General features: G+C 43.4%; 2 protein-coding genes across 3 annotated transcripts; both read left to right on the forward strand.

Annotated features, from left to right (window-relative positions):
* Positions 1 to 16,914: 16,914 nt before the first annotated feature.
* Positions 16,915 to 32,383, forward strand: LOC139363396 (uncharacterized). Its single transcript, XM_071096961.1, has 2 exons — positions 16,915 to 16,950; positions 31,831 to 32,383. The coding sequence occupies exons 1-2, from the start codon at positions 16,930 to 16,932 to the stop codon at positions 31,924 to 31,926; spliced, it is 117 nt and encodes a 38-aa protein (XP_070953062.1). The 5' UTR covers positions 16,915 to 16,929; the 3' UTR covers positions 31,927 to 32,383.
* A 3-nt stretch (positions 32,384 to 32,386) lies between these two features.
* On the forward strand, positions 32,387 to 43,032 carry LOC105494622 (protein tyrosine phosphatase 4A2). Of its 2 annotated transcripts, XM_071096955.1 has the most exons (5): positions 32,387 to 32,518; positions 35,490 to 35,582; positions 39,627 to 39,757; positions 41,349 to 41,423; positions 42,690 to 43,032. In XM_071096955.1, exons 1-5 carry the CDS (start codon positions 32,423 to 32,425, stop codon positions 42,796 to 42,798), a joined length of 504 nt encoding a protein of 167 aa, XP_070953056.1. In that variant the 5' UTR covers positions 32,387 to 32,422; the 3' UTR covers positions 42,799 to 43,032. The 2 variants fall into 2 exon arrangements, with proteins under 2 accessions (XP_070953056.1, XP_070953059.1); XM_071096958.1 differs by lacking the exon at positions 35,490 to 35,582 and having other exon boundaries at positions 32,394 to 32,518.
* Positions 43,033 to 71,434: the final 28,402 nt, after the last annotated feature.

Genomic DNA, 71,434 nt, shown 5'->3' on the forward strand with positions numbered 1-71,434 from the left:
GTCTCAAAAACAAACAAACAAAAAAGCAGCTACCGGTTACCGGCCTGTCGCAGTGGCTCACGCCTGTAATCTCAACACTTTGGGAGGCTGAGGTGGGGAGATCACCTGAGGTCAGGAGTTCAAGACCAGCCTGGCCAAGATGATGAAACCCCATCTCTACTAAAAATACAAAAATTAACCGGATGCGGTAGCCCGTGCCTATAGTCCCAGCTACTCAAGAGGCTGATATTGGAGAATCACTTGAACCTGGGAAGTGGAGGTTTCAGTGAGCCGAGATCATGCCACTGCACTCCAGCCTGGGTGACAGAGTGAGATTCTGTCTCAAAAACAAAACAAAACAAAACAAAAACAAAAGCAGCTATCATTTTATTGTATGCTGGTGCTATGCGGTTTACATATATATATTCTCTTATCTAAGTCTAGAAACACCCTTATGAGTTGTGATTACCCTTTTACAAAGTAAGGAAACTGAGACTCAGAGACATGAAAGTTCAGAATTCTCCCAGTCACTCAGCTGGGCATTGGAGAATTAGGGTGTGGTGGATCTAGGTCTGTCTTCTCTTTGCTTCATCATTATGTATTAATGAATATCATTTTCTCAATAACAGCAATGCAGTTACTATTAGCTTTGACTTACAGATGGGGAAACTGAGGCTTGGGAAAGTAAGCAGACTTGCCTGAGGTTAGAGTAAGTCTCAACACGTCTCACCTTTAATTTTGATGCCCTTATGTCGAGCTCTTATGGGCTTGCCAGAATGTTTGTAAGAGTCCTTCTCAACACAGCTGAGACTTCACACAGTTTCCCAGCTCCCCACGAGGTGACAGAACCAGCACCTGCCTCAGTGAAGTCACTTCTCGTCTTAGCTTGTGATCACCTCCTGAACCAACCTTCCCTCTGTACTGCTGGCTCTCTGGGGGCCAATTCCAGCTCTTCATAGTCATCTGTGTGTATCTGCTAGTGCCTGACCCAGAACAGGGGTTGTTGTTTTGTTTGTGTGTTTGTTTTTGAGACAGAGTCTCGCCCACAAGGTGTGCAGGCTGAAAAGCTAAGAGGCTCAGAAGTCCCAGACTTCTGGATGTCATCAACAGTTAAAAGTTTTAAAAATGAGGAGGGAGACCCAGATATGGTTGCTAGCTTTTATTCTGGCTAAATGAGAACATTAACACTCTCAGCCAGGCTGGAGTGCAGTGGCGCAATCATAGTGATCATAGCTCACTGCAACCTCCACCTCCCAGGTTCAAGCGAGTCTCATGCTTCAGCCTCCCGAGTAGCTGGACTTACAGGCATGCACCACCATGCCAGGATAATTTTTGTATTTTTAGTAGAGACAGGGTTTCACCATGATGGCCAGGCTGGTCTTAAACTCCTGGCCTCAAGGGATTCACCTGCCTCGGCCTCCCAAAGTGTTGGGATTACAGGCGTGAGCCACTGTCCTCCAAGGGTTGTTTGAATGAAAAAAATAAAAAGGGATTCCTTGAGGAATTGAGATTTGAACCTAGGTCTGTTGGGCTCCACCTGAGCCATTTCCACTTCCCCCGCCTGCTGTTGGCCTCCCTCCCCTAGAGACGCCTAGATGTGCAGGCTGAAAAGCTGGGGCAAGGCAGCATGGGAGCTGATTTAGAATCCTTCCCCTCCCCTTTCCTTTTTCAGAAGCCAAAGAGAAACATGAAAACTCAAATGTGCCCTGAACCAGTCTCAACCCTGAAGTTAAGGAATGCAAAAGGTGAGGAGTCACCATGGTAACCACAGTGGCAGGTGTGTTGGTGAATACTTTGTTTCTGTAGCATCCACAGGCAAGGCCTGCCCAGTGCCTGTCTGAGGGTTTGTGCTATCTGGCTACAGGGGAGCTGCATTTCATTCATTTTTCTTAATGGGACATTATGGGAGACTTTTGCTTTTCATTGCCTCCATTTTCTTATAAGTGGAAGGGGAGAAAAAAAACCATTTTCCTTCCTTTCCCACCCACTCAGAGAAATGCCCGAAAAACACCAGCATTCCCATCAGAGGCTCTGCTGCCGCTGGTCATGAAACCCCATCATCACTTAAATTGCTCTATTTTAAAGGTTTGTGAAAACTGCACCAAATTGATTTTTCCCATATCACTTCTATCTGTTATTTCTGTGGTCTCTCTTCTTCATTGCTACATTTCCCCGGAGCAGGGGAGCAAATCTATATGGAAACTTGAGGTACTCTTATGTGGTTTGGGAACCAAAAAATAAAAGTGTTTTCGAGGCTATCAGTGTGTTGTCTTTCTGTTACTTACTCATGGACTTATGTATTTATTTTTACCCTGGGTCTGTTGAAAAGGATTTGGCTCACAGATTCTGAACTTAATTTAGCTTCAGGCCTTAATCACCATTGAGCAGAGAATTTTATAATCACAGAGATGGAAAGAATCTTAGATGTCATCTGGCTCAGAAGTCCCCAGACTTTTGGATGTCATCAACTGTTAAAAGTTTTAAAAATGAGAAGGGAGACTCAGATATGGTTGCTAGCTTTTAGTTTGGTTAAATAAGGACATTAGAAGAAACACAACTATCATGTAGTGCCACCGCTGTTTCATAAAAGAAAGCACATTTTAATATTAAAAAAGGTAGGAAGGAATGGTATACATTCTCAGAATAAAATACTGTTCCTTAATACATTTAGTAAATAATTCACCCCTTTATACATATTTTTTTCTTTTTTCCACATAATAGCACCAGTCTGAGAATAGACGTTTGAGAACCATTCATCTTGTTTACTATCCCTGCCAGTATTTCTTGGAGATGGTATTTTGGCCTCTGCTTGGATACCTTTGGTAGTTGGAGCACTCACTACCTTCCCTCTTTGGATAGTTCAAGCTATTACTTTTTTTTTTTTTTGAGACGGAGTCTCGCTCTGCCGCCCAGGCTGGAGTGCAGTGGCCGGATCTCAGCTCACTGCAAGCTCTGCCTCCCGGGTTCCCGCCATTCTCCTGCCTCAGCCTCCCCAGTAGCTGGGACTACAGGCGCCCACCACCTCGCCCGGCTAGTTTTTTGTATTTTTTAGTAGAGACGGGGTTTCACCATGTTAGCCAGGATGGTCTCGATCTCCCGACCTCGTGATCCGCCCGTCTCGGCCTCCCAAAGTGCTGGGATTACAGGCTTGAGCCACCGCGCCCGGCCAAGCTATTACTTTTTTTGAGATGGAGTCTTGCTCTGTTGCCAGGCTGGAGTGCAGTGGCACGATCTCGGCTCACTGCAACCTCCACCTCCCGGGTTCAAGCCATTCCCCTGCCTCAGCCTCCTGAGTAGCTGGGACTACAGGTGCGAGCTACCATGCCTGGCTAATTTTTCTTTTTTCTTTTGTATTTTAGTACAGATGGGGTTTTACCATGTTGGCCAGGATGGTCTCGATCTACTGACCTCATGATCTGCCCACCTCAGTCTCCCTAAGTGCTGGGATTACAGGTGTGAGCCACCACGCCCGGCCTCAAGCTATTACTTCTTTCTCGTAGCCCTTCCCCTTCCCCTTCCCCTTCCCCTTCCCCTTCCCCTTCCCCCTTCCCTTCCCTTCCCTTCCTTTTCCTTTCCTTTCCTTCTTCAGGCGGGTTAGATGTCCCTTTTGTGTGTTCCCTTATTTCCCCTGCAGGCAGTTACCACATTATTAATTAATTAATTTATTTATTTATTTATTTCAGAGATGGAGTCTCACTCTGTCACCAAGGTTGGAGTGCAGTGGTACAATCATAGCACATTGCAACCTCCATCTCCTGGGCTCAAGCAGTCCTGCCACCTCTACCTCCTAAGTAGCTGAGACCAAGGTGTGAGCCACAGCGCTTGGCTAGTTAGCATTTTTGTAGTACTCATCTCATGATGTTGTAATTGCTGGTTGAGACATCCATCAGTTTCTAGACTGTCAACTTCTTGAGGGCAGGGTCTATGTCTGTTCACTGTTGGGGCCTCCGACCTATTATATGGCAGAAGCTCATCAATAATTGTTGACTGAAGGAATGAGCTTCTATCCACTGAATTAATGATATCATGAAACAATGGTAACAATGGCCATGAAATTGATATTTGTTTCATGTGTACTATATGCTAAGCATTTTATTCAAGTTTGATCAGGAACAGGCTTTTATGTCAGGACATTTGGAATAAGATGAAAATTATAGTTGATGAAGCATATTGTTTTAAAAGGAAGTTTCTCTGGGAATTTATCCTACAGAATTTCCCTAAAAGTGCTCCAAGATGTATTAGGATGTATGTGCAAAAATGTCCACTGCAGTACTGCTTCCAATAGCAAAAAATTGGAAACAACCAGGATATTTACCAACAGGGAACCTGTTAAATTATAGTTCAGTTGGCTGGGCACAGTGGCTCAGGCCTGTAATCCCAGTACTTTGGGAGGCCAAGGTGGGTGGATCATGAGGTCAGGAGTTTGAGACCAGCCTGGCCAACATGGTGAAACCCCACCTCTACTAAAAATACAAAAATTAGCCAGGCATGGTGGCGTGTGCCTGTAATCCCAGCTACTCGGGAGGCTGTGGCAGTAGAATCGCTTGAACTCGGGAGGCAGAGGTTGCAGTGAGCTGAGATCACACCATTGCATTCCAGCTCTGGGCGACACAGCAAGACTCTGTCTGGGAAAAAAGAAAAAAAGGATAACAGTTCAGTCATACTGTGTAGGTAGCCTTTAAAAAGAACAAGGTAGATTTAAACGTACTGACGTGGAAAACTGTCCAAGACATACTGTTAAGGGAAATAATTCTACTTCTGTTAAACACACACATACATTTAAGTACACAGAAAAAATGTGAATGTACAGAAAAAATCTGGAAGAACAATATAATCCAAATTGTTAATAGTGGTTCTTTGGCCGGGCATGGTAGCTCATGCCTGTAATCCCAGCACCTTGGGAGGCCGAGGAGGGTGGATCACCTGAGGTTGGGAGAGTTCGCGACCAGCCTGGCCAACATGGCAAAACCCCGCCTCTACTAAAAATACAAAAATTAGCCAGATGTGGTGGTGCATGCCTGTAATCCCAGCTACTCAGGAGGCTAAGGAAGGAGAATTGCTTGAACCCAGGAGGTGGAGGTTGTGGTGAGCGGAGATTGTGCCACTGCACTCCAGCCTGGGCAACAAGAGTGAAACTCCTTCTCAAAAAAAAAAAAAAAAAGTGGTTCTTTTTCTGGATAGGAATACAGAAGACTTTTGCTTTATTAAGCATCCATCTCTGTAATTTAAAAACTGTGTGAGAAGCGTGTCTTATTTTTTAGCAGTTTTATTAAAGTATAATTTACATGCCATAAAATGCATGTATCATCTTTACAGTGGTGGTGGACAGATTATTTATTTATTTATTTATTTATTTATTTATTTAAGACAGTCTTGCTCTGTTGCTCAGGCTCAAGTGCAGTGGCGTGATCTCCGCTCACTGCAACCTCCAGGGTTCAACCTCCATGGTGATTCTTGTGACTCAGCCTCCCAAGAGGCTGGAATTACAGGCAAATCACCACAACGTCCGGCTAATTTTTGTAGTTTTAGTAGAGAGGGGTTTTGCTATGTTGGCCAGGTTGGTCTCTAGCTCCTGGCCTCAAGCAATCCACCCACCTCGGCTTCCCAAAGTGCTGGGATTATAGGCATGAGCCACAGTGCCTGGCCAGGGTCAGATTTTAAAAAACACAAATAGAAGGAAAGGTTTCTTTTCTTTCTTTCTTTCTTTTTTTTTCTTTTTGAGATGGAGTCTCGCTCTGTTGCCCAGGCTGGAGTGCAGTGGCATGATTTCGGCTCGCTGCAGCCTCTGCCTCCTGGGTTCAAGCAATTCTCTGCCTTAGCCTCCCAAGTAGCTGGGATTACAGGCGCCTGCCACCATGCTCCACTAAATTTTGTATTTTTAGTAGAGATGGGTTTCATCATCTTGGCCAGGCTGGTCTCGAACTTCTGACTTCGTGATCCACCTGCCTTGGCCTCCCAAAGTACTGGGATTACAGGCGTGAGCCACTGGGCCCAGCCAGAAGGAAAGGTTTCTAGGCAAGCATGGTAGCTCACGCCTGTAATCCCAGCACTTTGAGAAGCCAAAGTGGGAGGATTGCTTGAGCCCAGGAGTTTGAGAAGGAAAGGGTTCTGACATTGAGGCTAATCTAATCTTTTGTCCCTTTGCCTGCCCTTCTGTTTCTTTCCCCATAATGGTTTTCCCTCAGCCCCTTCTCAGACCCTCAATATCCCTGAGTGGCCTAAAAACTCTTTTTCTAGGCCAGGCACAGCGGCTCATGCCTGTAATCCTAGCACTTCGGGAGGCTGAGGCAGGCAGATCACCTGAGTTCAGGAGTTTGAGACGAGGCTGGCCAAAATGGCAAAACCCCATCTCTGCTAAAAACACAAAAATTAGCTGGGCGTGGTGGCAGGCACCTGTAATCTCAGCTACTGGGGAGGCTGAGTTGGGAGAATCGCTTGAACCTGGGAGGCGGAGGTTGCAGTAAGCTGAGATCACGCCATTTTACTCTAGCCCTGGGAGACAAGAACAAAACACTGTGTAAAAACAAAAAACAAAAAACAAAAACAAAAACACCACCTCTTTTTTTTTTATGTGTGCCTATAAAAGGAGGGATTCCACTAGATGACTTCTAAGGTTCTTTCAGGTACTAATTGGGGTGAGTTGATAGTCCTGGTCTCTCTCCTACTAAAACTTGTTCTTAGGAAGGATCTGGTAATTTTATTTTTTATTTTTTTATTTTTTGTATTATTAGTAGAGACGGGGGTTCACCACATTGGCCAGGCTGGTCTCGAACTCCTGACCTCTGGTGATCCTCTTGCCTCGGCCTCCCAAAGTGCTGGGATTACAGGTATGAGCCACCATGCTTGGCCAGGATCTGGTAATCTCATTCTCATTACATGAAAAAGCTGATGAGGCCCAGTTTATTTTTCTCTCTTGTGATGTTTGCATTTTAACAAAAGATGAACTATCATTTTTGGCTTCAAACCAAGAAGGAAACCTCCAACTGTGCAGTTTCTACACATATAGGGGTAAGGGATATGTTTGAGTGGGCAGGACAACCTTTTCAGCATCCTTGAAAACACAGCAGCAGATAGGAAGTTTGGATCATTGATGTGGAGATAGGAAGGTACTCAAGGTTGCCACTAGGTAAAATGGGACCCACTATGGGTGGGAAAGTCAAAATTTTGGCCATCGCAATTGGCAGAATTAAGAAAGCTGTGGACCATTGGGGAAGCAGTCCTCTCAATTTCACATATGACCTTAATTGCCCCATTTAAGCTAGTACTTTGAAGTTTCAGTGTGTAGAAACATTATCACCGGTCAGATAGCATATATTAAACATTTATACAGGCACAGATAATCTAAGTTACTCCAGAAGAGGTTGATAAAATGAAAAGAGTTCACACTGTTAGACCAACATCCAGAATGTGGTGGATTGTAACCACATTCTTATTAGGAGAGGCAGACACACAGTGGTTGAGGAAGTGGGGCCCTGGAAATATATTTGCTGGGTTCAAATCCTCCTGGCTCTGTCATATACTACCAATTGGGTGACCTTGGTTAAGTGGCTTCACTGTTATTTATCTCAGTTTCTCCACGAAATGGGAATAACACGGTAATACTAGGAATAGTGATGTAAAATGGGGATAATGACAATTCCCAACCCTCAGGATTACGAAAGTTAAATTAGTTAAAACATATCAAGTGCTTAGAACAGTGCCTGGCACAGCCGGGCATGGTGGTTCACGCCTGTAATCCCAGCACTTTGGGAGGCCGAGGCGGGTGGATCACCTGAGATTGGGAGTTCGAGACCAGCATGACCAACATGGAGAAACCCCGTCTCTCCTAAAAATACAAAATTAGCTGGGCCTGGTGGCGCATGCCTGTAATCCCAGACACTCGGGAGGCTGAGGCAGGAGAATCGCTTGAACCCGGGAGGCAACAGTTGCGGTGAGCTGAGATCGCGCCATTGCACTTCAGCCTGGGCAATAAGAGCGAAACTCTGTCTCAAAAAAACAAAACAAAACAAAACAAAAACAAAAACAGTGCCTGACACATAGTAAGTGCTCAATGTCAGCTATGAACATCATTACCTCCTAATCCCTTTATTGTGTAGGTAGACTTGCTGCTTCACTTCCAACAGCTCTAGCTTCAGTTATTAATAACTCCTTTTCTATTTTCCAACTGCCAAATGGGGAAGCTGAGTCACGGGGTATTAGAGAATGCTGTGAAGTGAACCCAGATGGCAGGGCAGCGCCAGAGGTTCAAGTGTAGTAGGCCCTCCATATTTCTGAATTCAACCAACCAGGGATCAAAAATATTCAGGAAAAAAAAAATAGCATCTGCACTAAACATGTACTTTTTTCTTGTCATCATTCCGTAAACAATACAGTGTAACAACTACATAACATTTACACTGTATTAGGTATAAGTAATCTACAGACGATTTAAAGTATACGAGAGAGAGGATGTGTGTAGGTTATACGCAAATACTATACCATTTTATATTTTTTATTTTATTTTTTAGACTGAGTCTAGCTCTATCGTCCAGGCTGGAGTGCAGTGGCACGATCTTGGCTCACTGCAACCTCTGCCTCCCGGGTTCAAGCTAAGATTCCAGTGCCTCAGCCTCCCGAGTACCTGGGATTACAGGTGCCCGCCACCATGCCCGGCTAATTTTTGTATTTTTTTTTTGTAGACACGTGAGTTTCATCAACTTGGCCAGGCTGGTCTCGAACTCCTGACTTCAAGTGATCCTCCCGCCTCGGCCCCCCATAGTGCTGGGATTACAGGCGTGAACCACAGCGCCCGGGCCATTTTATACTTTATAACAGGGACTTGATTATTCGCAGATTTTGGGATCCGCAGGGGTCCTGGAACCAGTCAATCCCCTACGGATAGGGAATGACCTACGGGCCTGCAGTTCCCCCGCTGATGCTCAGCGAGGCCCCGAGGAGCTCACCGTCCCCGCCGGCCTCCGCTGCCCCATGTGAAAGATGAACTAAGGAGGCTGAGCCACGTTTCTCAACTTTTCCCTCTCCCTCGTTGCCAGTTCCCGAAGTCGTTTTCTTCTCTGGCCGAAATCCAGTCCCACTTGACGGCGGTGGAGCTGGGGATTCTGACTGTGGATCGGCCCGGGAAGGATCCCGCGGAGGCAGCCGCCTTCCCGTCCACTCAGGCCCCAGCCGAAGCTTTCCAGCTCCCGCCGGCACCGGGACAGCGAACCCCTCCGCCCGCGGACCTACGCCCTGAGCGAGCCTTGACTTCTCCCGGAATTCACAGCTTCACTCCCTCCCCTCCCCCAAAGGCGGACGCAGGGGAAGCTCTAGTGCCTGAGGAGGCCATAGAGTGCGAACTGGAGCGTCTCAGGGTACGACACAAGGGCTTCCTGCACAAGCGGATAGGCCAGGGGCGGGGGATTCCTGCAGACAGCTGGAACCGGCGCCCTGCCCCCTCCGCCCCGCCCCTGCAAAAGAGGGCTGTAAAATTCCGGAAGAGAGATTAGAGGCAGGGGATGGGTGGGGCGGCGAATAGTACATTCCTTCCTCCCCCCTGCCTCCTCCTACCGGGTTATCACTCTGGGAGGGTTGAGTCGTCTCTTGCCTTCTCTTGGCCGGTGCACTGGCAGCGTCCAGACATGGGGCTTGAAACATCCCATGCTCGTCTGAACTTTGTGGAGCCTGGGTCGCTTATTTCGCAGCTCATGACTCCATCTGGTTTCGGGCTCGGAAATTTTGGTTGTTACTTGCAACTGGGTCTTTTCAACTGGGTCTTTTCCATAAGAGTGCTTCATAGGCCTGTCTGTGCGTTTGTTAGTAGTTCCTATTTATTGAGCGAACTTTGCAATGGAGGCGTACTTTATTTAGTGTTAGAGGGAAGGAACCTGAAGGTTCAGACAGGCTGTGAAACCTCAAGGCCACACAATGGCAGAGCCAGGAATCAACTCAGCGATTGGTTCCATACATTTCCCATCACATCCTGCTGCTTCCTTTGTTTCAGGTCTTTAAAAGGCAAGACTTATTTGTTAGGGGGTAGGGAAGTAACATTTATGGACCACCTCCCACTGTGCCAGCTTACTTTAAATATGTTGTCTTTAATCACTTAATTTGTCACAACACTTCAAGACAGATGTGATCACCATGCCCATATTACAGATGAGGAAAACTTTAGAGGTGAGAAGTTTAAGCGCCAGAGCAGGGATTCCTGTACAGTCATATTGCAAGGCCTGTGCTCTTTCTAAAACCATAGTTAATGTCTGCATAGTGCTTGACAGTTTACAAAGCAAAGTATTTTCAAGGTCTTCATTTTAGAGCTATCATCCTATTTCATAGATGAAGAGAAAGGTTCATTTGTGAAGTTACAACATCTGTTCAAGGTCACAAAGCTAATGGTAAGTTGCAGAAACTGTAATTTTGAAATCAACTGCAGAACTGGTGGTATCAAGGCTCTTTTCATTTATTCATTGCATGGTGCCAAGTACCAACCTAAATAATGCTAGCTAACATTTATTGAATACTTAACATGTGTTTAATACATGAGTTATACACACTAAGTCCTTTAGTCCTCAAAAAACCTTTTTTTTTTTTTTTTTTGAGACGGAGTCTCAGTCTGTCACCCAGGCTGGAGTGCAGTGGCACGACTTGGCTCACTGCAACCTCTGTCTCCCAGATTCAAGCAATTTGCCTCCCTCAGCCTCCCGAGTACCTGAGATTACAGGCATGCGCCACCACGCCCAGCTAATTTTGTATTTTTAGTAGAGACGGGGTTTCACCATATAGGCCAGGCTGGTCTCGAACTCCCAAACTTGTGATCCGCCCGCCTCAGCCTCTCAAAGTGCTGGGATTACAGGAGTGAGCTACCATGCCCGGCTTAAAAAACCTTTTTTTTTTGAGGTTTACCTTTTCCATTTTACAGATGGGGAAATAGAGACTCAGGCAGATGAAATAACTCCCCAAGTCTACGTACACAACAACAAAATGGCAATGCAAAGATGCCAGATGAATTAGTGTAAAATCCCAGGGTGGGAACCAGTCACCTGTTCCCAACCTCTGTCTAAACCACTTTTCCGAGGGCTTCAGTTTCTTTGCCACAGGATCATGACTTTTTGTTTTTTTTTTTTTTTTTTTGAGACTGAGTCTCGCTCTGTCGCCCAGGCTGCAGTGCAGTGGCCGGATCTCGCTCACTGCAAGCTCCGCCTCCCGGGTTCACACCATTCTCCTGCCTCAGCCTCCCAAGCAGCTGGGACTACAGGCACCCGCCACCTCGCCCGGCTAGTTTTTTTGTATTTTTTAGTAGAGACGGGGTTTCACCGGGTTAGCAAGGATGGTCTCGATCTCCTGACCTCGTGATCCGCCCGTCTCGGCCTCCCAAAGTGCTGGGATTACAGGCTTGAGCCACCGCGCCCGGCCATTAAGATCATGACTTTTTTTCTTTTCTTTTTTGAGACAGGGTCTTGCCTGTCACCCAGGCTGGAGTGCAATGGTGCAATCTCAGCTCACTGCAACCTCTGACTCCCCGGTTCAAGCGATTCTTCCGACTCAGCCTCCCGAGTAGCTGGGATTACAGGGGTTCACCACCACACCCAGCGAATTTTTTTTTGTACTTTTAGCAGAGATGGGGTTTCGCCATGTTGGCCAAGCTGGTCTTGAACTCCTGGCCTCAGGTGATCCGCCTGCCTCGGCCTCCCAAAGTGCTGGGATTACAGGCATAAGCCACTGTGCCCGGCAGACCATTACTTGTTTTTCTAACCCCTGTGTGTAGTGGGCCTACATAGCTCCTGCTCTCAAGGAGCTAACGCTCTGTAAAATCAGCCAAGAGTACTGCCAGCTTGCCCCCACAGGGGCACTGGGAAGATTAATCAGCGAATGGCACTTGGAATGCTTCAGCAAAAGCACTGGATAAACTCAGAGCACTTATGCGTGAAACTCACTGCTAGGGGTGGTTCCTGCTGTAATAAGGCACCTGCAGTCCAGTTTCTGATCTGTTTGAGGTGTGGAGGGAGTAAGACCACGTTACAGCCTCTGTGGGAAGCCATTTGGGTGTCAGGGGTGAGAGCATCTCTCTGCTGTCGGGGGGAGAGGGGGTAAGAGAATGTGGCAGTGGTGTCATGGTTTAGGACCTTTCTGTCTCAGAGGCAGATATTTCACAAGGGGTTCCAGCTTATTCTGAGGACACCAGTTATTGACTGAAGTCAGAAACGAATATCATGATTATTTGGGCTTCAGAGGCAAACAAACCTGGGCTGAATCCTGTTTCTGTCATTTCGTCTCTCTGAGCCTCTGGTTCCTTCTTTCTTTCTTTCTTTCTTTCTTTCTTTCTTTCTTTTTTTTTTTTTTTTTTTTTTTTTTTTTTTTCACAGCGTCTCACTCTGTTGCCCAGGCTGGAGTGCAGTGGCATGATCTCAGCTCGGCTCACTGCAATCTCCGCCTCCCAGGTTCAAGTGATTCTCTTGCCTCAGCCTCCTAAGTAGCTGCGTTTACAGGTGCACGCCACCACGCCTGGCTAATTTTTGTATTTTTATTGGAAACGAGGTTTCACCATGTTGGTCAGGCTGTTCTCGAACTCCTGACCTCGTGATCCACCTGCCTTGGCCTCCCAAAGTGCTGGGATACAAGCATGAGCCACTGCAGCTGGCCTTCTTTTTCTGAGACAGAGTCTGGCTCTGTTGCCCAGGCTGGAATGCAGTGTCTCGGTTCACCACAACCTCTGCCTCCCAAGTTCAAGTGATTCTCCTGCCTCAACCTCCCACGTAGCTGGGACTACAGGTGGGTGCCACCATTTCCGGCTAATTTTTGTATTTTTAGTAGAGATGGGTTTTCACTATGTTGGCCAGGCTGGTCTCAAACTCCTGACCTCGTGATCCGCCTGCCTTGGCCTCCCAAAGTGCTGGGATTACAGGTGTGAGGCACCACGCCTGACCGATTCTCTTTTTTAATGGGGGTAATAGTACCTTCCTAATGGGGTAATTTTGAATCATAAACTTGATAATAGATTTTATTTTATTATTTATTTATTTTGAGATGGAGTTTTGCTCTTGTTGCCCAGGCTAGAGTGAAGTGGCGCGATCTCACCTCACTGCAACCTCCACCTTCTGGGTTCAAGTGATTCTCCTGCCTTAGCCTCCTGAGTACCTGGGATTATAGACGCCTACCACCACCCTGGGCTAATTTTTATATTTTTAGTAGAGATGGGGTTTTACCATGTTGGCCAGGCTGGTCTCAAACTCCTGACCTCAGGTGATCCACCTGCCTCGGCCTCCCAAAGTGTTGGGATTACAGGCATGAGCCACTGTGCTGGGCCTTGATAACATTTGAAAACATTTCAGTCAGGACTTGGAAAAGAGTAGATGCTTAATAAAAGGTAATAATGGCTGGGTGTAGTGGTTCATGCCTATAATCCCAACACTTTGGGAGGCCAAGGTGGGAATATTGCTTGAACCCAGGAGTTCAAGACCAGCCTAGGCAACATGGCAAGACCTCCATCTCTACAAAAATAAAAAAATAAAGCTGGGCATGGTGGCATAGGCCCATGGTCCCACCTACTTGGGAGGCTGAGGTGGGAGGATTGCTTGAGCCTAGGAGGTTGAGGCTGCAGTGAGCCATGTTTGCACTATTGCATTCCCTCCTGGGTGACAAAGTGAGACCCTGTCTTAAAAAAAAAAAAAAAAAGAAAGGCTGGGTGCAGTGGCTCACGCCTGTAATCCCAGCACTTTTGGAGGCTGAGCAGACGGATCACGAGGTCAGGAGATCGAGACCATCCTGGCTAACACGGTAAAACCCCGTCTCTACTAAAAATACAAAAAATTAGCCGGGTGTGGTGGCGGGCGCCTGTAGTCCCAGCCACTCGGGAGGCTGAGGCAGGAGAATGGTGTAAACCCAGGAGGTGGAGCTTGCAGTGAGCCGAGATCGCACTACTGCACTCCAGCCTGGGTGACAGAGTGAGATTCTGTCTCAAAAAAAAAAAAAAAAAAAAGGGGGTAAACGTAACTATTATTGGGGCCATTATTCTTATCCTTATGTTGTTAATGTTGTTATTACACTATTTTATTTCAGGGCCAGAAGGAGAGCTAGGTGGAGGGGAGTGTCATTCACTTGGTCAAACAATCTACTAGATGAAAACAAACAAGCAAACAATCTGCTAGACTGCCCCAAATAGATCCATCTAAGCGGGGGAGAGTCTGAAAACAGGCAATTACAGTATTATGTTAAGTGCTATGGTAGAGGATTGCACAAGGTGTTTTGCAACTTTATCGGAAGAATCAATAACTCATAGACGCAGCAAAAGTTTTGCAGAGGAGGTAGCTCTTTGTTTCAAATCAGTCTGTGTTTCCAGGAAGTAGAAAATACTGCTTGCTGGAGGCAGACAGAATGCAAGTGAGCCCAGTCTGTGCTCCTCACCCAGGGGCCTTGCTACTGATCTGCAGCCCCTCTTGCTCCTCAAGGCCTCTCTCAACTCCCACACAGCCCTGCTAACCAGCTTTGCCCTAGAATACCCCCTCCTGGGCCACCTGCTGGTGGTGAACATCCTGGACTCTGCTCTGTGGCTTGATGCGGCTGAGTCATAAGACCTTTCATTTTACTGCTAAGCTCTAATGGAAGCCTTCTGGTCAGTAGCAATGCCCCAAGTCTACCTTGTGGGGAAGGTCTAATGATGACAGATTACTGCTTCTCCCCGCAGGGCTGGATGAGCATGGATGTGGTGGTGAGGTAGGGGAGAAACACCCACGGGGGCATCTTCATTTCTTCCTAGATAGGAGCCAGTTCTGGGCAGGCAAGACTTCCCAGGAGTGGACAGAAAGAACAGACCCTCCCCAACCCGCAATTCTCAGGGGGAGACATCTCCCTTCCTCCCAAGCCAGCCCCCAATGCCGCACTTTGCCTGTCATCTGGCCGTGGCCCAAACCAGCCTCCCAGCTCGCTAGTGACCACATTTTCCAAACCAAAACTCAGGACGCATGATCTGGCAAAGAATTTCTGGCTAGCTTCCAAATAAAAGAGGCAAAAACCTTTCCACTTGAGAATCTCTATGATAATCTGCGTCGTTAAAGGTGACATTAAGTCGGAAACCTTGAAATTCAGGGTCTCCTCTTTCTCAAGCGTTTTGTTTTCCCTTTTTTTTTTTTTTTTTTTTTTTTGAGACGGAGTCCGGCTCTGTCGCCCAGGTTGGAGTGCAGTGGCGTGACCTTTGCTCACTGCAACCTCCACCTCCTGGGTTCAAGCGATTCTCCTGCCTCAACCTCCCGAGTAGCTGGGATTACAGGCGCGCACCACTATGCCCGGCTAATTTTGTATTTTTGGTAGAGATAGGGTTCCACTATGTTGGCCAGGCTTGTCTCGAACTCCTGACCTAGTGATCCGCCCGCCTCGGCCTCCCAAAGTGCTGGGATTACAGGCATGAGCCACCGCGCCCGGCCTTTCTCAAGCGTTTTCATACGTTATTATCGATCGTGAAAGCGCCCATGAGGTTGCTGATTATTATTTCCACTTTATAGTTGATAATACTTGGAGAGAGGGAATCACTTGCCCAAGATCCTACATCCTGAAAGTCTGAATTTTGGCTTGTCAGGGACAGTTCTTAGGATGTGTGTGTGTCTTGTGGGCAGAGCCGGGGGTGGCGTATTAATATCCTCCACGAAGATGCACACGCCATTTATTTGGGGCCTCAGGAAGGGCAGCCAAGAACTGAGCTGCCCAGGTTCCCACTTCTGAGTTGGAAATCCCCAAGCACAGGACTTGGTGGCCACCCTGTCCCATCAGGATCTGACCCCAGGCCTGACGGCCTAGGAGCGAGAAAGAACCCTTCGACCTTGCGGGTCACACCTCGGCTGCTGGCCCTCGACCCAGCCCAGGTGCGGATGGGCGGGGCGCAGCGTGGGCGAACGACTCCCCAGGCCACGTTCTGCTTTTCCCTCCCCGGTCACATGGACTCGCCTTCCGTAGCCGGGAGTGCGGAGCAGAACGAACCACCAGGAGGAGGAGCGGGGGAGGCGCCCAGGGCAGTGGGTCAGAGCCCCGCGGGGCAGGTGGGCGGGCCCAACCGCCCGCGAGCCGGCCGGCCAGCCAGTCAGCGAACGCGGAGGGCGGGTCAGCTGCCCATTGAGCCGCGCCCCGCAGCGCCCCCTGAGGGGCGGCGGCGGGAGCTGGTTCCGGCTGCGCGCGCAGCGGTGGTGGCGGCGGCGCGATCGGCCGGGCTGTAACCGTCGTCCGTCCGGGAGCGGCTGGAGCGGCAGCGGCGGCCGGGCACGGCGCGAGGCGACGCCACAGGGCAGCGGCGGCAGCGGGGGCAGCGGCGGCAGCAGGAGACGCAGCGGCGACCGCAGCAGCAGCAGCAAGACGGACTCGTGGAGACGCGCCGCCGCCGCCGCCGCCGGGCCGGGCCGGGTGTCGCGCGCCGAGGCTGGGGGGGAGTCGTCGCCGCCGCCGCCACCGCTACCGCCGCCGCCGCCGCCGCCGAGGTGACTGAGGAGAGAGGCGCCTCCTCGCTCCCGCCGCCGCCGGACTTCAATGCCCAGTCCCCAGCTCGCCAGCGTGAGTGCGCCCCTCCCGGGCGGCCCCCGCGCCGGCGCCGGGGGCCTCGGGGAAGGGGAGGGCGGGAGGCGCTGCAGCCATTAGTACAGGCCGGAGACACGTCCCCGGAAGGAGGGCCGGGCCGGGCCGGGGCGGGGGAGCGAGGGTGGGTGAGCGAGGGGCGGGCTCGTGTGTGTGGAAGGGGGAGAGCTGTGCGAGCGTGGGGGAGAGTGTGAGTTGGTGAAGGGAGGGCGTGTGAGTGGGGGACAGGGCTGAGTGTGCGAGGAGGTTGGGGGAGTGGGAGCGGGTCGGGGGACAGTGTCGATGTTGGGGGAGTGTGGGTGCAGGCGGGGGAGGGTATGGGTGTGCGGGGAGCGTGTGGGCATGAGGGGTGGGGGTACATGAGTGAGAAGTGGGGGAGGAGAGAGTTGAGAGTGTGGTAGAGAGCGAGTGTAGGGGGAGAACATGGTGTGTGTCGGTGAGAAGGTGCGTGGCAGAGGCGGGAGTGTGGCAGGGTGTGCCGGCGTGTGTCCAGTGTGTGAGCAGGCATCCTGGAGGCCCTTCCTCTTCGTCTTTGTGTGTGGCGATAGTGAACCGTGGTGTGTTGGGTTAGGGAGTTCTTTCCGGGAGCATCTTGTCCCTGGGTGCTCAGGTTCAAGTATGAGGAAAGGGGGTATAAGTCTCTTCTAGTGGCACTATGATCTTCTGGCTCTGGGATTTTAATTTTCCCCCCCCCCAGAAAAGATGTGATGTGTTTTTTTTGTTGTTGTTCTATACGTTTTTTTCCTCCCACGTTTCCTAACTTCAAAGTAAATTTTCAAATTTGTCAAGGATGCCATCCTATCCTAGTCTGGGGTCCCTGAGAGCTAACGAAAAGAAGTTTGGCTGTTGCCCAAGAGCCTACACTCTGGCCTGTAGAGTGTTCAGGAGCATAAACTTTTGTAAAGTACTGCTAGTTTTTCAGGTGAAGAGTATTTTATTGTTAGGTAAATTAAACTATAGGCTAGTTTATTATTTCCTGGAATTTGTCAAGAAATTAGCAGTGACCCGCAGTTCTAGTGTCACTGTAGGCATTCAGCAAATGTTTGTCTGGAGTCACCAAACTACAACCACTGCTGAGTTGGAATATGGTACTTGCTGTCATGCTCTGTAACAGAGTAGTTTCAGAGGGAAGTGAGTGAAGTTATGCCTTGCCGAATGTGCAAAAGGAAATTAAGGATGCAGAATGACACATCATCAGGGCTTCAGAATCACTTGCCAGCACACCATTGTATTGGTGAAGATGGTGAGAAGTTGTTTGCTGGTATTCTGATCTTGGCATTTTTAAGTTTCATAATGAATGGACTAATTATTGTCATGGACTTTTCCCATTCTTGAGTTGTAAAAGTAGGGATTCTTGATGAAGAGTAGTACCTCGATAGGGATTTTACACTTTGATATAATATTAAAAATGATGTTATCTTAAAAATAATTGTCTCTTAGAAGTTGGTAGTCTTTCAGTATAAGCAAAAAGTAGTATGGTCCTTTTGTTGTTGTTGTTGTTTTTTTTTGAGATGGAGTTTTGCTCTGTTGCCCAGGCTTCCCAGGTTCAAGTAATCTCCCGCCTCAGCCTCCCAAGTAGCTGAGAATACAAGTGTGCGCCACCACACCCAGCTAATTTTCATAGTTTTAGTAGAGACGGGGTTTCACCTTGTTGGCCAGGCTGGTCTCGAACTCCTGACCGCCACTGATTCACCTGCCTTGGCCTCCCAAAGTGCTGGGATTAACAGGCGCGAGGGTGGTCCTTTTGATCGTGAACATAATAGAATTACAGGCAAAATCATTGATGTGTAATTAAAAGTTAGAAATTATATTTTTCGGCTGGGCGCGGTGGCTCACGCCTGTAATCCTAGCACTTTGGGAGGCTGAGGCAGGAGGATCGATTGAGCCCAGGAGTTCAAGACCAGCCTGGGCAACGTGGTGACTCCATTTCTACAGAAAATACAAAAGTTAGGCATGGTAGTATGTGCCTGTAGTTCCAGCTATCCTGGAGGCTGAGGCGAGAGGAACTTGTGATTTCAGGAAGTCAAGGCTGTAGTGAGCCAGTGAGACCCTCTCTCAAAAAAATAAGAAAGAAATAGTAAATAGTATTGTTACTATTCAGTGAGGGAAGGAATTAATTAGTGTTAATTGCCTACTGTGCTACAGGTGCTTTTTATATTCATTTAATTCTCACAACTACAAGAAAGGTGGTCTCTTCATTTGCATCCATTTGGCTTACTTTGAACCACTTCTGTTTGCCCGGCACTAGGGATACAGCGATGAGCTCCCATGGATTTACAGTGGTGAGAAGAAGAGATACAGAAACTTAAAAGGTTAAGTAACTTGTCCCAGGTCACACAGATAATAAGAATTAGTGCTGGATTAAAAATCCAGGTCTTTGACTCCAAAGCTGTTGATTTTTCCAATACATCATACTGCTGTTTCAATAGCTCATCTTACATTGAGGTTTCTCATCCACATGATGACCTAGCAGCTTGTACTTAGGAGAGCTGTTGAAACTAATAGAGAAGGCTGGAGGCAAGGGGATCATTTAGGAGATGCTGACTGGAGGCTCTTTGGGGCCTAAGCTAGGCTTTTATGTGGGAGGAGATGCTGCCTTGAAACTCTCTTCGGGCTCTGGGTGTGTGCTTTGAGACAGTTTTTATGAGGCATCTGGGATATGTCTGCGTGAGGGAAGTCTGATTAAAGAAATGCAACAGCCTTTTATGTTTTATTTTTTGGAAAAAAGAGAATATATTTATTGGGGCCAAGAGTGAACTAGAGCTTAACCACTGTATGAAAGTTTCTCTGTTGAGCTGTGTGGGACACTTAAATCAGAAGAAGTGAGAATATACATGTGAAAGCATTTTGTTAATTATAAATTGAACTACAGATTTGAAGTATTATTGCCACTAAGATCTTTCTACTAAGGCAACAGATTTTGTAGCTGGAAAAGGCTGGCGTTTTCGAACACCTTTATAGATGAGAAATAGTTTCGAACTGCTGAACGGGGTATTTTCTGACTCAGAACAGCAAAAGTCAGGCCACTCCCTCTGTGAGTCAGTCAAGTAATATTTAATTTGAACAAACCAAATTTATAGGCAGAAACCATTTACAACATCATTGAACTTTGTAGCACTAGGAAGAGTAAATGTTTGAATACTTTTGTGTGTAGCTTTGAAAAAACAGTCTGAGAGCCCCATATATAGTTGACTTGAAAAAAAATTTCAAACAAGGTAAATTGGATTTATCTTTCTTAAGAATTAACTTTATTCATTTTGTCCGATAAAGGTATTATTTCCTTATGCAGTAATTAAGGAACACTTTACAATTTTCAGACACAAAGTTGAAATTTAGTAGGGATTTATTTTACAGGATTTGAATATATTTTTTCCTTTTTGTTGTAATGTGGGGGTTGGTAACCAGTGAAGCCTAGAAAACTAATGTATTTACAAACAAGATGCAGAGGGAGCAGGTGCATACGTTTTTAGCTGTTGCTCTTGGTCTTGGAAGAATGAAGCTTAAGTTTTTCTGAAACTAAGTTTGGTTAATTTATTTGGGTGCTAGTTCATCAGCTGTATTTGTTGAATAGAAGATGGAATCTAGTTTTAACATGGTGGACTTAGTTATGTTTATTGAATAGGGTGATGGTAGAGATCTTGGGGTACTGGTAGAGTTCAGTATTACACTTTTAGGGTTTAGGTTTCCACATTCCCTTCTTATGCCAAATCATGTATTGTCTCATTTAAAATTCAATAATCCTGTAAGTAGTATTCTGTTAGCTTTACAGATAAGGACATTTATTTATAGATTGATTGTTGTTTTTTTTTTTTTTCAGAGTCTTACTCTGTTGCCCCGGCTGGAGTGCAGTGGTGCGACCTCAGCTCACTGCAGCCTTCACCTCCTAGGTTCAAGCGATTGTCCTGCTTCAGCTGGGATTATAGGTGTGTGCCACCATGCCTCGCTAATTTTTGTATTTTTAGTAGAGACAGTTTTGCTATGTTACCCAGGCTGGTCTTGAACCCCTGAGCTCAGGCGCGAGCTGCTCGCCTTGGCCTCCCAAAGTACCGGGATTTGATTATTAAATCCCAGGTTTTAGAATCTAGGTTAAAGATTATCAATAGAGAGCAGCGAATAATTTTTTTTTTTTTCCTTTTAGGGGCTTAAAGTTCTTAAATCTCTGTTGAACAATGGATGCCACCAGTTATAATTACTTTGGGAGATGGTGATTTGAGTCTCTTAAACTGTGAAATATTAGAGAAGTCTTGGCTAGGCACAGTGGCTCATTTTGGGAGGCAGACACAGGAGGATCACTTGAGGCCAGGAGTTCGAGACCAGCCTGGGCGACATAGAGACACCATCTCTACAAAAAAATACAAAAACTAGCCAGGCATAGTGGCATGAGCCTGTAGTTCCAGCTACTTGGGAGGCTAAAGTTGAAAGGATCACTGGAGCCTGGGAGGTCAAGGCTGAAGTGAGCCGAGATTGCACCACTGTAGTCTAGCCTGGGAGACAGAGGGAGACCCTGTCTCAAAAAAAAAGAAAAAATCTTTTCGCCATTTTAATCTTTTGGACTATTACTACGTATAGAGGTGTCAGTTAGCTTTATCTCATTATCCTTTATTGGCTGAATTCTATTCTACGGGCTCCCTTGACTCCCTGGCCACTGTCTTAGCACTTGAAGCCTTTTAGGTTGTTTAGTGTAGAGATGAGGTACCTATTGTGTGAAAATCTTTTTGCTCTTTGGAGTGGTAGAGGTCTAGGCTCAACCAGAAACTGTCACTACCCTAGCACCTCCATGAAAGAAGCTGCACAGCAATGCTGTCTGTCTGCTTTCCACAATTCTCCATTGTGGAGTTACCAGGACTCAGGTGAGAGAATGACTCCTTTCCTGCACTGTTTGTTCAGTCAGTGTAGATTTACAGGACTCCGAAATCTTTCCCAGAAAAATGACTGTGAGGAGTCGACAGATTATACGGATATATATATTTTTTTTTTACTTTTTTTTGAAACAGAGTCTTGCTCAGTTGCCCAGGCTGGAGTGAGGTGGCGCGATTTCGGCTCACTGCAAGCTCCGCCTCCCGGGTTCACGCCATTCTCCTGCCTCAGCCTCCCGAGTAGCTGGGACTATAGGCGCCCGCCACTATGCCCGGCTAGTTTTTTTGTATTTTTAGTAGAGACAGGGTTTCACCATGTTAGCCAGGAAGGTCTCGATCTCCTGACCTTGTGATCTGCCTGTCTCGGCCTCCCAAAGTACTGGGATTACAGGCGTGAGCCACTATACGGATATTTTTATGTGACTTGAATATAGATGGTTTTTGTTTGCCTGTACTGATTTTCTTGCCCACAGGTTACATTAACACAGCATCCACTTCATTTTAAGTGGCCTAGACACTAAATTTCATCATTTAAATATAAATTTACATTACACAATGTTGGCTTTTTAAATTGTTGAGAATTTTAAGATTAGGCTTTTTCGTGACCCTTTTTTTGCTAGTTGAGCCTGGTTTGAAAAAATATTTTGAACATTAGAACAGTCTTTACCTTTAGAGAAGTGGTGTATTTAATTTCTCTCATAGTATTTTTTATTTGAAATTTTATTCTTCTCAAAACTTTAATTCTTTTGGCATAAAATATACACATGATATTTTTGTTTTAGCAGATCAGATAAATTACTTTATATTTTTATTTCTGCAGTGGTCAGATATGTTGGCTGTTAACTAAATGTATTGTTTGACAGGAATTCAGATTCACAATCAGGTCTGTTTTCTTCCAGTTGTCCTTTAGTTTTTGTTTAAATTTGACCATCTTTTTATTTTCCCCACTGTTTTACAGGAAACATTCACTAGGTTGTATCACCACAGTATTTGTAAATTGGATTTATGTACACATATTTGTATTTGTTTTTAGTAGCAGAACAAATAGTTATGTATTGTATTTTCCATTATTGGTGAAAAGCCTTTCATTAGGGAACGGAGAGACTGGTTAGTGCAGAAGGATATGAGTCACCAGCAGGATTTGTCAGCAACTAGAGAAGGATATGATGGAGAAACAATAGATTCTACTGACATTATTTTCATTCCACATGTGTGGTTACAAACAAGTTTCCTTTTGGTGGATTAGTTTAAGTTATGCAAATTTGGTCTTTCTGGGTGAAAAGTACTTTAAATATAAGTCACAGACTGTATTCTCATTTTTTTTTTTTAGATGGGGGTCTTCATTTGGAGGTCATCAACGGGTAGAATTTAGTTAAACTCATTATCTGTTGACTACGATTTAGTAAGTTGAAAGAATATTTTTGTTAAGCTTTTTGGTGATTATGGAGCTGCTTGCTCAGTAGATCAGAGGAGGCCCATAAATACGGCAATATTTGCTCTCTGTCTCAGTGAGCAAAGAGTTGCTTTTTTTTACCACTATTCTGCTTTTAAATTCCTAAGAGCTTTTATTGCATTTAAATTGGTCTGAAATTCTCAGCCTGGTCAAGGCTTCTCCAGAGTTATCTAACCAAAGACTAAGCCCTTTCTCATGTCACACTACCATGGTTCTTCACTGTTTTTACCAGTTTTCTATTATAAAAGTTTTACCTTTCTTCAGAACCCTTAATCCTATTCCATTCTTCTCATGCTTACTTTGTATCTTTAAAATATATGGTGTTAATATGAAAACTTAATACCAATCAAGCGTTTTTCACCCACGTTGATTCTTCTAGGAGCTTGATCCTGGATAGTGTTTGTATGATGTACACACGTCTCTGCAAATGCTTGTTCGAAGATTGGCTGTGCTGCATTTTGGTATAATTCAGAGGTGACATATTGTCCCTCGTCTCAGTAAACATTTGAAGGAAGAGGACGAGAAAGATTGAATTTTACATTCTTTAATTAGAAAGAAAAGGAAGGTGAATCCATGTTGAACTAAGCTAGTGAGTAAAGAATAACTCCTTGACATGGCATTATAGAGTTATTTCACCATTTTTATTTCACGTTAATATGTAGTATGAAATATTCACTGTGTGGTTTTTAAAGATCGTGATGTTACTGTGTTTTGTGAAAGTATGCCATTATTGGACAATTAGTGGATAGACAGTACATTTTAAAAGGCCACCAGCAGCTTCAAATAGAATGATTTGGATTCTTGACTGTTTATCTTGTATTATACCCAGTACACAAACATATGTCTGTGAACTATAATGTAATTTATAAAAAGCAAATTTAGGAGAGGAAGTGAAGTGTAACTTACCCAGTTATAGGGGAAACTTGGACCAGAGTGCCTGAGCAGCAGAAACATTTCTGGGGCTCAAACAAAATAATTGATGCTGACAAGATGTATTTTGGGATGTTTTTATTCTGTGTCTTGTCCATAGAGAGTTTCCCTCCCTCTCTTTGGGGGTTAATGCTGGAACAGGACCTTTAAATATGCCCAGTACATTTGACAAAATGGGGAAATGAAAAGAGTTAAGTTGACCCATAGACTACTAAGTTCTGAGATATAGTATATTTGAAATAATGTGAGCAGTAGCCTGAAAGTTTTTACTTTGCATGCTACTCCTGTGCTGTAGGTTATTTTGAAAGGTGATTCAAATAACCTTTCCCAAGTATCTATTTTGCAACCTCAGGGAACTTACAGCTGTTACAGTCATTCTGACTGTCCTGATATAACTCAGAAAACATTTCAATGTGGTGTTGACAGGCTGAATCCAGGTGTTTTTTTGGATTTTTACTACTGAATTTGCTTTATTACAATTGAAGTTCAGAATCTTAAATTATTAATGAAATTATTGATTCAGTGGTTCTTGGGTTAATGTATGTATAGTGATGTTGGAAACTAAATTAAAATGATTAAGACTTAAGTTGTTCTCTGGGAAAATTAGCCTTTTGAGATTAAAGAAAGAAGGATGGGAGGAGGAAAGAAAACAAATGTTAGGATTTAACTTTTTGGGGAAGCAACTGAATTGGAGATAGTTCCTATCCTTAAGAAGGCTACTAAAGTTATTTAGGAAAAGAATGTGTTTAAACTTTATATTAAAGGGGCTTGGGAACCTTAAAATGCACATAAAGTCTTTAAACATAAACCCCGTAGAAAAGATAGCCATGATACTTTTATCACAAAAGTATTGATGAATAGAATCCATTTAGTAGAACTATTTAATGTAATTTTTAAAAGATTAACTGAAAACAATTAGATTGATACTCAATATTAGGATTGTGCTGTTAGGATTTTTAAATGTTATTACCAGTGCTATTCAAATACTTTTTAAAGAGAAAGCGTTGGCCATAGTGGTGGTAACCTGCATTTAAATTTTATTTATGAAAGGAAAAATACCATTTTGGGACAAGAGATTCGTTTTGAGAATTGCAAATCTTTAGAGGAAAAATGGAGTACAATAAATATTTTAAAGTGTGGCCTGAAAATATTTAATGCAATTTTTGTCTTTTAGTTATTTGTAGAGGTAAAAATTACTAGAAAAGTACAACTGTTAATCACTAGGGTACATGCACATCTAAAAACCACTCCCTTTTCATTTTGGTGGGAACAGGGCCCACAGGACTTCAGTGAATAACTGTCACTGTTCTCAGAAGCAGGTGCGATTGTTGACTAATTGCTTCCCTTATCTTTCTGAGTGGCTGGCCATGTATCTTCTACTGGTTTTGAAATGTTAAGACATTTTCCCACCATCAAGGTCATGATTTCTTTTTATAGAACTGATTATTGATTTCTGTACTGGAACTTGAGTCTCGAGTTCCCTCCTTAAATGAGGAAGTGGAAAAGTGGGAATAACCAAGGGAGTAACTATGAAATTTTTTTTTTTCTTTTTGAGACGAAGTTTTGCTGTGTCACCCAGGCTGGAGTACAGTGGCGTGGTCTTGGCTCACTGCAACCTCTGCCTCCCGGATTCAAGCAATTCTTCTTTCTCAGCCTCCTGAGCTGGGACTACAGGCACCTGCCACGCCTGGCTAATTTTTGTATTTTTAGTAGAGACAGGGTTTTGCCATGTTGGCTAGGCTCGTCTCGAACTCCTGACCTCAGGTGATCCACCCATCTTGGCCTTCCAGAGTGCTGGGATTACCGGCATGAGCCACCGCACCCGGCCAAAAAATATTTTTTAACAGTAAAAAAGCATCTTGTTTTTGGCTTATTCACTGACATTTTGGATTCTAATTTGTGTAGAATTGAATTGATACCTCTTTATCAACTTCCTAGGACTGTAGTAGTTGTGAGTAGGGAGGGAAACTAATATTAATTTAAATCTAAGTTTCAAGGAGCTAGATTATTCAATATTAGTTTGGTAAATGGAACAGTAGAGGGACAAACAAAGGTAGGTAGCGCAGAGGATAGATAGAACTGTTGTTCTGGCAGAGCGTGGTGGCTCACACCTGTAATCCCAGCACTTTGGGATGCCCGAGGCCAGCGGATCACAAGGTCAGGAGGTCGAGACCAGCCTGACCAACATGGTGAAACCCTGTCTCTACTAAAAATACAAAAATTAGCCAGGTGTGGTGGTGCACGCCTGTAATCCCAGCTACTCGGGAGCCTTGGGAGGCTGAGGCAGGAGAATTGCTTGAACTCCGGAGGCAGAGGTTGCAGTGAACCGAGATCGCACCACTGCACTCCAGCCTGGGCGACAGAGTGAAACTCCGTCTCCAAAAAAACAAAAAGATAGAACTGTTGTTCTATCTACTTGATTTGGCAGTAGGTCGTAAGAGATTAATAAATTTTCAATTTGAGACCAGTTAATCAGAAGATGAGTGTTTAATTAGTAAAGATGAGATTTTTTTTTAGTTTACAAGTTTTCAGACACTTTTTTTCCCCAAGTGGTCAAAATACAATAGGTACAGTAGCATTTTACAGAGGAATTTCCCTACTACTATGATGGTTGAGAAGATTTTACATTCTATTGTCTGAGTAGTCTCTGAATGTTAAGTTAGACTCCACAAGTTCTGTAGTTACTCAGAGCCTTGACTGTTTTTCATAAACTCTATATCCAGTCTGTGGACAAATCCCACATCAAAGTATATCTTGAAACTGACCCCTTCATATCTTCCTTCCTGCTGTTACCCTGGTCTAGGCTACCATTATCTCTACTAGTCTCCTTGCTTCCACCCTTACAATTTTTGTAATGTCTCCACATAGCAGATAGAGTGATCCTTTGTAAAACCTAAGTTGTCACTCTTTTTTTCCCTCCTTTTTCATCTTTTTTGTTAGGGTCAGCGTGTACATGTGCAGGTTTGTCACATGGGTAAATTGAATGTCGCTCAGGTTGGTGTACAAACGATTTTGTCACCTCGTCACCAGCTAGCGAGCACAGTACCTGATAAGTAGTTTTCCAACCCCCACCCTCCTCTCACCCTCCATCCTCCACCCTCAAGTGGCCCCCAATGTCTGTTGTTCCCCTCTTTGAGTCTATGTGTACTCAGTGTTTAGCTCCCACTTTTAAGTGAGAACATGCGGTATTTGGTTTTCTGTTCCTGCGTTAATTTGCTTAGGATAATGGCCTTCAGCTGCATCCATGTTGCTGCAAAGGACATGATTTCATTATTTTTTATGGCTTTGAGTTGTCACTCTTGAGTGAAACCCTTCATTGGCTTCATTTGGAGAGGCATCATTCTCTGAATAAAAGTCAAATGCTTTTAGTGGCCTATAAGGCTCTCTCTTATTTCTCTGACTCTATTCATTCCATTGTCCTCTCTGTTCCAGTAGTATTGGTTCCCTTGTTCCTAGCATACTCTAAGCTTGTTCCCACCTCATAACCTTTGCAGCAGTTAATCCTCTGCCTAAAATGCTCCCCAAATACCTGTTTGGCTCACACACTCAGCTCTTGGATAAAAAGTCACTTTTTTCAGTGAGGCCTTTCCTGTTAGCCTTATTTAAAATTGGAACCCCCCTCCCTCTGGCACTGCTAATTCCCCTACTTCAAATTTTTCTCCAGAGCAGTGACATTTTTATTTCTTTTTTTCTGCCCAGTTAAGATCCATCCCGACAGAAATTTTTGTTTTGCTTACAGCTCTTGCACCTGTAAGAGTATGTGACCCATAGTACATGTTCTGTAAATATTTGAATTAATGAAAGAATTTGAGGAAAATGCCTAGCTCTTCAGGAGGATAAATTATTTACTGTTGGCAGATTAGATTTTTTATACTTATTTTAAGGGGAAATAAAAGTAGCTATTGACATGAAGGGAATTTGCTTTAGGAAAAAATTGTTGCAAGGTTCTAGTTGTATATTACATTATTAGGCTTTCATGTTGACTGATTGTGGAAACCAAGCTGACTCAAATTTGCATTACTTCCTGTAAAATTTCTGGTAAGAAAAGTAACATAGTAAATATATGCATACTGGTTTTTTTTTAGACTTTTGCTTGTAGACTGTATTCCCTTAAATCTACAATTCTTTTATTGTACCTTTATATTTTAATGTGCTGTTTTAATTTGGTGAATACTGGCATAGCCCACCAAATTAGAGGGTTTATTGTATCATTTAATTTGGAAATGTAAAGAGATGATTTCTTAGTAGAAATTTTGATGTGAGTGGATTGATAGGATATATATATATATATATTTTAAAATTTTTTGAAACGGAGTCTAGCTCTGTTGCCAGGCTGGAAGTACAGTGGCGCAATCTCAGCTCACTGCAACCTCTGCCTCCCGGGTTCAAGCGATTCTCCTGCCTCAGCCTCCTGAGTAGCTGGGATTACAGGCACACGCCGCCACGCCTAGCTAATTTTTGTATTTTTAGTAGAGATGGGCCAGGATGGCCTCGATCTCCTGACCTCGTGATCCGCCCACCTCGGCCTGCCTGAAGTGCTGGGATTATAGGCATGAGCCACTGTGCTCGGCTGATTGATAAGAATTTTAAAAGGATGCCCAGTAAGATTGGATTAAATTAAATGAGACTGCTTTTATAAAATTCCCTTATACCTCTAAATTCACCTTTTTTTTTTTTTTTTTTTTTTTTTTTGAGATGGAGTCTCACTCTGTCCCCCAGGCTAGAGTGCAGTGGCGCGATCTCGGCTTACTGCAAGCTCCGCCTACCGGGTTCCCTCGGTTCTCCTGCCGCAGCCTCTCAAGTAGCTGGGACCACAGGCACCTGCCACCACACCCGGCTAATTTTTTTATTTTTTTATTTTTAGTAGAGATGGGGTTTCACCGATTTAGCCAGGATGGTCTCAATCTGACCGTGTTCGTGATCCGCCCGCCTCGGCCTCCCAAAGTGCTGAGATTATAGTCGTGAACCACTGCACCTGGCCTCTAAATTAACTTTATTTGTAATTAGAATTACATTTAGCCTCTTTAACAGGGAAGAAAACACTTTATGGAATTGTGTAGGTACAGACCTGCCTGGGACAGAGGACTAGCCCTCTGGAACCTCTTTCTAATCCTATGATTATAGAACTTTTTTTTTTTTTTTGAGACGGAGTCTCACTCTGTCGCCCAGGCTGGAGTGCAGTGGCTTGATCTCGGCTAACTGCAAGCTCCGCCTCCCGGGTTTACGCCATTCTCCTGCCTCAGCCTCCCGAAGTTCTAGGGTACATGTGCACAACGTGCAGGTTTGTTACATATGTGTACATGTGCCATGTTGGTGTGCTGCACCCATTAACGTTCCATTAGGTATAGCTCCTAATATTATCCTTCCCCCCTCCCCCCACCCCACAGCAGGCCCCAGTGTGTGATGTTCCCCTTCCTGTGTCCAAGTGTTCTCATTGTTCAATTCCCACCTATGAATGAGAACATGCGGTGTTTGGTTTTTTGTCCTTGCGATATGTTTGCTGAGAATGATGGTTTCCAGCTTCATCCATGTCCCTACAAAGGACATGAAACTCATCCTTTTTTATGGCTGCATAGTGTTCCATGGTGTACATGTGCCACATTTTCTTAATCCAGTCTATCATTGATGGACATTTGGTTTGGTTACAAGTCTTTGCTATTGTGAATAGTGCAGCAGTAAACATCCGTGTGCATGTGTCTTTATAGTAGCATGATTATAATCCTTTGGGATGGTGGGTCAAATGGTATTTCTAGTTCTAAATCCTTGATATAGAACTATTTAAGAACGTACTTCGATTGTAAATCATTATAGGGTTCTTATCACCCTAGAATTTTTTTTTTTAAAGGTAATACCATATGTACATGGGAAAAGTTTAAAAAATTCAAAAGGTATACGTTAGGATGTAGTAAATCATGCTCTTGACTTCCAGCCTCCAGTCCTGTGTTCCTGGCCCTGCCCCAACCCCAGGAAACCACTGTTACCTCTTGTCTTTGTAAATCTTCCAGATATCCCGTGCGTATGAATGCATACAGTACTCACAAATATTTCTAAACACACTGTTCGTACTGTCATGTACCATGCTCTTTTTACTTACTAGTGTCTTTTAGCTGTCATTTCATATCAGTTCATACAGATGTTTTATTCTTTCTAACCTCTGGATAGTTTCTTCTTTCTTTTTTATCCCTTACCTCCCTCCTTTTTTAATTTAAAAGGACTTCGCTGTCACAGACTATCCTTTCTCATCCTTTATTGAAGTTATATTCTTTTGTTAAAAGTGGAAATGTTGCCTAGGAAATGGAAATGTCCCAAATTCAACATTTTAAAAGTTAGGTTTTGGCCGGGCGCGGTGGCTCAAGCCTGTAATCCCAGCACTTTGGGAGGCCGAGACGGGCGGATCACGAGGTCAGGAGATCGAGACCATCCTGGCTAACATGGTGAAACCCTGTCTCTACTAAAAATACAAAAAACTAGCCGCGCGAGGTGGTGGGCACCTGTAGTCCCAGCTACTTGAGAGGCTGAGGCAGGAGAATGGCGTAAACCCGGGAGGCAGAGCTTGCAGTGAGCCGAGATCCGGCCACTGCACTCCAGCCTGGGCGACAGAGCCAGACTCCGTCTCAAAAAAAAAAAAAAAAAAAAAAATTTAGGTTTTATGATAAAATTAAATGGCAGAGAGAATATTTGGGTGTATATTTGAATTTACCACTGTTATATGTCAAGTAAACAAGTCTCTTTCATCACTTGGTAAGTTTAAACAATAACTTATTTAAGTAGACAGCAGAATTAATGCCAGAGAGACAACTTTAGGAGAATTTTCCTGTATGGTGTACATGCGCAGAATTTATGTTAAAATATAGGGTTCTGCAACTTTTGAGTACTTTCTAGCTGTGATAGGTTATGATTTTTTACACACTGCTTTGCATTCTTAAGTGTGTCACAGGAATTAACATTAGTTTATCTGAATTGACAGGTGCAAAAATGTAACTGTTGATGTGTAGTTGAACTCTTGATGGAGGGGGAGGGAACGGAAGCTTGTTTTTATCATGTGTCTGTTAACAGTGCTGGAACATACTGTTTCTTTTGGCAGAAATTCCTTTGCTGGGTTCTCAGTATTAAGAATTGAAAATCTAATAATGAATTATCTTTATTCCTGGAAATGGTCTTTCCAAAATGAAGTTGGGGGAGTAAGATGGGATAAAGCTTGTTCTATTTGCTGAGCAGGCACACACTGGAGACTAGGTGGAAAACCTAATGCTGGAGTTGTAGCCTTTAAGCCTGGCTGTCACTACAATGCAGGTCTTTCAGTGCCTTTACTCAGCTGACACACATTTGCAGTGATAACATCATTGAACCAAAGGGAATCGAATAGGTTAGAATTTCCTTGTGTTTTGCTCTGCATTGCATGCAAACTATTGTTCTTTGAGTAGTTACTTTAATAAACTCCACCCACTCTCCCACCTTATTTTAAGGTCACAGAGTTGGAGATAAACATGCAAGCAGGTATTTGGAAAAAAAATTATGCTTGTATGGAAGATTGCAACTTGAAAAATATGTGGGGCTAGACTCAGTGGCTCCGGAGGCCTGTAATCCCAGTGCTTTAGGAGGCCAAAGCTGGAGGATCGCTTGAGCCCAGGAGTTTGAGACCAGCCTGGGCAACATAGCAAGGCCCCCATCTCAACCACAACCTCAACCTCCCAGGTTCAAGCAATTCTCCTGCCTCAGCCTCCCGAGTAGCTGGGATTACAGTCACGCGCCACCACGCCTGGCTGATTTTGTATTTTTAGTAGAGACGGGGTTTCTCCATGTTGGCCAGGCTGGTCTTGAACTCCCGACCTCAGGTGATCTGCCCGCCTCAGCCTCCCAAAGTGCTGGGATTACAGGCATGAACCACCACACCTGGCTTGAGTCTTTGATTTTTAAAACTCTTGATAATACCCCTTTATCCAATTCTTCATAGATGGTAATAACTTATAATTGGTGACATTTCACATTGCTTTGGTCTTATAAAGAATGTATTTTGACTCCAGGCATTTGTGTTTACTGTGCCATCAGCCTCTAGTTCATTTTACTTATTCTTTTCTTCTCCAGGTTTTTCGTTGGAATATACGTTGCACATTTATGGCGATTCTGAGTGTGAGGGCAGACTTCTGCCAGGCTCAGCACAGCGTTTTCGCTGACAAGTGAGCTTGGAGGTTCTATGTGCCATAATTAACATTGCCTTGAAGACTCCTGGACACCGAGACTGGCCTCAGAAATAGTTGGCTTTCTTTTTTTTAATTGCAAACATATTTCTTTTAATGACTCCAGTAAAATTAAGCATCAAGTAAACAAGTGGAAAGTGACCTACACTTTTAACTTGTCTCACTAGTGCCTAAATGTAGTAAAGGCTGCTTAAGTTTTGTATGTAGTTGGATTTTTTGGAGTCCGAAGGTATCCATCTGCAGAAATTGAGGCCCAAATTGAATTTGGATTCAAGTGGATTCTAAATACTTTGCTTATCTTGAAGAGAGAAGCTTCATAAGGAATAAACAAGTTGAATAGAGAAAACACTGATTGATAATAGGCATTTTAGTGGTCTTTTTAATGTTTTCTGCTGTGAAACATTTCAAGATTTATTGATTTTTTTTTTTCACTCTCCCCATCACACTCACACGCACGCTCACACTTTTTATTTGCCATAATGAACCGTCCAGCCCCTGTGGAGATCTCCTATGAGAACATGCGTTTTCTGATAACTCACAACCCTACCAATGCTACTCTCAACAAGTTCACAGAGGTAAGATTGTAGCGTGGTCTACTTTTTGGATTGATTTCTAGGTAAAATCCCATTAAAAAATTCTCTTAGCACAAAGCCATTTATTTCTGTATTCGGAGTATGGATGGTCATCCTGCCAATCCTGGTTTGAATTGGGTTGGGTTAGTTACAGCAGATTTTTTCAAGAACATTTATGGAATTTGGGGACTGTAGAGGTATCTAGTAGTGTTTTTTTCTGTGTCCTTTCTACATTTATTGACAGGTTTTTTTTGGTCAAACATTCAGTCATAAAAATAACATTTTTTGAACACAGTATGCACCCAGCATTATAATAAACAGTGTTACACATTATGCAACAAGCAATGTTTGTGCTTAAGGTCACAAATACAAAAACCCTATCAGGTGTAGATACCATTATTATTTCCCTCTTACCAATGAGGAAACAGGTTCAGAGCCATTTAGTAATTTGCATAATGGCACATAGTGTGGTGGAACTGCTGTACTTGCCTAGGTGTCTGACACTAAAAACCATTCTGTACATACTTCAGATATTCTAACCACCTTTGATGAAAAGACACCAACCGCCAGACTACTTAGTTGTAATAATCATATACAAGGGTCCAGAAACTTGGGGGAAGGAAAGGTGGTAGAGATAGTATTTTTATGTCAGATCCTTAATATTTTTTCTATTGGTAGGAGAAAAATCTCTTTGTACTTCTTTGAGCAAACATTTGAACGTAAACTTTTTTTTTTTTTTTTGAGGCAGAGTCTTGCTCTGTTGCCAGGCTGGAGTACAGTGGCGCAGTCTCGGCTTACTGCAAGTTCCGCCTCCTGGGTTCATGCCATTCGCCTGCCTCAGCCTCTCCCTAGTAGCTGAGACTGCAGGTGCCCACCACCACGCCCAGCTAATTTTTTGTATTTCTAGTAGAGACAGGGTTTCACCATGTTAGCCAGGATGGTCTTGATCTCCTGACCTTGTGATCTGCCGCCTCAGCCTCCCAAAGTACTGGGATTACAGGCGTGAACCACTGTGCCCGGTCTTTTTTTTTTTGAGATGGAGTGCAGTGGCATGATCTTGGCTCACTGCAACCTGCGCCTCCTAGGTTTAAGCTATTCTCCTGCCTCAGCCTCCCAAGTAGCTGGGACTACAGGCACGCGCCACCACACCCAGCTAATTTTTGTATTTTTAATAGAAACGGAGTTTCACCATGTTGGCCAGGATGGTCTTGATCGTTGACGTCGTGATCCGCACGCCTCGGCCTTCCAAAATGCTGGGATTACACTGCGTCTGGCCAGAACATAAGCTTTTTCATCATTCTTGAGTTGTTGAGTTTAAATGATTTCTCTTGCTGTATTTATGGAGTAGACTTAGAAAGGTGGGTGAACTCCTAGTGATTCTCATTTTATAGATGGCAAAACTGAGACCACAAGAGGTTTTGACTTGTTTAAGGTCACAAATACCATAAATTCTATCACAGCTTTTCAATGAATGGCTATTACAGAGTTTATTTTAATGGGATTTTATTTGTATTTTGAAACATTTAAAAAATTCCTGACTTAATACTTCTACCTTTCCTGAGTGTGTATTATAAGAAGGCCTTTTTGTGAAAAATGAAGTCCTTTAGCAATTAAAATAATTTTACACTTTAAATAACTAAATGATGGACCCTTCTTAAAGAATATCACTGTGCCTGCTTATTTATACTTATAATTCTCTGAGCTTCTTAACTTTGTATACACAGTGTACAAGTTGATTCTAGGCCTGGTATGCCCTCACATTGTTCAGTTAGCTTTAAGCCTGGCTGAATTGTGTGGTACTATTTTCAACTTGTGGATTCCTTGGCCATAGACTTCAAAAGTGGCACAGGCCACTGTCCTGCAACTATAAAAAAGATGTTGGTAGCCCCTTGAAGATAGGTAGTCATTGGGTTAGGCATTCACCATAGGGAGAGTTTTAAAGGAGCAAGGCTTCTGGCTATAATTGCATTAGCTGTCTTTTTAATATACCACTTTTTCTCCTGGTTTCAGAATTTTATTTCTTTAAAAAAAGCAGTGTTTATTTCATAAAAATAAAAAGATACAGATGAGCAAAAAATTTAACATTTAATTGTTAATAACTGGCTTCTAGATGTTTTTCTCTGCATATATCTGTGTATATTCATAAATGCACATACAGATAGGATCACACTATATATTTTTAAAAATCTTTCCCCATCTTCCTTGGTATTGTTTTTGTAGCTGTCATAGTGTTCACTATATGGATGTGCCATACTTCTTTAATCATTCCCTTATTTTTGGACAATTAGTGGTTTCTAATTTTTCACCATTCCAGTTTGTGGTGAACATGCTGTTACCTAAATCTTTGTATATGTCTTTATTTCTTTTGTATAAACTCCCAGAAGTAGAATTTTTAGGTCGCAGTGTATGTGAACTTTTGTGTAAGTTTTTGTGTTATGCTACCAAATTGCCCTTTAGAAAGGTGAGTCTTACACTCCCACTGAGATTTCATCAGTGTCCATTAAGTGTGTAACAACAGTGAGAACAATTCTGATCTTTGTCTAAAAATGATATCTCATTGTTTCAATTTATAATAGTACATTTCTTTTGTTTTTTTGTTTTTTTTTTTTTTTTGAGACGGAGTCTTTCTCTGTTGCCCAGGCTGGAGTGCAGTGGCACGATGTCGGCTCACTGCAACATCTGCCTCCTGGGTTGAAGCAATTGTCCTGCCTCAGCCTCCTGAGTAGCTGGGATTACAGGCCGGTGCCACCACGCCCAGCTGATTTTTGTATTTTTAATAGAGGCCGGGTTTCACTATTTTGGTCAGGCTTGTCTCGAACTCCTTACCTTGTGATCTGCCTGCCTCAGGCCTCCCAAAGTGCTGAGATTACAGGTGTGAACCACCGTGCCCAGCCTATAATAGTACATTTCTACGTTTTTGGCTGTAGGTTTTAAAAACAAGTTCCATTATAATTTTTTTTTTTTTTTTTTAAAGGAACTTAAGAAGTATGGAGTGACGACTTTGGTTCGAGTTTGTGATGCTACATATGATAAAGCTCCAGTTGAAAAAGAAGGAATCCACGTTCTAGTGAGTGTGTAGTATTTTAACTTTTTCACGACAAACAAGTTGTATCTTTCAAACATAAATACTTATAAAACTAAGCCAGGTGCACTGGCTCACACCTATAATCCCAATATTGTGGGAAGATCACTTGAACCTAGGAGTTCAAGACCAGCCTGGGCAATGTGGTGAGGTCTCATCTGTACAGATAATTAAAAAACTGGTGGGGCATGTTGGTGCACACCTGTGGTCCCAGCTACTTGGGTTTTTGAGGTGAGGGAATCACTTGAGCCCAGGTGGTTGAGACTGCATTGAGCTGTGGCCACGCCACCACACTTCAGCCTGGGTGACAGAAGGAAACTCCATCTCAAAAAAAAAAAAAAAAATTTAAAACTTGGTATTAGGTGGGCATGGTGGCACACATCTGTAGTCCCAGCTACTTGGGAGGCTGAGGTGAGAGTATCGCCTGAGCCCAGGAGGTCAAGGTTGTTGTGAGCCTTGATTATGCCACTGCACTCCAGCCTGGATGACAGAGTAAGACCTTGTCTCAAAAATAAAAACAAAAAAACCCTGGCAGTAGTACTTTTGGATTTTTTAAGGTTGTAGTGGAAAATACGTTATTGATAGCAATCTTTCAAATTCCTTTGGATTAACAGATTGGCAGTTTTGTTCGTTTGTGCTCTTAAAGCCTAAAATCGTAGTATTTTCAACTAATAAAAAACAAAATTTAGTGCTCCTATTTTAACAAAATGTAAATTTGCAATTTTTATTTTTTAGGAAATTAATGCAATATTTAGCTTTGTTTCTTGGCTACTAATTTAAATATAACAAAAGTAATTTCCATCAGACATTCTTAAGTCCATATGGAACTCTGCCACTTTGCAAGTACGAGATTAGTTACTTAATATTTTGTGGATAACTTGTAGGGGGCAAAAAGGTGGGATAAGAGGATGAGGAGAGGTAGGAGGCATCTTGTTCCAGAGTAATCAACATAGTTTCTGATACTTTTTGTTAGGTTTCTGAGGAGCTTTAGGTGATTAGATTTCTTACCTAGCTCAATTTGAGCACAAAGTGATTGGAGTTATTTTAAATTAAGTTCCTTTTTAGCACCAAAATAGGCTGTTTCCTTATAGCAAATGGGAGCGTCAGATTAGTTAACATTTTATTCTTTCTTCCCTAAGTTGTAGGAGCAGCTTTTAGGAGCATGTAATGAAATGATCTTGTAGTTTTAGGTGTCTTTAGGCTGTTGGTTTGATTGTGGGAAGGTTATGTAGTAGGAAGAGAACTGGAGATTTTATATAGGTAGTTAGGTAAGAAGAAGGTAATAAGGAAGATACTGGTTTAAGGTTATGTTCCTGCTTTTTACTGAGAGGTAGTTCTGTAGTCTTTATTTTATTGGTCAGTGGTTGGGAAGGCAGTTGATGCAGAAAGAATAATGACCTATTGGTAAGGGACTTCTCTCATATCTGATCCATAAAGTTTCCTCATATCCATTTTGGTGAAAACAAAAACTAAATAGCCAAACGTGTTTTAAAAAAAAATGTTTTAGGGCCCTGTGTGGTGGCTCATGCTTGTTCCCAGCACTCTGGGATTCCAAGGTGGGTGGACCACTTGAGCCCAGGAGTTCCAACACTAGTGGGGCAACATGGTGAAACCCTCTCTCTCCGAAAAATACAAAAATTAGCTGGACGTGGGGGCATGCGCCTATAGTCCCAGCACTTGGGAGGCTGAGGTGGGAGGATCACCTGAACCCGGGAGGTCAAGGCTGCAGTGAGCTGTGATTGTGCTGCTGTGCTCCAGCTTGGGTGACAGAGACCTTGTCAATCAATCAGTCAATCAATAGTGTGTTTTAATAGTTTGGCATGGTGATAATTTGCTTGCAGTCAAATTTCTAAATGACTTTACTGTCCACTGCTGGAAATCACTGGGAATGAGTATAAACGTGTCAAATGCAGCCCTGTGTTTAAAAAATAGTAATAAAATTTAAACTTCTGAAAATAAGCTGCATACAAGTTTATTTTGCTGCATTATGAATATGTTCTCCAGTGAACAAAAATCAACTTGTTTTGACAGATGGCGTAGTGAGAAAATGACTGGATTGACCATAGTCTGTTTGAGTCAGTAATGTTGGTAAATATCTTTGTGAAATAGAAATGAACTAAAGAACTTGAACTAGTTTGTAGAAGATAATGGTAGGCCTAAGATTTATTCCAGGCCTTTAAATTTAGGTTTTTGTTTTGTTTTAAATAGCTGTGATCTGGGAAATGCAAATCAAAAGCACAATATGATACCGCCTTACTCCTGTAAGAATGGCCATAATTTAAAAAAAAAAAAAATAGATGTTGGCAGGGATGCCATGAAAAGGGAACACTTTTACACTGCTGGTGGGAATGTAAACTAGTACAACCACTGTAGAAAACAGGGTGGAGATTCCTTAAAGAACTAAAAGTAGAACTATCATTTGATCCAGCAATCCCACTACTGGGTATCTACCCAGAGAAAAAGAAGTCATTAAAAAAATAAATAAAAAAACCCAAACAAATAAATAAATAAATAGCTATGATCAGATAAAATGAAAGGTTTAACTTACACTTGAAAAAACAAGGGCATTTAGCTCAGGCTTGGAATTTCCTTTTCCCAGACAGAGATTTTAAGAGTTAATCTACTTTTGCTAGGTGAAGAGGGTTTTGGAACATTTCATGGTAAGAGGATATCCCCAAATAAGGCCTGTCAATCCTTTGAATGCTCTTGCAAACCAGACACACATTGGAATAGACTAATGGGGTTTTTAGCTGTATCAGTTTGAGGGTCAAATGTTTCTAAATGATTAATGATTTTTTAAAAATAGACACTACTTATATGAGTAAGTGAAGCATGTTTTATGTTGTTTCTTAACTAGGTGCATTTTAGGGAGTATTAGAGGAAGTAAGCTCTTGACTAAGGTACTGGTTTTATTGCCATTTACAGTTAAACTCTAGTGCCATTTATAACAACACTGACAGTCTAATTACGGGTCGTAGTTGTCAACTCAAACATGTACTGTTATGGCTAATGGGCTACATGAAGTGTTCTAGTGGTGCCAATAATGAATGCAGAATCAATTTAATGCTCTGTCACTTTTTTCTTTTTCCCCCTCTAGTATCTTAAAGTGTCCTTATGCAATCTCATTAGAATAGCCATATGTTTTAAAAAAAATTCCTAACTGTTTTTGCATTTCTGTCCTTGAAGCTTAGATGGGAGGAGGGAAGGCTTATAAAATGTCAGTCCCCAGTCCCCCTCCTCCACTCCCCTTTTGTGTTGGTTTCTTAGGACCTCTTGCTAAGTAGTGAGGAAGATAAACCCCTGCCTGTACTGTAAATGCTCGTGGGATTAGTCTTAATTGAAAGATAGCCCCCAAATAGGTGAATACAGAAAGAGAAAGGGATACTTGACAAAATGGTCTCCATTTGCCCAGGACCCTGTCATGCAGCACTGTCCTTGTTAAATGGGGACATATATAATTGCTGCTTGCCTTTTAATAAGCACAAAGATGGTAGTATGTTTCTGTTATGATTTACTAACTATTGGAGATTTCTTATCAGATAACCTTTCTCTAAAGATGTCATAACTTAGTTATCTTCAATTATAATCTTCAGTTATCTGTAGAGATCAATGAAACACCAGTTGATATGCTTTGCCAGAGTGGTCTTTTAAATCATGTTGACAAATGTGCTGTATCCTCTCTTACTTTGTCTTGTCTTTAATTACAGTTTTGTCTATTATGTCTAATTACTATATTCAGATATCATATTTGGGAGAACACTGGCTCTTATGACTCTGATAGAGATTTCTGTAAGTTTTTGTAAATTTAGATGTGTGTGACACTGCATTGAGAAGGCTAATTTATTTGGCAAACTTTAATTTTAATCCTGGATCATTTTGCAGCAATGATCAGAATTGTGTTAACAATAGGTATATATAGTGCGGTTAGTTCAGTTAGGCCTGCCGTGTGTACTCTGCATAGCTATTTTATATTAGAATGTTAATCTTGGAGAAGATACCAAATTAATGTAAAAAGTGATTTCTTTTCAGGATTGGCCATTTGATGATGGAGCTCCACCCCCTAATCAGATAGTAGATGATTGGTTAAACCTGTTAAAAACCAAATTTCGTGAAGAGCCAGGTTGCTGTGTTGCAGTGCATTGTGTTGCGGGATTGGGAAGGTAAACTCTTACCCTTATTACCCTTTTTGTCTGAATTCATTACCATGCCTAAGTTAGTTGAAAGTTTCACTTTGGTAGGTATTTGCATATATTATACGAAGTAACATTAAATTACCTGAAAGGAAAGGAAATGAGAAGAAAAACTAGTGTAATGATTTCTCAGAATAGGCTGTTCGTTTCATCTGGTTGTCTGATTCTGATGCCAGCCTGGATTTAGTGGGTGTTTTATTTTTCTCCCTATTTCAAGTAATCAAAAGTTCAGGTCACTGAAATAGGCAACAAAATTAAAATAATTTTAGAGTTTGATGAATCTATACATGGGTAATTTTGTACTGAGATGAATGGGAAGTTAATAGGTAGAGAACAGATATCTGAACTCTTGAAAGGAGATGTATGGGCAAGAATTGACTTTGATCTTAAAACCTTTTCCCCTGAGCATTGCTTGGAATGGTGTTGCAATGCTGTCATCAACGGCAGATTAAATGCCAATTTAGGATGCACACTTTGACTCAGAACATTAGTGTAGGCTGCCATTGCCTCAAGGTGGTGGTGACTCAGGCTGTTAGTTCTGCTCTGCCCTTTTGTTTGCTATTTTCCTTTTTTGTAGTGTGGTACTGTTCGTTCATAAGGTTAGAAGTTTTAGTCCTTATACTGACCATTGAAGATAATGTAACTTGACTTGACAGTTTTATAACTAGTAGCTATCCTAGTTTTAGGTATTCCAAAATTGGTGCACTGTATTGGGCTTTATAAAAACATCATTTCCTTTGTTAAAATTTTTTAAAAAGATAGAACTTTTCCTAGTCATCAATTCTTGGGCATTTTCCTAGCTCATCAAAAGGATTTACTTGAAAAAGTCTAGCACCTTTTTAGCATTTGATAAGGAAATATTAAAATCAATTGGTAATGAAAATTCTGACACACTGGAGATACGTAATATGTTTGGCCATTTATTTTACTGTGATAATGGCTAAAGACCAATGAAGGATTTTTGATAATATCTAGTGATGAGAAAATTTGATACATAATGTGATGTTTTAAAGAGTGAAGATCTCTTAAGGTTTAGAATTTTGTGCTTTACTAAAAGTAGATAATCAGGCTGGGCACTGTGGTTCACACCTGTAATCCCAGCACTTTGGGAGGTGGAGGCAGGCAGATTGCTTGAGCCTAGGAGTTCAAGAGCAGACTGGGTAACATGGAGAAACCCCATCTCTACTAACTACTAAAAATACAAAAATTAGCTGGGCATGGTGGCGGGCACCTATAGTCCCAGCTACTTGAGGGACTGAGGCCAGAGGATCCACCTGAGTCTTGGGAGGTCGAGGTTGCAGTGAGCCATGATTGTGCCACTGCATTCTGGCCTGGGTGATAGAGCGAGACCCTGTCCGTCTGTCCCCCCCCACCACCAAAAAAAAAAAATCATAGAATTTATGATGATGAGATATATTTACTATATTAGGCAGATACCAGCTACTTTAGTATACAGGAAAAAGAAAGCTCATGTATTGCATTGGTAATATGCAGTTACAGGTTTTTTAAAATCCTTCATTCCAAGACTTACAAATACTTACATATGGGTTTCTTTCTGCAGGGCACCTGTGCTGGTTGCACTTGCTTTGATTGAATGTGGAATGAAGTACGAAGATGCGGTTCAGTTTATAAGACAGTGAGTATGAAGTTTTGTGTTCAGAAACACAGAAAGCAAGATCATGCATGAGGAAGGAATTATGGAAGCGATATTCATTTATAGTATGGGATAATTTGCTTTTTTTGGCTTAAAGTATTATTTGAAGAAGTAAAAAATTTAGAGCAGGTGATAGAGACTCAGTACAGCTGGTTTCCAGATTTAAAAAGTTTTCTAATTTGGACATTATAGACTGTGTCCAGTATATTGTTTGAGTATCTAGGAATCTCGAAAATGCCCCTTTTAATATATTCCAAATACCTTCCAAATACAATTCTCTATTAGGAGGAGGCAAGAAGAACGTGTAGAGGAACAGTTAATCACCTGGGACTCTTTTTTGTTTTTGAGATGGAGTCTCGCTCTGTTGCTCAGGCTGGAGTGCCGTGGCTCGATCTCGGCTCACTGTAGCCTCTGCCTCCTGGGTTCAAGCGATTCTCCTGCCTCAGCCTCCCAGGTAGCTGGGACTACAGGTGCGCACCACCATGCCCAGCTAATTTTTATATTTTTAGTAGAGACGGGGGTTTCACCATGTTGGCCAGGATGGTCTCAATCTCCTGACTTCATGATCTGCCCACCTCGGCCTCCCAAAGTGCTGGGATTATAGGCATGAGCCATCATGCCTGGCCTCATCTGGGACTCTTAAGTGATCTATTCAGGGACAAAATCAGGATGCAGGATCTTGACATTGATCTGAAATAACGAGTCATGCTATTTTGTTATGCAGAATTCTTTGACAATTTTTGTCTTGCCTTTTCCCTTTCGACCCTTCCTTTAAAAAAAGAAAACGAAAGAAAAGACTATTTGCGACAGAGCATGAAATATATGGTAGCGGCTAGGAAGGTAACATATTTCAAGGAATGCTATCTGTGTATGTCTTGAACCTGTTTCTTCATCTGAATATTATTTTTTAGCATCCTAAATTAAAAACTTGCTACCAACTCTAATCTGAAGAATACATCAATCTAATTGGAAGAATGTAGTCAGATGTTGCTGGATAAACTATTCTGATCTTTATTAAATGGTTAATAGACTATAATGATAGTCAGCAAGAAAAATTCTTCTATTCCTTCTAGGAGGACTTAGAAAGTTCACGTTGCAACTTATCTCTTTAAGAAGTGTTGTAGTATGGGAAATACGCTGGTTTTCAGCTGTGTGGAATTAGAAAGGCCTTCGGATGTAAATAATGCATTTCAGTGAATCAGACAGCCTTTTTTTACATGATAAAGTTTGCCATTCTTGTATTTTCAGAAAAAGAAGGGGAGCGTTCAATTCCAAACAGCTGCTTTACTTGGAGAAATACCGACCTAAGATGCGATTACGCTTCAGAGATACCAATGGGCATTGCTGTGTTCAGTAGAAAGACATGTAAACGAAGGCTTACTTGATTGTGGCATTTAGAGGGAACTCTTGGTACCTGGAAATGTGAATCTGGAATCTTACCTGTGTCATCAAAGTAGTGATGGATTCAGTACTCCTCAACCACTCTCCTAATGATTGGAACAAAAGCAAACAAAAAAGAAATCTCTCTATAAAATGAATAAAATGTTTAAGAAAAGAGAAAGAGAAAAGGAATTAATTCAGTGAAGGATGATTTTACTCCTAGTTTTGGAGTTTGAATTTCTGCCAGGATTGAATTATTTTGAAGTCTCCTGTCTTTTTAAACTTTTTCAAAATAGGTCTCTAAGGAAAACCAGCAGAACATTAGCCTGTGCAGAACCATCTTTTTGGGGAGCACACTCTTCCATTATGCTTGGCACTAGATCTCCCTGTGGTGGGATTTTTTTCCCTTTTTTTGTGGGGGAGGGGTGGTGGTATATTTTTCCCCTCTTTTTTCCTTTCCCTCCTACACCTCCCTTTTCCCCCTGATCCAAGTTGTAGATGGAATAGAAGCCCTTGTTGCTGTAGATGTGCGTGCAGTCTGGCAGCCTTAAGCCCACCTGGGCACTTTTAGATAAAAAAAAAAAAAAACACCAAAAAAAAAAAAAACAGTGACACATATATATATTATATGATCCAGGTGGTTTTTAGTCTTTACTGATGAAAGGGTGTTCATGTTAGTTTCTTTTCCTCAAAACCCTATCTAATACTAGGCAAAGTAGCCAAGAGCCTTTTGTTTTGTTTTTATTTTGATAAATTAGTGGGGAAATTAAGTCGGCATTTTAAGAGGAGTCTCTTCTCAACTTAGCTGAGTCAAATTCTTCTCTTCCCTAACCAGTGAAACTAAGTGGATATCCCAGAAACTTGTCTTCTAAAAGGGAGGACTCCAGGCCATCAATAAAGATGTCCAGGGAGTGAGCGTACTTTCTACACCCTGTAGAATTGTGGGCTGTAGCGTTACTCTGATTTTCTGTCTAGTATCAGAGAATGCTGGTAGCTTAAAATTTTTATTTTAGGACTTGTACTCTGAATTTTCAGGAACCATCAGAGGAGTAGCAGCAAATTCACATATTTTCGATTTGAGAAATGCTTGTGGTGTGTGTTTTCCAAACTGCCCCCTATGTGTAAAGTTCAGTTTAACCACTGATTGCCTTGTTATTACTAGGTTCTTTTGAGATTTAAAAAAAAAAAAAAAATCCCTGGTTTAAAACCAACAATGATGCCTAGTGAGCATGTGTCCACAGGCCATAACAGGGTAGAAGAGAGACATCGCACAACCCAATGAGTAGCGAAGGGACTGTGTTGCTTGTGAAGCGGTGTAGTACCATTTTTGCAGATTGTTTGCTGGGTTTAGCGTACTGATCTAGAAAAGCTGTTTTTCTGCTCCTTTGTGGAAGGCAGTTACGATCAGGCTGCATGGACAGAGCAGGTAGAGGGGCACCATCAGGGGCTCTTGCACTATTTTCTCCTCTAAATATTACATACTCAGTAGTGCCCTGCTTCTAAGGCTCTGAATACAGGCTTAAAGTCATCTTGTCCTGCTGGAATTTGCTGTGCAGAGCCATAAGCCTCCCATTTTGTTAGTGTCAGCTAGGCCAGTAGGAACAGACCGGGACCTTGTCTCACACTGATGATACCTCAAATGTTGGCCGGCTATGTGAACTGCCTATTTCCTATTGCTGGAGTTTTGATTTTTAACTAAATGCAAATCTGTAGATTCTCTCCTCTCCCATCCCAGAAAACAAAACAAAATAATGCTTTTTGAAATTGTTTATAGGACTTTAAAACATAATAGTATATCCAAAATTCTTTATTTCAGAACACAACAATAGATTCCATTAATATAGACTCAAGATCAAAACAGCATACCTGCTAAGATAGATGGTGTTGACTCCACTGGGTTTTGATCAATACAATAACAAACCTTTTCCCTTTGACACACTCTGAATTTTGTTGTTTGCGGGGACGGCGTGTGTGTGTGTGTGTGTGTGTGTGTGTGTGTGTGCGTGCGCGCGCAGTGTCCATCAGTATCAGTGCCTGCCTGAGTTAGGAAAATTACATTCCTGGTTCTGTATTGAGGAGAAGGATGTATAAAGCAACATGAAACATTAGCCCTCATTTTGTTTTAAAGACTAATGTTAATTGTTCTTAAAACTGGATTTTTTTTTCATTAAAATTAAAGCAATTTTTTTCTTTTGGATTTAATGAAGTATTGCTAGCTGAAGCCAGTTTGACATAGAGATGTCAGATTGATTTGAAAGGTGTGCAGCCTGATTTAAAACCAAACCCTGAACCCTTTTAAAGAACAATAAAACGTATTTTACACGCTCTTTGTGCATTTTTTCCCTCCATCCTCATGAGTTTATGTCTGTGCTTCTAAAGCAGAGTTTAGGCTGGGCGCAGTGGCTCGTGCCTATAATCCCAGTAGGGGAGGCCAAGGCAGGCGGATCACTTGAGCCCAGGGGTTCAAGACCAGCCTGGGTAACGTGGTGAGTCCATCTCTACAAAAAATTTTTAATAATTAGCTGGGCATGGTGGTGTGTACCTGCAGTCTCAGCTACTTGGGAGGCGGAGGTGGGAAGAACACTTGACCCCAGGAGGTTGAGGCTGTAGTGAGCTATGATCATGCCACTGTACTCCAGCCTTGGTGACAGAGACCCTGTCTCAAAAAAACAAAAACAAAATGTCACTTATATGTGTTCCCCGTTCTTTGCCTGCTATTCTCAAGGACTGTTTTGGGTCCTGCTAGTTTACTGCAAGGAGGTAAAATAGTTAGAGGCTTGGAAATTCAAAGATTTTATGTCACTGAGGTGTTAGTAAGAGCCAACTTAACCATAGCTGGGATACATCTAGTACATTTTCTGGTTCAGTTCTTGTATATAACCCTGTAGGAATTCAGCATCTTGTCAAAGGCTTGGTTTATACCATAGATGATTATTTTTTAGAGACAGAGTCAGGCAGTGCTTCCCAGACTGGAGTGCAGTGGCTATTCACAGACTCAATCATCGCGTACTGTGGTCATCCTGAGTAGCCTGTCACTGCACCCAGCTTATTTATACCATAGGTTTTGGTGGAGCATTGCAACTTTGTACTTGAATTGGTATTAAAGAACAATGAGGAAGTAACAACTCTATATTAATATATCAGAACTTGGGAGTGTGGTATTTCCCTTTCACTATGGGTAAGCATCCATCCACCCAACTAACAACATGCTCAGATACTAGGAAAAGATGCGACACTCATTTCACTTTGGAGGACCTCAGTCTGGAGGGGGTGTCAGATATGTAGACATAAAACAGTTACAGTGGGTGGTTATAGTAATGATATTTATAGTTCATTGATCCACAGCCTGGGCAACATGGCCAAACCCCGACTTGACAAAAAATACAGAAACTAACTGGGTGTGGTGGCGCACTACCATCTGGACCACAGTCCCAGCTACTTGGGAGGCTGAAGTGAGAGGATTGCTTGAACATGGGAGGTTGCAGTGACCTGATACTGGGCCACTGCACTTCATCCTGGGTGACAGTGAGACCAGTCTCAGAATTCATTGATCCTGTCACTTGTCTTTACTTCTTTACCTTTTCATGTCCCTCATTACCTAGCTTAGACTCTCTGATTCATTGTGGCAATCACTCAGCTTTTCAGCCTTGCCCCATCTCTTGTTTCATTGTACTTCCCTGGCTAAACTCCATTTTTGGTTAAGTTCGGTACTTCACTTTCTGTTCACTTAAGTACTTACGCAACTGAACATGCTGTTTCAGTCTCTCTAAGGTCATGACCTCCTGGGGCCAGGTGGTGTGCACCTAGTAAGTCTCAAGTTACTCAGGAGGCTGAGGCAGGAGAATCACTTGAGCCCAGGAGTTTGAGGCTACGTTGTGAAATGATTGTGCCTGTGAACAGCCACTGCACGGCATCCTGGGCAATATAGTGAGACCCTGCCTTGAAAAATAAAGCTATGACCTCACATGGGCCTCAAAACCTCTCAATCCTAGTACATTTCTCTATCCCATTTACACTTCTTCTTAAATTTTTAACAGCTTTGCCATTCTCTCAGCTTATGAGTTTTTTTAAACTTAGAAATAAAATTTTCACAGGCTCCTACCATCACATCTACTCACCCACCTGCATCTGTGCTACTGTCTTTCTTCTAGTTGCTATAGACAGACTGTCCTTGCCCTATTTTTTTTTTTTTTTTGAGACAGAGTCTTGCTCTGTCACCCAGGCTGGAGTGCAGTGGCGCAATCTCAGCTTACTGCACAATCTCAGCTTACCGTAACTTCCTCCTGGGAGCAAGTGATTCTCCTGCCTCAGCCTCCTGAGAAGCAGGGATTATAGGCATGTGCCACCAAGCCCAGCTAATTTTTGTATTTTTAGTAGAGACGGGGTTTCACCATATTGGCCAGGCTGGTCTCAAACTCCTGACCTCGTGATCCGCCCACCTCGGCCTCCCAAAGTGCTGGGATTACAGGCATGAGCCACTGCCTGGCCTGTCCTTGCCCTATTTAAGGCAAGCTCTTTCACTTGTGTGCTAAATTCCATCCCTTACCTGTTCAAAGAGCCCTGATGTGTAGCCATTTTCCTTCTCTGTCCTGCTCATTAACTTTTCCCCGTACTAGATCATTCCCATGAGCCTACGAACATGCTAGTATTTCTTCCATATTAAAAGAAATCCTTGTTTGACCCCACATCTGCCCCTTCAGCTACCATCCCCTTTCTTTGCTCTTCTCTAGTACAACTTGAGAGCTATCTAACTATACTCTGTACTTCTTTCTTTTGAGCTCGCACCAATGAGCATTTTGACTCCACAGGAACAGCCCGTGTAAAGATCACCAGAGGCTGGGTGCAGTGGCTCATGCCTGCACTTTGGGAGGCCAAGGCAGGCAGATCACGTGAGGCCAGGAGTTCAAGACCAGCCTGCCCAACATCGTGAAACCCTGTCTCTACTAAAAATACAAAATTAGCTGGATGTGGTGGCACATGCCTGTAATCCCAGCTACTCTGGGTGACTGAGGCACGAGAATCGCTTGAACCTGGGAGGCAGAGGTTGCGGTGAGCCAAAATTGTGCCTCTGCACTCCAACCTGGGCAACAGAGTGAGACAGTCTCAGAAAACAAAACAAAACAAAACAAAAGGATCACCCCAATGGTCAATTCTCACAACTTTTTTTTGAGGGTCTTGTTTTGTCACCCAGGCTGAAGTCTAATGGCATGATCATAGCTCACTGTAACCTTGAACTCTTGGGCTCAAGCGATCCTACCTCAGCCTCCTGAGTAGCTAGGACTACAGGTGCATGTCACCGTGCCCAGCTAATTAAAATTTTTTGGTTGGGCATGGTGGCTCACGCCTGTAATCCCAGCACTTTTGGAGGCCGAGGCGGGCAGATCACCTGAGGCCAGGAGTTCGAGATCAGCCTGGCCAACATGGTGAAACCCCGTCTCTTCTAAAAATACAAAATTAGCTGGGCATGGTGATGCATGCCTGTAGTCCCAGCTACTCCGGAGGCTGAGGCAGGAGAATCATGCCATTGCACTCCAGCCTGGGCAACAAGAGCGAAACTCTGTCTCCAAAAATAAAATAAATTTTTTTTTTTTTTTTTTTTGAGAGACTTAGTCTTCACAGCCTTTTTTTTTTTTTTTTTTTTTTTTTTTTTTGAGATAGTCTTGCTCTGTGGCCCAGGCTGGAGTGCAGTGGCGCGATCTCGGCTCACTGCAATCTCTACCTCCTGGGTTTAAGTTATTCTCCTGCCTCAGCCTCTTGAGTAGCTGGGACTACAGGCACATGCCACCATGCCCAGCTAAGTTTTGTATTTTTAGTAGAGACGGGGTTTCACCATGTTGGCCAGGCTGGTCTCGAACTCCTGACCTCAAGTGATCCCTCCGCCTCGGCCTCCCAAAGTGCTGGGATTACAGGCGTGAGCTGCCGTGCCTGGCCAAAACATAGTCTTTTTATGTTGCCCAGGCTGGTCTTGAACTCCTGGTCTCAAATGATCCCCCTGCCTCAGCCTCCCAGGGTGCTGAGATTATGAGTATGAGCCACTGTGCCCACCTTCATAACTTCTTTGATATGTCAGCATATGGTACAGTTGACCACTTCCTCTTTGAAATGCTTCATTTGCATGTAGGAAAATAATGCCTTTCTCCCCTAAACCCCCCAAAATGTCCAGGTTCTAAATCCCTGGAACCTGTGAATGTTATCCTGCATGTCAAAGGGACTTTGTGGGTGTGATTAAGTTCACAATTTTGAGATGGGAAGAATATCCTGGATTATCTTGGTAGGCCTGATCTAATAGCATGGGTCGGCAAAAACAGAGAACCTTTCCTAGCTGAGGTCAGAGGGAGATGTGTCTAGGATAGAAGGATCAGAGATTATTTGAAGGTAGAGGGAAGGGGCCAGGAGCCAAGGAGTGACGGCAGCCTCGAACCTGGAGAAGGCAAGACGATAGATTCTCCCTACAGCCTCCAAGAAGGAACTTAGCCTGCTAACACCTTGATTTTGGTTGCATGTAGGATTTCTACAGAACTGTAGAATAAATCTGTGTTGTTTTAAGCCACAATGTTTGTGATAATTTATTATAGCACCAATAGAAAACGAATGCAGGTTTTTGCCTCTAGAACACCACACTCCTGAGTTTTCACCTAGTTGAGTGACCACACCTCAGTTTGGGTTTCTGGTTCCTCATTAGCTTCTACACTTCTGTTCTATCTCCCTGGACTCTACTCTCTGGACTCTAGACCCATATCCAGTACCTCCCTGTCATCTCTCACTGATGTGTATAGTTGAAACTTAACTTCAGTCCCTGCTGAAATGTTAGCTTGAATGAAGCTTTCCATGACCACCCTATTTGTCCTGCTATGCTTTACTGTCCTCTATAATACCATCTCATAACCTTTTTTTTTTTTTTTTTTTTTTTTTAATTTCACTCTTGTTGCCAGGCTGGAGTGCAATGGTGCAATCTTGGCTCACTGCAACCTCCACCTCCTGGGTTCAAGCAATTCTCCTGAGTAGCTGGGATTACAGGCATGTGCCATCACATCCGGCTAATTTTGTATTCTTAGTAGAGACAGGGTTTCTCCATGTTGATCAGGCTGGTCTCAAACTCCTGACCTCATGTGATCTGCCTGCCTCAGCCTCCCAAAGTGCTGGGATTACAGGCGTGAGCCACCATGCCCGGCCTCAACTTTTTGATTATATGTTTCCCCCACCAAAATATAAGCTTAACAAAGGCAATACTGTTTTTTGTTTTGTGTTTCATTCACCATATCTTCAGCACCTCAAATAGTGCTTGGCATGCAGCAGGTACTCAGTGGATACTGAATGAATGGGTACAGATAGAGACAGACTGATGATGGTACTATGACACTAGGGAGTAACTAAAACTGCCTGGGAGCACATCAGGAGATGCTGCAGTGGGCATGTTTGAGCTGGATTTTGAAGGATGAGATAGAAAAGGTTGATATACAATGAGATAGCACGTTCCATCCATCAGAATGGCTATCGTAAAAAAGATGGGCAATAACAAGTCTTGGGAAGGGTACGAAGAAATTGGAACCTTCATACATTGCGGGTAATGATATAAAGCGATGGTGCAGTCACTTTTGAAAAACAGTTGAGCAGTTTCTCAAAAAGTTAAACACTTGCCATATGACCCAGCAATTCCAATATGTCCAGTATTCAATTCTAGGTATATACAAGGGAAATGAAGACATTATGGTTGCATGGGCTAGGGCGGGGACAGGGTTTCTTTCTGTGGTGATCAAAGTGTTCTGGAATTAGGCAGTGGTGATGGTTGCATAACAGTGTGACGGTATTAAATGCTGCTAAGTTGTACACTTACAAAGAAAGGTTGATGTGGGGACAGTACATTTCAGGTCGAGGAAATAATACAAGTGGAAGTATGAAAGAGCATAGTATGTTGGGGAGAAGGGGCAAGATTTGGTCTCTTTGGAGGGTTTGGATTTGTGCTAGGCAGGTTTGGTTGTCATCAGACTAGAAGAGATGCTAGACACTCCTTCCTTGTGCCTCCCCGTCTACCCGCAAGGCCACAGATGATTGGATCAGGGATAGACAGTTGACCCAACTGCTGACATTGGCCAGAAGATTCTCAATTTCTTTTTTTCTTTTTCTTTCTTTTTTTTTTTTTTTCTTTTTTGAGATGGAGTCTTGCTCTGTTGCCCAGGCAGGAGTGCGGTTGCATGATCTCTGCTCACTGCAACCTCCGCCTCCCGGGTTCAAGCGATTCTCCTGCCTCAGCCTCCCAAGTAGCTGGGACTACAGGCGTATGCCACCACACCTGGCTATTTTTTTTTTTTTTTGTATTTTTAGTAGAGATGAGGTTTCACCATGTTGGCCAGGCTGGTCTCGAACTCCTGACCTCAAGTGATCCACCTGCCTCAGCCTCCTAGAGTGCTGAGATTACAGGTGTGAGCCACTGCGCCCAGCCCAGATTCTCAATTTCAACTGAGGTAGACTCTTGGATATGAGGGGCCAGTAGGGCCATTGTGTATATTGGGTCATATGTGAGATGAGTAGACAAAGGACAGAAGAAGGAGGATGGAGAAGCAGCCCAGGGGAGAAGAGAGAAGAGACTGTGGCCTGGGATTAGGGAAGCAATGCCCCTGAATTCAGAGTTATTTTTCATAAAGCCCAGCTGCATGTCCTCCCCTGAAGTCCTTTTGATGGTTTCTGTCCCTTCCCTTGCCCCTTGTTTAAAATAGCTTGAGTCTTTTTTTTTTTTTGAGACAGAGTTTCACTCTCGTTGCCCAGACTAGAGTGCAATGGCGCAATCTTGGCTCACTGCAACCTCCGCCTCCCAGGTTCAAGCAATTCTCCTGCTTCAGTCTCCCTAGTAGCTGGGATTACAGGCATACACCACCACGCCCGGCTAATTTTGTATTTTTAGTAGAGATGGGGCTTCTCCATGTTGAGGCTGGTCTTGAACTCCTGACCTTGGGTGATCCGCCCGCCTCTGCCTTCCAAAGTGCTGGGATTACAGGCATGAGCCACAGCACCCGGTCGAGTCAGTTTCTTAATAACCAAGAGAGCCTTGACTAGAAGGGATTATACAAATAGCATGTTAAATGCTGTGACTAAAGCTCCTATAGGTAGAGTGGTGATTTATGCTACATCCTATACACTATTCTAGGCACTGAGGATATAGTGGGAAGCAAGAAACACGCTCTGCCCTGGTAGGGCTTACATTCTACTGGAGAAGATAGAGAATAAACAGGTACACCAATTAGTAATCTATTTTCAGATGGTGATCAGTGCGACAAAGACAGGAAGAAAATAAAACAGGTAAAGGGATAGTGACTGGGGTTATATGTGATAGGAGTGGTTGGGGAAAGTCTGTGGAAGGTAAAAGGAGCCTGCTGTGTGCAAATGCTATGAGAAGATACTGGAAGCACTTCCCACACAGTATGTGTAGCAGTACGTGCAAAGTTGAAAGAATAGGCTTGGTGCGTTCAAGGAACATCAGTGTGGGTTTTATGGTTGGAACATAGCAAGGAGTGAAGAATAAACTTAGATAGAGATCAAATTGTGTTGATTTGATGAGGCTGGGAAGGTCGTTGGGGTCATATTGCAGAGAGTTATGTATCATGTTAAGAAGGTTGAGGCCAGGCGCGGTGGCTCACACCTGTAATCACAGCACTTTGGGAGGCTGAGGCAGGCGAGTCGCTTGAGCTCAGGAGTTTGAGACCAACCTGGCCGACATGGTGAAACCCCATCTCTACAGAAAATACAAAAATTAGCCAGGCATGGTGGTGCATACCTGTAGTCCCAACTACTCGGGAGGCTGAGATGGGAGGATTGCTTGAGCCCAGGAGGCAAATGTTGCAGAAAGAAAGAAATTTGAAACTTTATTGATCATTTCTCAATCTGGAGAAGACATCAGATTCAACTATGTGGTTTATTTAAAATGTCCATGTCCAGGTACCACCCAGATCATTCTGAATCAGTCTCTAGTTGTGAATCTGCTTTGGGCGGTGGGGAGCCATGAAGGTTGGTAAGCACAGCAGTTACATGCTCAGATCTATGCTCAGAAAGTTATTCAAGGAGCTCCTTAAATTAGAGACCATACCTGTTATAGTACAAACCAGTTCCTGATTTGTACTATGCATGCAACAATAATCAGCTGAATGAATGAGAATGAATTGGAGAGACTAGAGGCTGAGAGACCATTTATGGATGGTGGGTGGATGGTAGTTGCAGCAGTTCAGGACAGAAGTGTTGGGGCCTTAACTAAGGGAGCAGCAGATGGGGTAGGAGACTCTTTCCTTTTAGCCACCGGCTCCCAGATCTACATGAAAAGGTAGCCAGCATATCTACATGCTAATTTCTTCCCTCCTCTTCTCCTTCCCCTTCCCCTTCCCCTTTCCCTTCCCCTTCCCCTTCCCCTTCCCCTTCCCTTCCCTTCCCTTTTCTCTCTCTCTCTCTCACTTTCTCTCTCTCTCTCTTTCTTTTTTGAGATGGACTCTCATTCTGTCGCCCAGGCTGGAGTGCAGAGGCACGATCTTGGCTCACTGCAAGCTCTGCCTCCCGGGTTCATGCCATTCTCCTGCCTCAGCCTCTCGAGTAGCTGGGACTACAGGCGCCCACCACCACACCTGGCTAATTTTTTGTATTTTTAGTAGAGACGGGGTTTCACCGTGTTAACCAGGGTGGTCTTGATCTCCTGACCTCGTGATCCGCCCACCTTGACCTCCCAAAGTGCTGGGATTATAGGTGTGAGCCACCGTGCCCGGCCTACATGCTAATTTCAAAGGATTAACTTACAGGGATATCTGGCCATGGGAAATATTTGTAAAACCACCCTTAGCTCTTATTTTCTTCACAGATCACACTTGCAAATGAAAGTAAATAGAGTCTTCTTCACTACTTGCAACCCTGCTAACCACCCCAAACAGGTTGACAGAAGTGTGATATTAGCCATATTACTTCTTTTTCCTTTGCTATTTTGGGGTCTGGCAGTCAAGGAGATAGAGAAACAAAATGATAATACTGGCCATCATCTGTTGAGTACTACTGTTCTTAGAATTTCATAAGAATGACCTAATTTAATCTTCATAGGCTACTACATAGACCTCATTGCTAATCACATTTTATAAATGAGAAAATCAGGAGGTGAAGTAATAGCAAGTGGGTGGCAGGGGCAGTATTAGAATCTGGGCCTGGGCCGGGTGCGGTGGCTCACACCTGTAATCTCAGCACTTTGGGAGGCCAAGACAGGTGGATCACCTGAGGTCAGGAGTTCGAGACCAGCCTGGCCAAAATGATGAAACTCTGTCTCTACTAAAAATACAAAAAATTATTATCTGGGCATGGTGGCAGGCACCTGTAATCCCAGCTACTCTGGAGGCTGAAGCGGGAGAATCACTCGAACCTGGGAGGTGGAGGTTGCAGTGAGCTGAGATTGTGCCACTGCACTCCAGCCTGGACCACAGAGTAAAACTCTATCTCAAAAAAAAAAAAAAAAAAAAAAAAAAAAAAAAAAAAGAAAAGAAAAGAAAAGAAAAAAGAATCTGGGGCTGATTTTAAAACCAATGCTTCACTGCTCAGTTGCACTGCTGTGGAGGAACGGGAAGATGTTTCTTGGGGATCTCATGTTCAGGATGTTGCTGTGAATTTTTGCACTCGATAAGCGTTCCTGTTAATTGAGTTGCATCTTTATGTTAGGTGTAGCTTGGACACGCACACATGCATGTGTGCATATAGCAGTTCTATCTCATCAGTGGATTTAACTTATGCAAACTGTGTGTAATGGGCCCTGTCAGTAACAAACCAGGACATTTGAGCAGAGTGGTTTATAGTCTGTAATTGGCTTCCTATTACTGTTGGCTGGTTCTCCTGCACATCGAGTATTATACCAGGATTGGCATTTGATTTAAGAAATTTTCAAATTGATTTTATCTTCAGTGCATTAATGTGTGGCCTAAATTCCTGCAGAGGCATTAGATAACCAGCCTGGACATGCTTTAGCAATCACAGCTAGATCTGAGCTGCCAGTGCTACAGCTTTTATTCAGCACAGATAAATCATTTCTCTGAAAACACTTTTCTACCTAAGTCTTGTGACTGAGTTTTAAGGACACCTCAAGTTTAGGCTCCTTGAAACTGGAATATACATATTCTCCAAATCATGCAAAACACAAAAATGGGAATTTGTTAACACCAGTACATTTAATCACTATCATCCTTTTGGAACTGAACACATAAATATTCAAGGAATGGTGTGGAAACCAACCTAATTTTCAAGGGTGTAGAATTGTGATGCCTTTTAAAGTCAGGAAATATGAAATATGACCCCAGTTATGAAAATGCTGTAAATGTGGCTGTACACAGAAAACTAGAGAATGTTCTGCAATTTCCTGTAGATTAGCATAGGTAAATGTTTTTGGTAAAAAATTTTCAGCTCTAAAAGCACAGAATAGATCACAGCTGCATGAAAATACTAATTAATCATCTTTAATGCTTTTATGCAAATGATTATATTTGACTTTCGTTTAGAATTGCCATTAACACCTGGAACCCTAAGATTGATAACAGGTAAAATTTTCATGAATACATAAATTAAAGAGTTGAATCATGTTTAGATTAATTTATAGCACCTATATTCATTACTACAAGTCCTCTTGAAATTTAAAAATTATGGGATGAGACAGAAAATAGGGAAGAGGAGATGGCCTTTGAACTTATCAATTTTTTTTATCGGTGATGAAGGATGAGCTAAACTTGTATTTTTTCTACTTTTTGCAATAATTTGCCCAGGTGTTATGTGTGTTTGTACTACAGAAGACTTTTTAATTATTTCATGTTCTGAGATAGCACTTTTTTTTTTTTTTTGAGACAGAGTCTCGCTCTGTCGCCCAGGCTGGAGTGCAGTGGCGAGATCTCGGCTCACTGCAAGCTCCGCCTCCTGGGTTAAGTGATTCTCATGCCTCAGCCTTCCAAGTAGCTGGGATTACAGGCGCCCACCACTAATTTTTGTATTTTTAGTAGATACGGGGTTTCACCATGTTGGCCAGGCTGGTCTCAAACTCCTGACCTTGTGATCTGCCCGCCTAGGCCTCCCAAAGTGCTGGAATTACAAGTGTCAGTCACTGCACCTGCCCTATTGTTCTCATCTTTATTATTATTTAAAAAAAAATTTTTTTTTAGATGGAATCTCACTTTGTCACCAGGCTTTTGCTGTGCAGAAGCTCCTTAGTTTAATTAGGTCCCACTTGTCCATTTTTGTTTTTGTTGCAATTGCTCGTGAGGAATTAGCTAAAAATTCTTTGCCAAGGCTGATGTTGAGAAGGATATTTCCTGGGTTTTCTTCCAGGATTTTATAGTTTGAGATCTTACATTTAAATCTTTAATCCATCTTGAGTTGATTTTTGTATATGGTGAAAGATGGGGTTCTAATTTCATTCTTTTGTATATGGTTAGCCAGTGATCCAAGCACCGTTTATTGAATAGGGAGCCCATTCTCCATTGCTTGCTTTTGTCCACTCTGTCAAAGATCAGATGGTTGTAGGTATATGGCTTTATTTCTGGGTTCTCTGTTCTGTTCTATTGGTCTATGCATCTGTTTTTGTACCACTACCATGCTGTTTTATTTACTCTAGCCTTATAGTATAGTTTGAAGTCAGATAGTGTGATGTCTCTGGCTTTTTTTTTTTTTTTTTTGCTTGGGATTGTTTTGGCTATTTGGGCTCTCTTTTGGTTCTATGTGAATTTTAGAATAGTTTTTTCTAATTCTGTGAAAAATTACATTGGTAGTTTGATAGGAATAGTGTTAAATCTGTAAATTGCTTTGGGCAGTATGGCCATTTTAAAGATATTGATTCTTCCCATACATGAGCATGTAATATTTTTCCATTTATTTGTGTTGTCCCTGAGTTCTTTCAGCAATGGTTTGTAGTTCTTTTTCTAGAGATCTTTCACCTTTTTGGTTTTCCTAGGCATTTCAATTTTTTCATGGCTGTTGTAAATGGGATTGGGTTCTTGATTTGACTCTCAGCTTGAACATTATTGGTATATAGAAACGCTACTAATTTTTGTACGTTGATTTTGTATCCTGAAACTTTACTAAAGTTATCAGTTCCAGGAGCCTTTTGGTAGAGTCTTTAGGGTTTCCTAGGTATAGAATCATATTGTCAGCAAAGAAACGAAATTTCCTATTTGGAATTAGAAATTTTCCTATTTGGATGCCCTTTATTTTATCTTGTATGCTTACTTTTTAAGTGTACTGTCTTTTGCATGGTACATGATGTTTTCTCCGTTTTACACACTAGGGCATGAAAGCTCAGAGAAGGTAAGTAGCCTGCCCAGTCTCACATGTATTGTAAGTGGCTGAGCCTGAATTCTAACCTGAAATGTCTAACTCAGAAGCTCTGATCACACTGCTGTACCACAGTCCCCTTGCATTCAATAAATGGAAGCTATTATTATGAACTGAGACCAGGTTGTCTCCTGAGGACACTTCTTTCTCTGTGACCTAACAAATGGGGACTACTCATTCTCCATATACTACGGGCCAGTGAGAACCAAGGAGTCAGCCCCCTGCAGTCACATCCAGACCATTGTTCTTGGGTAGTACCAGCTTGAGATAGTTATCGTCAGGCTGTTACAACTACTCATCCTCATTGCTACCTTTCTCTCAAGGCATGGAGTCCTCTCATCACTCAATGCATGGAGTTTCTTGGGCCTTACAGACCCACATCCCTTAGTCATTCTTTTATCCTGCATGAATTCTGTGCCTCTTCCAGCCCTCTCAGTGCTGAAGGCCTTTACTACTTTAACTCTAATGACCTATTCCCATGGCAGTGGGACTGCTCTGCCTCTTATGTTGTCAGGAGGTTGAATAATGTCTGGGGGGAAAAGCAATTGTGTGTGTGTATATGTGTATATACATAGATATATGTGTATATGTGTATATACATAGATATATGTGTATATGTATACATATATACATACATACACATTAGTTTACTATACATTTTACTGACATAATGGATATGTAACACATAATTACATTGTATTATAAATTCAATATAGACAATTGATTGTCACATAATGTTTTTGTTGATTTTGGCCAAATTTTTATGTCCTGGGCAACCTGTGGTTGCAATTAACAAACCCAACATAAATGTTGGATTATATTTGCCTTTATGTTAAGGACTTGGAAGTTAAACAATGAAGATATATGTCAGAACTTCACTCATTCATTAGTGATATGAGTGACTTCTTTGAGGAACTAGATAATAGTTTTATTTTATTAATTAATTCATTCATCTGCAAACAGAGTCTTGTTCTGTTGCACAGGCTGGAGCACAGTGGCACCATTATAGCTCAATGTACCCTCGAACTCCTGAGCTTAAGGGATCCTCCTATCTCAGCCTTCCAAGTAGCTAGGACTACAGTCGTGTGTCAAATGCCTGGCCAATTTATTTGTAGAGACAGAGCCTCTCTCTGTTGCATAAGCTGATCTTGAACTCCCAGTCTCAAATGACCCTTCAGCCTTGGTCTCCCAAAGTGCTGGGATTATAGGAATGAGCCACCATGCCTGGCCAGGTAACTGGTTTTGAATACTGGAAGACTATTTCTTCAGTTTTTAAAAATTCTGTTCACAATGTGATGGCTACAGACATGATACACTTTGAAGTGAAATCCGCATTACTAACATTTTCTCCTTTACTTTCGTAAGTCTAAACAATCAATAAAACAATAAATAAATCAAGTTCTGACTTGTAGCATTTGGTAATTTCCATGGTCAGTTTCAGGCTACCAGTTGACATCACTGAACACAGAGCTGGGAAACGAGGTGCAGTGGCATGTCGTTATGGTATATCCACCATACAGATACACTAAGTATAAGAGCATAGACAATAAAGCCTAGTAAGATAATTAGGAAGTGAAGAGTTTTAAGAAATTATGACCTTTGGTATTAATTTAATTTATATTTGATTGTAAGTCTCTTTAACTAAATTTTTAATAATGACTGTATTGGCTGGGCACAGTGGCTCACGCCTATAACCTCAACACTTTGGGAGGCCAAGGCAGGCCGATCACCTGAGGTCGGGAGTTTGAGACAAGCCTGACCTGAGAAACCCATCATTACTAAAAATACAAAATTAGCTGGGCTTGGTGGCACATGCCTGTAATCCCAGCTACTCAGGAGGCTGAGGCAGGAGAATCACTTGAACCCGGGAGACTGCGGTGAGCAGAGATGGCGCCATTGCACTCCAGCCTGGGCAACAAGAGAGAAACTCTGTCTCAGAAAAAAAAAAAAAAAAAAAAAAAAAAGGCTACATCTAACAACCAGCTTGCAACATTTCTGAAATTTAATAATCAGCTCTCATTTGATGCAAGCTGGCTCCAACCAACAAACCACCATGTCTAGTCAGTCATTTCCACACTGATTCTCTGCCACAGCCCATCAATCCGTCTCTGTCACTTTCTCACCCGTAACACATACATTTACTCTGTGATTCATTTTCTTTTCATTCCTCAAGCCACCACAACCTGACTTGTCGTTTCCACGACAGACCCTCTGCTAGGAAGTAAAGGATCCTTTTCTTTCACTTGCCTCGTGAATTCCAGTGTCCTCAGGGCTCTGTCTTGGGTGGACTGCTTTCTCTTTCTATACACTGTGCTTTGGTGATCTCATTCAAACCCTGACATTAAGTATACCGATGGCTCCCAAGTCTAACCCATGCATCTCTCTGGAGTTCCAGACCCACATGTCCAGCAGTCTATTGGACATCACTTGTTTGTCTTCTTGGCAATTCAAACTCAGCATTTCAAGAACATATTTGTTGTTTCCCCAGACTCCAACCTCCACCTCGCAAATCTGATGTCACCTGTCTTTTTCCTGTCTCACTAAATGGAGATACCTTATCTACTAAGTCATTTGAGCCAGACACTTGGGAGTCATCCTCACTTTTTTTTTTTTTTTTTGAGGTGGGGTCTCACTCTGTTGCCCAGGCTGGAGTGCAGTGGTACAGGTCTCGGCTTACTGCAGCCTCTGCCTCCGGGCTCAAGTGATCCTCCCACCTTAGTTCCCTGAGTAGCTGGGACTACAGGCACACATCACCGGCACCCGGCTAATTTTTGCATTTTTGTAGAGATGGGATTTCTCCATGTTGCCCAGGCTGGTCTTGAACTCCTGGACTCAAGCAATCCACCCATTTCGGCCTCCCAAAGTGCTGGGATTATAGGCATGAGCCATCGAACCCGTGCAGGGTCCTGATCCTGGTTCACTGCAGCCTCCATCTCCCCAGGCTCAAGTGATCCTCCCACCTCAGCCTCCCGAGTAGCTGGGACTACAGGTGCAGGGCATCATGCCCAGCTAATTGTTTTTTTTTTTATAGCGATGAGGCCTTGTCATGTTGCCCAGGCTGGTCTTGAACTCCTGGCCTCAAGCAATCCTCCCACCTTAGCCTCCCAAAGTGCTGGAATTGCAGGCATGAGCCATCACACCCCACCCATCTTCACTTTTTACTCTGGTACCAAATCCAGATTGATCCATTCATTCATTTATCCATCCATTGAACTTTGCAGCAAATATTGATTAGAACAGCTGCTTAGTATATTGGGTAAGAGCACTGCAGCCTGAAGTCAGCCTGCCTGGCATCAGATCCTGGCTCTGCCATTTAACTAGCTTTGTAACCTTGGGGAATTTGCTTGCCCACTCTGTTTCAGGTTTTTTCTTTTCTTTTATTTTCTTTCTTTTTTTTTTTTTTTTAACAGAGTTTCACGCTGTCGCCCAGGCTGGAGTGCAGGGGTGCGATCTTGGCTCACTGCAACCTCTGTCTCCCGGGTTCAAGCGATTCTCCTGCCTTAGCCTCCAACATAGCTGGGATTACAGGCGTGTGCCACCACGCCCGTGTAATTTTTGTATTTTCAGTTGAGACGGGATTTCGCCACGTTGGCCAGGCTGGTCTCGAACTCTTGATGACTGTCTTCTTGTAAGGAAAACAGTAATAGTGGATTAAGTGTCCACCCTACTCTAGTATGATCTCTTAACTAATTACATCTACAATGACTCTATTTCCAAATAAGGTCACATTCTGAAGTACTGGGGGTTAGGACTTCAACATATCTGTTTTGGAGGGACATACTCTGCTATAGTCGGAATGTTTGTGTTCCCCTCAAATTCAAATGTTGAAATCCTAACTCCCAAGGTGATGGCATTAGGAGATGGGGTCTTTGGGAAGGCAGAACACTCATGATGGGGATTAGTGCCCTTATAAAGAGACCCCAGAGAGCTAGCCTGGTCCTTCTACTATGTGAGGACATGGTAAGAAGGCACTATCTGTGAACCAGGAAGTGGGCCCTCGCCAGACACCGAGGCTGTCAGGGCCTTGATCTTGGACGTCCCAGCCTTCAAAACTATTAGTAATAAATTCTGTTGTTTATAAGCCACCCTGTTATAGCAGCCCAAATGGACTTAGACAGCATTCAACCCATAACAGAGAGGAACTCTGATACAGGAATCATACCTGCTCTCTGACCTTGTGTGGCTCACAGTCTAGTGGTGCTGCAGTTCTTAATGTCTTACTTCCCGTCCCCCTGACAGCGACTGTCTTAGTTCCTTTTGTCTCACAACAGCCTCCTGAGTAGACCCTAGTCTGGCCCCACCATAGTCCATCCTCCATGGGATGTCAGAGTTATCCTTTCAACACATAGGTTGATCACATGACCTCCTTCTGAAGCTCCCTGGGCTTTCGGGTAAAGGTTTAGCATAAAAAATCCTTCTAGTTTCAGTTCCTTCCTGCTTCTCTGCACTGAACCTTATACCACAGCCCATAAAACTGTTGGCAGTTCCCTGGTCATATTCTTCTTCTTTTTTTTTTTTTGAGATGGAGTTTTGCTCTGTTGCCCAGGCTGGAGTGTAATGGTACAATCTCAGCTCATTGCAACCTCTGCCTCCCAGGTTCAAGCGATTCTTTAGCCTCAGCCTCCTCTGTAGCTGGGATTATAGGCGCCCGCCACCACACCTGGTAAATTTTTGTATTTTTAGTAGAGACGGGATTTCACCATGTCGGCCAGGCTGGTCTTGAACTCCTGACCTCAGGTAATCCCCCTACCTTGGCCTCCCAAAGTGGAATAGGAATACAGGCGTGAGCCACTGTGCCTGGCCATATTATTCTTTGTCACAACTCTTGATGAATGCCATTCTTTCTGCCTCGCATACCCTTACCCTCACATTTCTTCACCTGTCTGGAGAAGTCTCCCCTGACACTCTCCCCGCCGATCTTCTGAACTGCTCTGGCATTCTCTGTATACCCAGAATTTGGGACTTACTGAATTTTGGGGCTTTTTTCTGGTGCCTTTCCAACAAGACAAAGTGCCCCTTAAGGGCTGGAACTGTCGTTGTGTGCCCTATTGTTAGACATTAGTGTGATTTCTAGTCTTTTCACTATTGTTAATTATATTGTGATAAATATCTTTATGTTTAAATAGTTTTTCAAAAACAAATTTTTTTTTTTTTTTTTTGAGATGGAGTTTAACTCTTGTTGCCCAGGCTGGAGTGCAATGGCACAATCTCAGCTCACCACAACCTCTGCCTCCCAGGTTCCAGTGATTCTTCTGCCTCAGCTTCCCAAGTAGCTGGGATTAGAGGCATGCACCACCATGCCCGGCTACTTTTATATTTTTTAGTAGAGACGGGGTTTCTCCATGTTGGTCAGGCTGGTCTTGAACTCCTGACCTCAAGTGATCTGCCCGCCTCGGCCTCCCAAAGTGCTGGGATTACAGGCATGAGCCACCACGCCCGGCTATATTTTTTAAAATTTAAAATTACTTCCTTAGGCACAACTCAACAACAAAAAGACAAACAACCCAATTTAATAATGGGCAAAGACTTGAGTAGACATTTCTCCAAATAATATATATAAATGGCCAAAAGCACACGAAAAGATGCTCAATGTCATTAGTCATTAGATTAATGCAAATAAAACTACAATGAGATACCACTTCATACCCACTAGGATGGTTATAATAAGAAAAGTAACAAGTGTTGGCGAGGATGTGGAGAAGGAGAAATTGGAACATTGCTGGTGGGAATGTAAAATGGTGCAGCTGCTGTGAAAACAATTTGGCAGGACCTCAATAAGCTAAACATAGAATTCATAGAATACTGTCTGACCCAGCAATTCCACTTCTAGGTATATACGCAAAAGAATTGAAAATAAGTGTTGAGGCTGGGCATGGTGGCTCACGCCTGTGATCCCAGCACTTTGGGAGGCTGATGCGGGCAGATCACCTGAGGTCAGGAGTTCGAGACCAGCCTGACCAACATTGAGAAACTCCGTCTCTACTAATAATACAAAATTAGCCCGGTGTGATGGCGCATGCCTGGAATCCCAGCTACTTAGGAGGCTGAGGCAGGAGAATCGCTTGAACCTGGGAGGCGGAGGTTGCGGTGAGCCAAGATCACGCCATTGCACTCCAGCCTGGGCAACAAGAGCAAAACTCCGTCTCAAAAAAAAAAAAAAAGAAAAAGAAAATAAGTGTTCAAATAAAAACTGTACACAAATGTTCATAGCAGCATTATTCATAATAATCCAAAAGTGGAAATGACCACCCATGGATGGACAAAGAAAATGTGGTATCTCTATACAATGAAATATTACTCAGCCAGACTGGGCGTGGTGGCTCACGCCTGCAATCCCAACATTTTGGGAGGCCGAGGTGGGTGGATCACTTGAGGTCAGGAGTTTGAGACCAGCCTGGCTAACATGGTGAAACCCCGTCTGTACGAAAAATACAAAAATTAGCCAGGCATGGTGGCAGATGCCTGTAATCCCAGCTACTCGGGAGGCTGAGGCAGGAGAATTAATCACTTGAACCTGGGAGACAGAGGTTGCAGTGAGCCAAGATCATGCCACCGCACTCCAACCGGGGTGACAGAGCAAGGCTCCATTAAAATAAAAAAAAAGAAATATTACTCAGCCATAAAAAGATGTGCAGTCTTGAAGTCCTGATATATGCCAGAATGTGGATGAAGCCTAGAAAACCTAATGTTAAATGAAAGAAGCCAGACAGAAAGAGTCACATAACGTGTGATTCTGTTTATATGAGTAATATCCAGAATAGTTAACTTTATAGGGGAACGAAAGCAGATTGGTGGTTGCTAGGGGATAAGGGGAGGGGGAAAAATGTATATGGGGTTTTATTTTGGGCTGATGAAAATGTTTTGGAAATAGGGTGGTAGTTCAGGGCACTGTGAATGTACTAAATGTCATGGAATTGTACACTTTAAAATATTTAATTTTATGTTATGTGAATTTTATGTCAATAAAAGAAAGAAAAACAAAAGAATGAAGTACTGATGCATGCTACCATGTTGGTGAACCTTGAAAACATTTTGCTGAAGTGAAAGAAGCAGACAGAGAAGGTCACATATTGTGTAATTCCATTTATATGAAATATCTAGAATAGTCAAATTTATAGAGACAGAAAGCAGATGAGTGGTTGCCAGAGTCCGAGGGAGGTGGGATGGGGAGTGGCTGTGTAATGGACACGGGGTTTCCTTTTTGGGTGATGAAATGTTTTGGAAATAGATAGTGGTAATGGTTGTACACGATTGTGAATGTACTAAATGCCACCGAATCACAGGCTTTAAAATGGTTAAAATGGTAAATTTTATGTTACGTATATTCTACCACAACAAAAAATATTTCCTTAAGAAAGATTTTCTGAAGTGAAGCCAGAGTCAAAGAATGTGAGCATTTTTTACATTCTTGGGGCATGTTGCTGAATTTATGTTGAGAAGGGATCATTCATTGCCTTCCCTCCAGGAATGCTTAAGAACCTGTATTGCATCTTTGCTAGACTTGAGTACTGTGGTTAAAAAACAAAGTAGCTAGGCACGGTGGCTCACGCCTGTAATCCCAGCACTTTGGGAAGCTGAGGCAGGCAGATCAGCTGAGGTCAGGAGTTCGAGACCAGCCTGACCAACATGGAAAAACCCCGTCTCTACTAAAAATACAAAATTAGCTGGGCGTGGTGGCGCATACCTGTAATCCCAGCTACTCAGGAGGCTGAGGCAGAGAATTACTTGAACCTGGGAGGTGGAGGTTGTAGTGAGCTGAGATCGCACCAGTGTACTCCAGCCTGGGTGACAGAGTGAGACTCTGTCTCAAAATAAGTAAATAAACAAACAAAGCAAAATGGCCTCACTAATTTGATATAACACGGTGCCTCTTCAGGAAAGTTCTCTTGCTTCCAAGTGAACTTGAATGAGAAGAGTGTTTAGGAACATAGCTAGAAGAAAAGGATTTTAGAGCTAGGAGAGACCTAGAGAGATTTGAGACCATTGCATCTCTTTTTTTTTTTTTTTTTTGAGATGGAGTCTTGCTCTGTCGCCCAGGCTGGAGTTCAGTGGCCGGATCTCAGCTCGCTGCAAGCTCCGCCTCCCGGATTTACGCCATTCTCCTGCCTCAGCCTCCCAGGTAGCTGGGACTACAGGCGCCCGCCACCACGCCCGGCTAGTTTTTTGTTTTTTTTAAGTAGAGACGGGGTTTCACCGTGTTAGCCAGGATGGTCTCGATCTCCTGACCTCATGATCCGCCCGTCTTGGCTTCCCAAAGTGCTGGGATTACAGGCTTGAGCCACCGTGCCCGGCCTGCATCTCATTGTTATCGGACCAGTATTTAGTAAGTACCTTACTATTCTGAAAAAAAATTCATAGATAAAATAATCTACCTGAAGCCTATATGATATGGTGCTTTAGCCAATATGAGTTTTGGAGTAAACTTCCTGGGTTCAAATGCCTGTTCAGCTGCTCACCAGCCTCGTGGGCTCTGGCACCACTCTGCGCCTCAGTTTCATCATCTATAAAATAGAACTAATGACAGTGATTCCTCATAGAATTGTTTGAGGATTAAATGTATGTGTATGTATATAAATATAAAATATGCTTAGGCTTATAATTGAACTGTACAAAAGAGAAATAGATGCATATAATATTATAAATGCACTTTAAATTTGTAAATATCTAGGCACGATTACCCTAGGAAGAGACTGAAATAGATGTTTGCACCTATGCATAGAATCACTCCAGATGTCACAGCTATAAATTCAGATTGATTTGAGTGTATTGCACCTCAAAAGCCATGAGTGTTGTTATTGGTGACATGCTCTGTTGCCTAGGGTGGAGTACAGTGTTGTGATCATGGCCCACTGCAGCCTCTGCCTCCTGGGTTCAAGCAATTCTCCTGCCTCAGCCACCCGAGTAGCTGGGATTACAGATGGGCACCACCACACCTGGCTAATTTTTGTATTTTTAGTAGAGACGGGTTTTCACCATGTTGGCCAGGCTGGTCTTGAACTCCTGACTTCAGGTGATCCACCCACCTAGGCCTCCCAAAGTGCTGGGATTACAGGCGTGAGCCACTGCGCCCAGCCGTGGGAAGTGTTTTTAAACAACTATACTCGCATAGACAGGCTTTTCATCTTCATAAATGCTTAGTGGGATATTTGGAAGTGGGACATGGGGCCATTCTTTACTGTGTGGGATTTCCCACGTGTTTCCAGATGTCTAGCATCCTTGGTCCCCTCCTCTAAATGTCAGTATGCTGTAGTGAGTGGTTCCACCCTCACTGAGAACCACTGAGACTATTCCAACCCTCTTCTTTTCCCGACCAGGTTCCTGAGAGATTCCGAGAGGATTTTTTTGTGTGTGTTCAGAGCTAGGTTCTGGAGAATATGTACTCTTTCCACCTCTGCTGACTGTCACCCAGGCTGGAGTGCAGTGGCGTGACAAGAGCTCACTGCAACCTTGAATTCCTGGGCTTAAGCGATTCTCCTGTCACAGCCTCCAGAGCAGCTGGGACTACAGGTGTGCGCCAACATGCCCGGCTAATTTTAAACATTTTTTGTAGAGACTGGTGGTGGGGGGATCTTGTTATGTTGCCCAGAATGGTCTTGAACTCCTGACCTCAAGCTGTCCTCCTGTCTCAGCCTCCCAAAGCTCTGGAATTACAGGCCTGAGCCACCATGCCTGGCCTAGAGAGGGAATTTAAAATCGGCAGCTATGACAGTGACTGCTTGTTCACCCCGGGCCCACCTTCAGCCTCGCGATCAGCTGGAAGATGCTTTGTTGGTAACCCAGACTCTGCCTGCCCTGCTGCATGTATCCACTTTATTTCTCTTTTGGGGGCCTTCTTCTTCCCGTCTCTCGCCTCCTTCCTCCCAACACCTGATCCATTAGCAAGTCCTGTTGGCTGTCCCTCCAAATATGTGACCGACCACAGTAGGCTTCTCCTGGTTCTCTGCTCCACTCTTGTCCCACTACAGTCTATTCTTATGGCAGCCAGAGGAGCTTTAAAAAACATTTTATGGTCGGGCGTGGGGGCTCATGCCTGCAATCCCAGCACTTTGGGAGGCCGAGGCAGGCAGAGGTTGGAAGCTTGAGACCAGCCTGACCAACATGGAGAAACCCGTCTCTACTAAAAATACAAAATTAGCTGGGCGTGGTGGCAGGTGCCTGTAATCCCAGCTACTCAGGAGGCTGAGGCAGGAGAATTGCTTGAACCTGGGAGGTGGAGGCTGCGGTGAGCCAAGATCACGCCATTGCACTCCAGCCTAGACAACAAGAGCTAAACTCTGTCTTAAAAAAAAAAAAATTACATCAAGCCATTCTTCTGCCTCAGCTCTCCAGAGTTTTCCCAAGAGACTGGGAATAAAATGCAAATTTCTCTCTCTGCCCTGCAAAGCCCTGTAGGATCCGGCCTCATCTCCTCCCAATCTCCTTCCTGCTGAGCTCAGCCACCCCGGCCTCTCACGCCACCGTTCCTGCCTCAGGGGCTTTACACCTGTTCCTCCTTCTGCCTGGAGCCCACTTCCCTGCAGCCTGGTCTTCGCAGAGTGGGCCCCTATGGTCTGTTCCATTCCTGACCACCTCATCTGGATCACTCCCTTCCCAAAGTTGCTTTCTTTCCCCTAACTCTGTTGTTTTGTTGTTGAAAGTGCTTATCTCGATTTGAAGTGGGAGCAGACAAAGCCGCTCTGGGGCAGAGACTTCATTCGACGCTCTCCACAGTGTCCCAGGGCCTAACAGGATGCTGGCCAGTGCCACTCAGTATCTTTGGAACACATGAATGGAGGCCTGACACCTAACAGAATCCTTCCCTATGGGCTGGTTGTGCTGGATCAGGCCTGTAATCACAGCACTTTGGGAAGCTGAGGCGGGAGGATCACTTGAGCCCAGGAGTTTGAGACCAGCCTGGGCAACATGAGAGATCCCATCTCTGCAAAAAATACAAACATTATTTGGGCGTGGTGGCGTGTGCCTGTAGTCCCACCTACTGGGGAGGCTGAGGTGGGAGGATCACTTGAGCCCGAGAGGTTGAGACTGCAATGAGCCGTGACTGCACCACCTGCATGCACTCCAGAATGGGTGACAGAGGAAGACCTTGTCTCAAAAAAACAAAACAAAACAAAACCCCAAAAAACTGATTGTAAGGACACAGTTGGAAGAGCTTTAACAAACGTGTAGTTGTATAACTACCACCACAGCCAAGAGACAGGACATTTCCTTCAATCCAGGGAGCATAACCTATTTCTTGAGTTCTATGGGATAACCCAAGATTAAAAACAAACAAACAAAAAACAGCTTTATTGTAGTATAACTGACATGCAACAGACTGCATATATTCAAAGTGTGTAACTTGATGAGTTTTGGCACGTGACTACACTGTGAAACCACCACCACAACCAAGATTATGAACATACCCATCATCTCCAAGAGGTTCCTCCTGCCCCTTTGTAATCTTTCCCTCCCAGCCCTATTTGCTCCCCATCTCGAGCACCTGCGAATGTGTTTTCCGTTACTGTAGGTTAGCTTACATTTTCTAAGGCTTTCTTTTCTCTCTCTCTCTCTTTCTTTCTTTCGAGATGGAGTCTCCCATCTCCCTCTGTCGCCCAGGCTGGAGTGCAGCGGCGCGATCTCAGCTCACTGCAAGCTCCACCTCCCAGGTTCATGCCATTCTCCTGCCTCAGCCTCCCAAATAACTGGGACTACAGGCGCCTGCCACCACGTCTGGCTAATTTTTTTATTTTTATTTTTAGTAGAGACGGGGTTTCACCGTGTTAGCCAGGATGGTCTCGATCTCCTGACCTCGTGATCCTCCCACCTCGGCCTCCCAAAGTGTTGGGATTACAGGCGTGAGCCACCATGCCCGGCCATACATTTTCTAGCGTTTTCTATAAACGGAGTCGTACAGTATGCACTCTTCTTTGTCTGGCTTTTTTCACTCAGCATCATTATTTTTAGAATCATCCATGTTGTTACATGTGACAATTGTTCATTCGTTTTTATTGTTGAGGATTCTTCCACTGTATGGTATGCCATAATGGTTATCGGTGGGCATTTGGGCTGTTCCCAGATTGGGGTTTTTACAAATAAAGCTGCTATGAACACGTGTGTGCAAGTCTTTGTATGGACATAGGTATTTCTTTTTCTCTCGGGTAAAAAGTCTAGGAGTGGAATGACTGGACCATATGTTACCCTTAGGTTATTCTTTTTTGTTTTTTGTTTTTTTTTGAGACAGAGTCTTGCTCTGTCGCCCAGGCTGGAGTGCAGTGGTGCGATCTTGGCTCACTGCAACCTCTGCCTCCCGGGTTCAAGGGATTCTCCTGCCTCAGCCTTCTGAGTAGCTGGGACTACAGGCATGCGCCACCACGCCCGGCTAATTTTTGTATTTTTAGTAGAGATGGGGTTTCACCGTGTTGGTCAGGCTGGTCTCGAACTCCTGATTTCATGATCTGCCTGCCTTGGCCTCCGAAAGTGCTGGGATTACAGGTGTGAGCCACCGCACCCGGGCTACCCTTATGCTACTCTTAATCACAGATTTCTTTTTTACTTGAGCCAGTCAGTTTGGGACTGGTCGAGGTCCCTCAGCAGGATGGGGATTCAGCTCTCTCCCTCTTGACTCCCTCCCAGCTGCCTCTCGTCCTGTGCAAGTCTTGCTGTTGCTGCTGCGGACTGAGCTAGGCTGAGAATGGACGTTACCTTCCTGAGCACGTCGCCTTTGAGAAGCAATGTTGACTTACATAAGCACACTGACCTCTTGCTTCTTGCCAAAGTCTAAAATCATGGAATCTTTTGCAAGTGTGCTCTCGCTGCCTCTGGACTGGAATGTTAAGTGCAAGAGGAGTTGTCTGGCTTAATAGTCCGATCAAAATATGTCTGTGGATGGACAAGGTCAGTGATTGACTCGTAGAAGGGGAGACTTAGATGAAAAGACAGTCTGAGTATCAGAGAGCCACAGGGATGAGCTAAGAAGGAGGCTCCTGCATTCAGAGCAGCTCAAAGATAGCACACCCAGGCAGCATATTTTTACATTTGAGTTTAATTTATTTTTGAAAAAGGAATGCATTCAGATGGTTCAAAATTCAAAAGCAAGGGTGGGTGTACAGTACTGTGAAAAATCTTCCTCATGTCCTCAGCCACCCCTTGTCCTCAGAGGTAACCACAACTCCTCCCCACCCCCAGTTCTTTAAATAGTCTTCCAGATATTTGCATATACAAAGATTTGCATATACAAATATATATGTGTATATCTTATATGTGTGTGTGTGGGGGGGCGTTCTTTTTACACAAGTGCTTGCAGACCAAACACGTTGTTGAACACTGATTTTTCACTTTACATAGCTCAGAGCTTAGTCCACAGTACAATGGAAAAAGCCTCCTCATTCTTGTTCTATATTTACACAGTATTGCATTATAATTTCTTAACCAGTTGAGGCAGCATTTGACCAGTGATATTAGTAGGACCATGAGATTACAGGGTGAATAATTTTAGTTTGCACAGTAAATAATGACAAAGTCACAGGTGGATTCACTTGACTTACTGAACTGTGATATAATCTCATAGACTGCAGGGAAGGTAGCATTTCTAAGTGCTTGATATGCCCATGGATTCATAAAGTCGTAGTTCTTTTTTTTTTTTTTTGAGACGGAGTCTCGCTCTGCTGCCCAGGCTGGAGTGCAGTGGCCGGATCTCAGCTCACTGCAAGCTCCGCCTCCCGGGTTTACGCCATTCTCCGGCCTCAGCCTCCCGAGTAGCTGGGACTACAGGCACCCGCCACCACGCCCGGCTAGTTTTTTTTGTATTTTTAGTAGAGACGGGGTTTCACTGTGTTAGCCAGGATGGTCTCGATCTCCTGACCTCGTGATCCGCCCGTCTCGGCCTCCCAAAGTGCTGGGATTACAGGCTTGAGCCACCGCGCCCGGCCAAAGTCGTAGTTCTTAAACTTTGATGTCCTTAAGAATTACCTGGGGAGCTAATTAAAGTGAGGCTAAGCAGGCTCCCCCTCTCTTCTGCTGCCCCAGAAAGTCTAATTCACTGGAGCAGGCGGTGGCGGAGTGGGGCCCAGGATCCTAATATAGATGGTCCTCAGACTAAACTTTGCGAAATAACCTTGCTCTGCAGAAGGAAAAGAGCTTCCTGCTGAAGGAGTAACTCAATAGTTTAATTCAAATTGTTAAAAAGAATTTTATTCCCACATCTTTAAACCTGAAAAGAAATTCATGAACAAGTCTTTTTTTTTTCAAATAGTTCAGAAGAATATGGACTCTCTCCACCTCTGCCTAACAGTTCTCTCTCCCTCTCTCTTTTC

The sequence above is a fragment of the Macaca nemestrina genome, chromosome 1 (assembly GCF_043159975.1).
Source record: "Macaca nemestrina isolate mMacNem1 chromosome 1, mMacNem.hap1, whole genome shotgun sequence".
Classification (NCBI taxonomy): domain Eukaryota; kingdom Metazoa; phylum Chordata; class Mammalia; order Primates; family Cercopithecidae; genus Macaca; species Macaca nemestrina.

Excerpts from the sequence above, each read along its gene's own strand:
- LOC105494622 (XM_071096955.1), top strand. The coding sequence starts at position 32,423 with ATGAACCGTCCAGCCCCTGTGGAGATCTCCTATGAGAACATGCGTTTT. Across the intron at positions 32,519-35,489 it reads CTCTCAACAAGTTCACAGAG|GAACTTAAGAAGTATGGAGT; the intron begins GTAAGATTGTAG and ends TTTTTTTTAAAG. Across the intron at positions 39,758-41,348 it reads TGTGTTGCGGGATTGGGAAG|GGCACCTGTGCTGGTTGCAC; the intron begins GTAAACTCTTAC and ends TTCTTTCTGCAG.
- LOC139363396 (XM_071096961.1), top strand. The coding sequence starts at position 16,930 with ATGGTGTGTGTCGGTGAGAAG. Across the intron at positions 16,951-31,830 it reads TGGTGTGTGTCGGTGAGAAG|GTTTTTCGTTGGAATATACG; the intron begins GTGCGTGGCAGA and ends TTTCTTCTCCAG.